At 38.0% G+C, this 72089-nt stretch overlaps 1 protein-coding gene across 1 annotated transcript; it reads left to right on the top strand.

Annotated features, from left to right (window-relative positions):
* The first annotated feature begins 31579 nt into the window (after positions 1-31579).
* Positions 31580-64573, top strand: LOC149793113 (uncharacterized). Its single transcript, XM_089968951.1, has 6 exons — positions 31580-31738; positions 35279-35494; positions 36047-36172; positions 36669-37046; positions 41248-41379; positions 64291-64573. Exons 1-6 carry the CDS (start codon positions 31612-31614, stop codon positions 64446-64448), a joined length of 1137 nt encoding a protein of 378 aa, XP_089825077.1. The 5' UTR covers positions 31580-31611; the 3' UTR covers positions 64449-64573.
* The last annotated feature ends 7516 nt before the right edge of the window (positions 64574-72089 follow it).

Below are 72089 nucleotides of genomic sequence, written 5' to 3'. Positions count from 1 at the left end.
TATTTTTCTTACGTTTGTTTTTTAAAAAAATTTTGTCAATGAAATTTCTTCACAGCAGTGACTTGGTTGTAGATCATGACTTCTGAGTCTTCTTTCTCTGACTTTGCATAGTTTTTCAGAGAGTCGTTCTATATCCTTATTTAATTTAGAGCAAAACGTTTGCAATTGTTCCTCTGTGGAAACTGAATTCAGCTGCTGTTTTAATGTTTCGATGGTTGCTGATTTGACTAGATATTGATAATTTATGCTTTCCCCAAGTATGGCTGTGAGTTTCTTATTGCTTATTGCTATTGCTCACAACGCCAAACATAACCGTTTTTCTGTTTTATTTGTTGTCTTGTCTTGTCCATATTTTGTATTTGCCTTTGAAAACGACTCTTTAAAGGGTCGAAAGCCCTTAGGCAGGCTAGATACTAGTTTCGTACTGTTCGTTGTCAGTCTATTGCATATATATATATATATATATATATATATATATATATATATATATATATATATATATATATATATATATATAACCGATTTTAATACGAAAATAATCAAAGAAATGCACAAACTTAGTCATGTCGTTCTTTGATTTATAATTTCTAACTGATTGTATGCAAGGAGTACCAAACACTGCCAAATTATTGGCGTAAATAAGCAGTCATACTGCTCACTGTCTATGTTTGGGTTTCTAGAATAGTCTATTTCAGTAAACATTGTGTCGTCTGCATCCAAAATTTTCAATGTCTAGCTATTACATTTGTAAAACAAATTGAACAAATAAAAATGGAGGAACTCTTGTATATATTATTCAAAGAGATATAAATCCAAAATTTACTGAATTTTTGAGAATCAAATACGGTGAAGTACATCACAAATGTTGCTTGAAACATAGACCATCCCAATAAAATTTGTCGTCCGTGTTGCTAAAGAAACTCCTGTTTGATTCGGAACGCCAACGTACTGCCAGTGTTTGGGACCTTCTGGCATCAGTCAGGTTAGAAATTATAAATTAGTGAATGAAATGACTAAAAATGTTGCATTTTTCATATCCCTGATGCCTTCTATTTTTTAAATCGGCGGGGGTACTTACAAATGGGGTGGTTTGAGAATACTTTAGTATATCCTTGTAGCCTATATGGTGTTCATATGAAAGACTGTCTCATGAGAGACTGTCACATTGTACCATCTCGACGGATCTTAAAATTTACTACAAATGCATATCAGATATGAAATTACTTATTTGTTCAAAGAGATGATTGTTTGTGTAGTCGCTATAGCATTGTATAATCATGTCACATTTGTCTGGATCGCGATTGTTGTTGCATCCGTAACATACTGGTCCACTGTCTTGTGGCAAACTTATCAACAACAAGACTACTAACTCATTGTGTGCACTGTATTTTGACAAAGTTATAATAGTAAATAAAGTCATTCTAGTCTGCAATCAATGCTTGGAATGAGCGAAATAATTTTTTTTTCTTATTTTTATCACTGGTTAATTTATAGTAGTATATACATAAAGCTAGATACATGTTTTATTCCTATTAGGTGGAAAGAATGCGTATTCATATGGCCTAGTGATGCGTTGAGACTGTCAAGCCGATATGTATTTATAAGCTATTTCAAATGAGTTATTTTCACCGACTAGAAATAAAATATGTGCCAGACCCTTTAAAAGTTCTGAATATTTTACGTTTCATAGTATACAGTTTCGATTGTGCGGACATAAAAGAAAATATCTATATTGGTCCAATCCAGGTGTGTGATAAGGAAACTCATATTGTATTATTGTAAGGAGAGATTCGAAATTTAACTTCTGAATGTACTTTGACAACATCAAACGAGGCAATCCTTACCTTGTTTGCCACATCCCCTGATATTACACAGTTCTGTATCACAGCACTCGGCACACAGAAGCATGTCCCCTAAATTCTGGTCACATTGCTCCTCAGGAACTGAGACAAAATTATCTTTCTGCTGAATCTCCTCGAGGACCGGGGCGTTGAGAAAAATTATTTTTCTTCGAACAGCAGCACATTTCAGGAACAATATCAAATATTACCGCCAGCAGAGCCGAACTGAGGGCCAGTATTATTTTCGGAGACATAAGGTATTAAACGTTTCTCAACATTTGCAACTAATATGTATCTGTTAATAATTTATTTATGTAAGGTAACTGGATGTTAGCTTACTTTTACATTGTGATATAATCATCTATAGAGTTATTTAACAGTTGACAGCGACCCTGAAACATTCTTTTTGGTACAATTATTCTCAAAGTTCGTTCATTTATTAGTTTTAATATTTATTCATTTAGTTTTGTTTAGTCTGTTGGTTCCTTCAAAATCAATTTTTTTGAAATTGCTATTATGCTTTCGCTTACAGTTGTAAGGACGCATGGGAAGGAGGAAGAGCTAAGGACTGATGCGCCTTCCTCCATAATGTACTAACAGTTCATTTCTTTCTTGCTCTTGCAGAAGTGAAAGTTTCTGGTTCAGTTCTTTCACAATTTCTGAATTCCGAAGATTTGTCACTCCATTATCAGCATAATCCGATGATATTCCTTCACTTAAATCTTCACTGAGGTGGAGAGGTCAAACTAAATTAATAGCCTGTTTAACCTGGCTATCTCTTTCAATATACTGCTACTCCTATAATTTATTTATATCTCAGGAGCACTAATATTATTTAACCCATTTATTTTCTTCTTAACGTTGTAGAGGCCGTAATATCTAAACTGAAGAAAAATTTGAAGAATGAGCAAGAGAGACAGAACTCCATTATTACCAAACTCAAAAGTTATCTCCGCTATAGTTCTGTCAAACCATAATTTCACTTTTGACTTGAACTGCTGAATGCCTAATTCATACATAACTTGCTGGAAAATTCCAGACATGACATTTGAGCCTTGATCAGACTGGGCAGACTTGGGAAGGCCAAAGTGAGCAAAAAACTTTATCAAAGTTTTAATATTCCTCAAAGAAATTGCCTTTGAAAACCTTGTTGACGCACACATAATGGTCAACAGGTATTGATTACCTGACTTGATCTTAGGTAAGGGACCAACACAATCTACCATAATTCTACTAAATCGTTCGTCAAAGGCAGGAATAGGTTGTAGATGAGCCTTAGGTATTTTCTGATTTGGTTTTCCTACCATTTGACAGGTATGATAAAATCTACTCTATTTACTAACATCACATTTGATTTTTGGCCAATAGAAGTGAGTCAAAATCTTGTGATAAGTTTTATTGATCCCTAAATGACCAGCCAAAGGAGTTTCATGGGCCAGACTAAGTATTTCCTGTCTGTAAGGTTTTGGAACTACAATCATTAGCAGGTACTTCAGGAGGTCTATATTTTCTCATAAGAATTCCATTTTTAATGAAATAACAGACAGGTACTTCAGTAGCTTAGGTTTCACTAATAGCCTTTTGAAACAAACAGGAGATCTCATGATCTTTTTCCTGTTCAACGACAAGTGATTTTCATTTATCACCCTGATTAAAATAAAGAGAATGAGTCGTTAAAAGAGGATCACTTGATCAATACCTTCTGATTGATCCAAACAAGCAGTGAAAGTGACCTCATCAAAGCCTGATCAATACATGTGTCAGCTAAAGGAATACTTTCCTTATCTACATCATTCTCAAGAGCTTTCTTTGCCATAGCTCTGGTAACCGCACAAGCTGGAAATAAATCAGGAAATACTTTTTCAATTGGATCGACTTTCTGATCCTAGCAAGGCTTGTCAGTTACAAGTGGATTAACCACAACCTTGTCTCCAGCTAGGTCAATGCCTAGTAATAAATTAATGCCCTCAACGAGTAAAACAGACACTGTGCCGACTGTCACTGGTCCTGAGACTAAGTCTGATGACAAATTTACAGAATGGAGAGGAATCTTAACAAAGCAACACTCTACTCCCTGAATAAGAACTCTCTTTAGAAGAAGACTTCTCAGAAAAAGGCAAAATACCTGACAATAAAAGACTATTTAGAAGGTACTGTGTCCCTTAAAATTTTAATAGGGATAGGATTGGCCGAATCACCCAAGAGTGATATAGAACCCTTCAATATGAATGATTCATAATTCTCCATAATAAAATCAGACTAGGGTTTAGTAGACCCAACTAATGTATTGCTTTCAATACATAATCATGACCTTGACCTCTTAGAAATAAGAGCATTGGTAATAGGTCTGTCTTGATTCTGATGCCTATTTTTCCATTTGTAGCAATCAGAAATAACGTATCCATTTTTCTTGCAATAGGTACACGCAGGAAGAGACAAGGATCTTGAATCAAACTTCTCTGAAATTTAATTTTTGAAAGTTGTGCCAGTTTGGGTTTTAGAAGGGCATGTATTAGGCTGAAATACTTTTCTGCCAGAAGACTGTTGAGTAGAAGTCTTATTTACAAAAGGAACTTTAAGAGTTAAAGAATACTCATCAGCAGCTCGACCAGTATTTTCCAAGGTTTCAATTTGATGCTCGTCAAGATAAGACTTATGGTCACTATGGACACAGTTTTTGAACTCTTCAAGTAATATAAGATGGTTGAGACTTTTATAATCTTGTTCAACATCCTTGGCTAAGAACCATCTGTCAAATAACTGCTCTTTCTCTCTAGTAAATTCGACATGAGTTTGTCCAGCTTCTTTTCTTTAGTTTCTGAATTTTTGCCGATAAGCTTCAGGGACTAACTCATAACACCTTAAGATGCATTCTTTGACCGTATCATAGTCACCACTTTGTTGAACTGACAGTGAACGGTAAATATCACTAGTTTTACCAGTGAGTACACATTGTAATAACTGGGTCAAATGCTCCCTTGGCCATTTCAAATTTTCAGCAACTTTTTCAAAATAAGGAAAATATTTTTCTACTTCTTTTTCTCTGAGAGAAGGCACTAATCTAATATTCTTTGCGAGATCGAAACTTAAATTTGGATTTTAAGTATGAATGTGCTTTCCACTTGCCACTTCCATTTCGTTATTCTAAATTGAAAATCCCTCTCTTTCTCTCGTTCTTCCTTGTCTAATTGCATTTGCCTTTGATCTTTTTGTAATTGCATTTGTTTATCTTTTTCTCTTTATTCCACTTGTAAATGCATTTGTTCTTTTTGTAACTGCATTTGTCTTTCTTTCTCTTTTTCTTCTGATTGTAAATGCATCATTTTTCTTGCTCTCTTTCCTGTCACTCTCTCTCTCTCTCCTCTTTCTCATATTGTGACTTCATTTGCTTTTCTTCTAACTGCGTTTGCATATGTTTTTCTCTTTCTTCTTTCTGAAGCTCTAGCTTCCTCAACTCCCATTCCATCTTGTATTTTAATTCTAATTCCTTCACTTTGATGTCAGAGACTGATACAGTTTTTCTGATCGAAACCGAAGCGCTTTTATCCAAAACATTCTTTTCTACCAAGTGCTGAACCAAAACATTTCTTATTTCCTGTTTTGTTAAGGAAGCCTTTACCTCAGAAAGATCGTATTTTCTGGTAGGATGAAACAATTTATCTTTTTTGAAAAGATCTAATTGTTTCTGGGTAGGATTTGAAAGATAGATTTCCACTTTTGATGACATTTTAGAAAAAGCTTGCCGATTTCACTAAAAATTTCAAAACCATGGGGAATTCAAATTTCAAAAAACAAAGTTTTCCGAAATATTCTATCCAAAATTCAAAATAATCACGGAGGAGCCCCCAGTTCTTATGTTACGTGATCAGGCTCGAATAATCAGTAACACAAGAAAGAGTGAAAACAACAAGCTTTAAAAAAATATAACATTTTATTTCCCTGGAAAAAATCCTGTAAAAATGAAAAACTATGAAATTACGGTTTTAAAATTCAAATCTAAAAATAATCCAAGAATAATCCACGAATAAAATTTTAGAAGTCCTAATAATAAAATGGTCTAATGATTTCAAGTTCGAGTCCCGACGAAGAATCCCAAGATTGAAGACGATGACGTACGCTGTAACCTGTAGTGTGTTGAAGTCTACAGTTTCTTGTAGAAACAAGAAATATCAATCCGGTTTTGGAAATCCGAATACATTTTTACAAGAGATATTGTTTTTTTAAGAATTTTGTATGAGCACACGTATATCTCCAGGGAAAAAATAATTAATCCTTTTGAACCCAAGTAATTTGAAATAACTCCAAATGACACACCACTTTCCAGTGTGAAAGCCCAGCTCAGAATATTTCTCCAAAACAAAGGTTATAGACCATTCTCATAATGTATTCATGTATTCATTTGACACTGGGTCAACGAATCCAAAACGAGGCTAAGATAGGCACCAGCTTCATTTTACCTCTCAACCATGGCTGCTACAGTTGATACCAGCAACGGAAAAAATCTTGACAATTATTATTGTGTTCCGTTGTGCAATGGGAATGCTAGAATTCACATAAATTTAAGCTTCCACCATATTCCATCAGTGAAGAAGATGGAGCTTCGTAGAAAATGGATTCTTGCAATACGTCCTGATGAGGGGCCGAATTTTAAGGTAAGAAACTGGACGATTGTTGATGTGTTTATATTTTCTTGCAACTGAATGATGTAAGAACGAGAAATCCAAACGCAAAATAGATTATGTATGTGTGTTTTATAATGACAGGTTTCTAAAAATGTTACCCCTAGTCCCATTCCACATAACGGGGTCATCGTAAACTGGGCGTACCTCCACGCAGCACATTTATATAAGAAATTATGAATTTACGTAGGAGTAGTAAGTACAGAAAAAAGTGAACTTTATTACCTCGTTAAAAAAAATAGAAAGTAGAATGTAAATGACCACGATAGAAAAGAGAGATAGCACCAGTACAATGAAAATGATGAGAGTACAAGTTGAATGAAATTACGAGAGAGAGAGACAGAGAGTGGATAAGAAACAATGAAACTGTTGATAAAACATACTGATGTGTGTAAACGTAAGGGAAAACGCACACTTAAATCACAGGCCGTTGAAATTCTATCACTGTAGTAAGTTAATGTCAGAGAATCCCCCTCCAAGGGAAGCATATATATATATATATATATATATATATATATATATATATATATATATATATATATATATATATATGTGTGTGTGTGTGTGTGTGTGTGTGATTTTTTCCCTCCCTTTTGTCTTCATATTCTGGCATTTTTATTTACTAGTGAAATAATTTCAACGGTCTATGCTGAAATAACTGGATTTTTTTTAAACTACTTATTGCAGTTAACTCATGGTTTATTTTTTCTTTTGTTAGATTATCACAAATACAGTTGTCTGTTCTAGACACTTTAAGCAACAGGACTATAGATGGACACCCAACAGCCGTTGCTTATAACGAGATGCTATTCCATCAATTTTTACTTGGACAACTGAAGGGAAAGCAAGAAAACCACCTGCAGTGAGACAACCAATTGCAGAGAAGGTGGACAATAACATTTTGGAAGAATTTGAGATTCCATGTGTTGACATTTACAATGAGTCTCATAATAAATAAAGAAATATCTGGCAAACAGCTCAGATCGTTACTCGATGTACAGTAGGACGCCATATTTTTTTCTCAATCTGCCTATCTTAGCCTCGTTTTCGCGATACATTAATATTCATGAGGATCTCATTAAGAATGGTCTACATCGTATTCTAAAACGGAGTTTCGCAAATCCCCGGGTTGCGAAATCGAAAAAAAGGGGTCACGTGAAAGTGTTTATATTACGTAAGCCAAGCATGACCCTGACAAAAACCAATCCTTTTACTCTAACAAATGCAAAAAAAATTGTTTACATCTTAAACCACGCCGTCCCATCATGACCTCGACAACAACCAATCATTATTTTTAAAAAATAGAACTTATTTACGTGGCTGCTACTAATTTTGAATCAAGGTCAGGATCTTGGTCAACATTTGGTGTTTATTAAAATGAACAGTCAAGGTCAAACTATTTTCTGGAAAAAGTACTAGTTCCGAGCAAACATTATTTTGACATATAATGCAATTTAAAAAAAAAAAAAAGATTTTAAAACTTGCTAAAAATTAAATCAGATATAATTAAATTAAATATACACAACAAACGGAACTATTTGACCGTCCGCCAGGCGACGGGTAGACGACTGAGCAAGACACTCAATAGATGTTGCGCCACTTACATTAGGGGGAAACTGTTCTGTGAATGTCTTTTTATAACAATTAATTGGTTTATATCCAATCCCCGATTAAGGCTTTCCGGGGCCCGAAGCACTGAAAATAGTATGGTGCCCCCCACCCACCCACCATGTGAAATTTAAAAACAAATAAATAATAAAAGCTAAAACAGTTGGGAAAATACCAGTTTTGCCATCATTCCAAATGAAAATACTCGTACATGCAGATATAAATGATTATATATAATTCATTTAATTTTATTATCAACAATTAATTTGAATTTTTTCTGGAGCCCCTGTTGGGCTGGTGCCCTATGCACTTTCTTAGTGTGCTTAATGGGAAATCCGGCCCTAGATATAACCGATGAAAGGGCGGAAGGACATACTGCCATGATCATGTGTTACCTAACGATTTAAGAGAAATAAAGTTGTTAAATTTCATATGACTGTGGTATATAATTGTAATTTCATTATCGAATAAAAGTGATATTCACGAGACAACTAATTCTATCAGAAATACGCGAAACGTTGTATTTCCTTCTTACAGCATACCAGTTTAATTCAATCTTTTTTCCTGGTATCGTTGTTGTCACAATGTCATGTCTCAAAAGAATATCAAATTTTCGTTTTGAGTAAAAGAGTCGAAATGTGTTTTTTTCGCCAAGCCTGTATGTGCCAAAAAATGTTTTTTCTTTATTTATTTTGTTCTTGAAGGGAATAGGGGCTAGTGACTATTTTGATAGTATGCACTATGAAGGTTTTTCTTTTCAGAATTCTCAAAACTACAAGTTATTTTCTGCTAGCAGGTTTTGCGACTAAATTTACAATAGAAGCAGTTTAGAACTTTTTGTGAATGCCTCACGAATGCCACATTCCTGGATGTATTCACAATCACGTGTTCTAGCAGTCTCTCTGCAGCTGAGACATGTTATGGCAGCTACAATTTTCAAACAGAAAAGAAAACAAAATAAACTGGTAATTTTTTTAACAAGTCTTTTTAAATAGTTTTTAGACATAATATATACCTCTAGCTACGGACTTATTTGGGATGAATTATCCTAAATCCAGTGGTATGTTGCGAACTTTTCCCATTATTTGCAGATATTCTGTGTCATTTTCTATGCAAAGGACAGTGTGTCAGATCGTGATCTCCCTCCCTCAAGTCTAGTCACGTTTATGAATATAAGCAGTGCAGTAAACATTCTGCAAGTAAATTATTCATGTCATACTATTGGTCTGCTCACCTCATATGCATCGAAGAACATTCTAGTGTTACCCTAGATCATCAGGGCAGGATCAGGTCGAGTAATGGGTGTAGGGGACAGGCGTTTCCAAAATTTCAAAAGGTCCTTGACTTTCCTCGAAAGGACACCAAGCAACAGTGTGTATGTCTATTTACTCAAGGTGTGTATAATACCCAACAAATATGCCCAAGAATAAAACGATAGTCACATTTCCAGTGAAACGTGACTGCACGTTTATGTGCGTGTACTTCTGGTAACCCCGAAAAAACATTCTCCCTGATCAGGCCCCGATCATCACGTCCCTTCCTGTTTAAAAGGAGTTACACAATAATTTTTCAAGATAAATGTGAGATGAGTATTATCAACAAGTAGATCTCAAAGTCAAATGTGAGATGAGTATTATCAACAAGTAGATCTCAAAGTCAAATGTGAGATGAGTATTATCAACAAGTAGATCTCAAAGTCAAATGTGAGATGAGTATTATCAGCAAGTAGATCTCAAAGTCAAATGTGCATTTTTCTGGGGATAACTCTTTTATTTGTAATATAATATAAATACACCAGTAAATATTTGTTAAGGAAGGCCAACGCGATCTTTTCAGAAGGTTCCATCTTGGTAAAATATAAACTTACTTCACTCATCAGTTACCACGTTTGCACATTTTGACATTTTCACAGACCAACTACGCCCAACATTGCATCACGTGAACTATATTGATATAAATTATCCTTTCATATTACATTGCATTATTTTGCAACAGGATTTCAAGTGAGTTGTTGTTGTTGTTGTTGTAGGATTTAACGCCATTTTTCAGCACCCGAGAGGCTATACATGGCGGCCAGTATTAATGGTGAAGGAAGAACCCGGGAAAACCCCAGAAAGAACCACCGACCCACGAGAAGCTACTGACAAGCTTTCTCACATACCCACATTGGCTGAATCCGAGACTCGAACCCACGCAGACAGAGGTGAGATGACAGTGATCCGTAACGGAGAGCGCGTTAGACCACTCTGCCACTCGTGGCCCCTTGGTTTCTAATGAGAACAGTATCATAAAAAGTAAGAAACGAAGCGAAGTTTGCTCACTTGAATATCACATGCTCTTTTGTTTTCGTTGACGATTTCTAGCTGAAAGGACCCCATTCGGGTATATATATTTATGGAGAATAAACCGTTTTTTAAATGCTTTTAACTCGACAAATGGTTTATGTCTTGGGTTGTTGGTTATATTATCTCCGTAAAAGACAAAAGAGTTGACGATAAGAAAAGTGCAACATGCATTTATTTCTTGTTATTTTATGCATTCAAAAGGCCGTTGGCTAAAGCATGGAATTGCAGGGTAATAACTGATGAGAGAGAGAGAGGGAGATGTCACTTAAATTTCAACTTGCCGTATGAAAAAGAGACATGCCACAGTTTAATACTTATGAGCACACTTACACGGTCAAATTTGTTATTGTCCAGGCTATTGAATCTTAGTCTTCCTAATGTGTCTAATAACAAAGTCAGTTAAAGTGTACGAGTTCTCTAGACTGAGCTTTTGATTCAATATTTTAGCCAACTATAAAACCATGCGGTTGGATGTGAAATCTAGTTATGGATAAGTTATGTTAAAATATTTCAATTTATATAGATATTGGCGTGGTTATGGACTTCGGTTTTAGGAAAAAAGAATGAACACCACTGCTATATAATTACAACGTAATCTTACGCTTACGCTCTATCAAGATGGCACCGTCTCGAGCAATCAGCATTAGTCTTTCTAAACATTTTCTTCTTTCTTTTTTATTGGCAATTGCCAAGCAGATAACGAATTAAACAAGAAAAAAATGTGAGCCAAAGAAATACGTAAATATACCACACATACAACCATCTCTAGCATCCCATCCCAAGCAAATGATGAAGATGAGTCTAGAGTCTAAAGAACGGTGTTAAGATATGTTATCCATTGTAATTCGCCAAAGAACAAAATCGTGTACAATGATCACAGGAGCACCATTATTTTTCAGTAAGGACATTTTTTGATAATTTCAAAGCAATGCACAATAAATGCATGACACAATATCACGTCATACACTGCATTCAGTTGCAGCTGTAATAGACATGTGATCTGTAGATATATGACAAATGATGATCATAACGTGAATAACGTTTCATGGCGATTCAAAGAAAACTAGCTGCGCTCAGAACATTGCGTCAGACACTGCATCAGTCTCCAAGTCGAAGAGGACACGTCAGCAAAAATATAACGTCAGCAAAAATCACTGGCGAACACTCGATATGTACATTTTCAGATGATGACCATAACATTTTCCGAACTTTTCTTGCGATCGATTCAGATAGTTCAGGCTAGATGATTTCACGTGATGATTTATACCATTGCTTTTGGTTGCATTACAAAAGGGCGGTAACTCTTTCAAAAATGTCGGGAACACAGTGAATAGTTAGTAGATACAGCATCAGGTCATAACCATAATATCTACTGGGTGTCAATGCAATCCATAAAACAAACTGCTGGACTAGTTGCACTAACCAGATTGTACATTGGAGGGCAAGACTGCTGACAGCATGTGTGGGCATCAGCGAAAATTCTCCAGTTCGTCCTTATGAAATACAGAAAACTATTCCTCGCCGTTGTGGGCCCCCGAAATTTCGTCCTAGTTGTCATATCCTATATGAGGCCCTGCTGGAAGGACTAACAGACTCGAAGATTCCTATATATTCACGTCTGTAGTGAAGAATATTTTTGTCAATAGAGTTCTAAGTCAAGTTCGATTTGCACCGTCTTCAAACAACATGTTTTGGAGTTTGGGCCTCTCTTTTATATGTTCTTCAAAGACATACCGTTGGAAGGATCCCATTAGAATTGTTTTATTAAAAATGCAGGGGGTTTTACCAATAAAGTATCATTTTTATTTATGTTCAGGTCTTTCATTAGCCCTTGGAAATTTTCTGACAGATATGAACTTGAAATTTTCATAGACAATAAAAATAAAACAAGGACGGTGGTGGAGTTAATAATCGTGGACGTGCAGTGACATGATACCCTCTGGGCTCGAGCCTATGGATTGTATTTCATTAAACCATACCGTTTACTAGATGTTAGGCCAAAAATGCGACGAAAGGAGGCGAGCCTGAATTTTGATAAGAAAATCAAAGAAATAGAGACATTCATGAGAGCATTATAACATAGTTATTATCAATAAAATACGGATTGCTCAGTACAGGAAAGCTGAACAAGTTCATCATTTCAAGTGGCATTATTTACCAATTAAATAATAACTAACATTAAATGAAATCGTTTAAAATATTAACATCTTTAAGTATCAACTGAAATTTTAACTATACTATGACAAACAATTTGCAAGCAAATTGTTATTTGAAAGTATTTTATTTCGGACACTTACCAACTTTTGAATCTAGTACGCAAATTAAAACTGCCAAAATGGCTGTTGTACCTATAAATAGAACATTCAAAATCTGTGTAATTTAGGTCTGCGTTTGTTACGTTCGGATAAACAAGAAGATCAGTAGAAAATGTCGCTGTATGACTACATTTATTTCATGTCAATTAAGCAAATTCTGTCAACTTAAATTAAGTTGTTTTGACGAATAAACTTATGTTGTTGAGAAATGGAGCGTGGTCGTTACATAGTTAACTAGATAGATCGATGGGCTGAACGTGTTATGTACAGACCGAAAGGAATAAATCAACTGTGAGCTTCTGTTCAGCTTAATATGTTGGTATATTGGGCTGTGAAATACAGTCACTGACCTCCGCTTCATGTTGAACTTGTCATATTTTAAAGATTAATAAAAATAAAGGTATTTTGAACTCGACAAAGACTAGTTGTAAAATATACGTGATCGTCAAGCGTTATACGTTGTCGATAAACATCACTGCTGCTTGAGTGCTTAGATCCAGTATTGCCTTCACTAACTGATGTTATTAATACCTCTCTCTCATCCGGGGAATTCCCATCATTTTTCAAAACTGACATTGTAAAGCCTCTGCTGAAGAAACCAACACTAGACCATAACGATTTAAAGAACTACCGCCCAGTTTCTAATCTCCCATTCATATCAAAAATCTTAGTAAAGGTTATTCTATCCCAGCTTGTATCTCATCTAAATTCAAACAGTCTTTTTAGCAATGTACAATCTGCATATCGCCCTTACCACAGTACTGAAACTACTCTTCTAAAAGTAGTTAATGACATTCTCTCTGCTTTGCATAGCGGAAAGATTACAGTCCTCACCCTCCTTGATTTGTCTGCAGCATTCGACACAATAGACCATGATATATTACTTCACCGTCTCCAGCATGTATTTGGCATTAAAGATAAAGACGTCGTCAAGCGTTATACGTTGTCGATAAAGACGTCAAGAGCTATACGTTGTCGATAAAGACGTCGTCAAGCGTTATTCGTTGTTGATAAAGACGTCGTCAAGCGTTACACGTTGTCGATAAAGACGTCGTAATGACATTATATGGTCATAAAACTTTATACGTTATTACGTAATTTAACTGACCCAACATGTTCAACCGTATGGTGAACATAAGCATGAAGGAAAAATAACATATAAATTAAGGTAAGTAAAGAACGACATATAGTATATTTTTATATATATTTATAACCTTTTTCCCTAACAGTAATGTAAAGAGGTTTTGTAATTGATGATAGTTATGAATTAAAGTGTATAATAAATAGACTATTGTATTTTCAATGATGAACACCTCGGGTTGTACTGGCCTAGCCCAAGAGCTAGCATGTCAACCACGTGTCAAAAACAACATGACCAGTTCAGATAAAAGACCGTTTTGCAGCTAATAACACACACACACGTACACACACACACACACACACACACACACACACACACACACACACACAAACACACACACACACACACATGAATGCAAATTACATATTTTAAGTAGCGTTGATTCTGGTCTTACTAGTGTATGAAATGCAAAGGACAGAGTAGTTTCGTATCAGTACGTACTACCTATATATGCATATGTTTTCCAATGCTTGCAATCACAAGATAGTGACCTTAATTGATAGCGTATTGTTCTTGAAGTGACCCAAACTTTATAGCCGCTCCAAAAACTGAAGATAAAGACAATCTCATATTCGTTTTAGAGATTGCAAAATCTCATAATTATCATTTTAAAAAGGACAATTATGATTAAAACTGCTTTTGACCACAGCAAACTTCGCTTGGCGGCGTAAGGTTACCAAAAGCTAATCCTTGCGTAAGTCAAATTCCTAATAGTTCATGCTATACAAGATGCTTGCTTAAGATAAGACACAACATAACCATTTGTTAAATGTTCTTATCATTTGAACCATGAAAGTAATTATGCCATTTGGCAGATATACACACGTATGTATTGATGTATTAGCAAATAGATAATGTATTCACGTGCTTTTTAAGTTGAAATTAAATGAGATGTATTTAGGTACAAACTTACCTATTACGGTTCGGTAAATATAGCCATCATACTTCTACATATGTTACTGAGAAACGGTCTATAACCATCAGTAGACTGCATAGATACATACATACATACATATCTATCTGACTACGTACGTACGTACGTACGTACCTACCTACCTACCTACATACATACATACATACATACATACACACATACATACATTAAGTACATACATTAAGTACATACATCAGGTACATATATACCTACATACCTACAAAATTCAAAACAATATTGCAGACAAGGTAGACGTCATGTGTACAAGCTCTGGTGAATTGTGGTGACCTGTAAGAGTAAAGAAAAGTGTTTTTCATTTCAGTGTTGAAGTTCTGCTGTGTGAATAGTTTGAGAGCAGAATAGTTTGTGTACTATAGTTTTATATAGTTTACTGTTCAAGGAAATTCAGCTTTCCTTCCATGCTTTTATTCGCGGCGTTTTGTTGTATCAAGCTATTAAGGGGTGTGTGGTAATCGTGCATTTTAGAAGTTCCTGTTGGATCTAATGTACTGCTGAAGGGATGTTGAGAGGTTACATAAATTACGTTTGGTGCAACTGTGTTTGTGGATGTTGATACTTGATAGGTTTTTGTTTTTCAGTTTGTATATCTAATACATTGAATAAACAATATGCTACATAAATACATGAGTATATATTTTTCATCTGTCATCAGTTGAGCTGAGTTCACTCTTTATTCAGTGGATTAGTAACCTGTTCTATGGATAGTATGCGCTCGAGCAGTTCATTAACCTAGTCATTCACTGTGTTAAGTGCGTCAGCATGTGCCAATGCTATAGGCCTGTTCGATAACGGTTGTTACGTCCCTTGGCTTATTAATTCCCCTAATTTACCCATTATGCAACACTCTTCCGGCGAGCAACTCTATATGCTGTGATAGAGGCCAAAAAAGCTTCGAATTAAAGCTATCCAACAGTATATAATGTGTGTATGTATCTTATTAATCACGTCTTCATTTGATATCAATATATAAGGTTTTCATCAGTCTAAATCGATCTATGCCAATAAAAATGTGTTAAAATGCAAAATATTTTTTTAAATATTTTTAATCAGTATCGCCAGCGAATTTGCCGATTTTCATATCCAGGCTACGTGCATTAACCCATACCGTTTTGTGATGGTACCACATATTTCGATGCTAATACTATAGATGTGAAGCATATAAATCAAGCTATGCAGCAGTATATAATATGTGTTGGTATCTTATTAAGTACATCTTCATTTGTCTGTCCGTGTGCCTAACGCCTTTCCATATGAACGATACCGATCTTCATATCATTGATACATGTGTCAACCCATGCCGTCTTTATTTGCCTGTCTGTACGCCTAATGCCTACCTGCTCAGACGTTTTCCATATAGGCTATTAAATCATTCTAATCGTATAAACCACCGATTTTGACAATTTTGATATCAATTAATATTTTTCTCGTCACTCTAAATCGATCTATGCCGATAGAAATGTGTAAAAATGCAACCAAAAAAAGTTGGTATTTTTTACTCGGTATCGCTTAGGATTAGCGACTTTACCGGTCTACATATCCATGGTATGTGCCTCTACTTGTGCTTGTTGCCATGGTGCCTCATATTTCGATGCTAATACTATAGATTTCAAGCCTAGAATGCAAGCTATCCAACAGTACATGTGTATGTATCTTATTAAATACGTCATCATATGTCTGTCCGTGCGCCTAATGCCTTCCTATGCAATTTTTTTCCATATAGGCAAATAGGTCATACCGATCATAAACAGTCACCGACTTTGACAAATTTGATATCAGGAAATGAAAATGACCAAGTGGAGCTGGCACTTGTTTTGAAAGGTGCACATCTGGAGTAAGGCCAAGCTGTATACTCTATAACCCATATTACACCCATCAAGCATACACCAAAATAAAAGGAATTAAAGGTTATTTGAATTATACCTAAGATATGCAAGGTCTTTTTAAAAAAAAAAAAAAACAGTATAACCAGGGAGGAAAGCCGGGGGAATTCTTTATCTTTAAAATTCTAACCATATGCAAAATGTGAAACTGTAGAGCGCCAACAATAGGCCTATAATGAACACATAACACTTTATGTAATCATTACTTAGCATGGTCAGTATTGTATATATTTACTCTGATTAATTTCCAACAAATTAGGGGCCAATGATTGCTATATGATTGTAGTGACAATAATGGATACCCAGGATACTCAGAATACCCAGGATTCAGATAGTGAGATACCGTGCGCTTTTCAATTAGAGCGCTGTATTCATGCATAAATAAGAGAAAAATATGGCAAATTAGACGAACAGTCGTTCAAGCGAGAGATGTCGAGTAGACTTGACGTAACGTCCCTTCGCCATGTTCGTAGTTCTTTGCATCATATTGGTAGGCTCAGCTATCCAAGTTATCCCTTTGGTCGACTGGTGGAGAGGACATCGCGTTCTGATAGTGCTCCAGTGAAAGAAAAAATAGCAGACGACATATGTGCAATATTTCATTTTCTAGAGGGTGATGGTAGCACTAGCGAAGTAAAGGCATGTATGTCTAGGTATGGAAAAAGCAAGCCGAGTAGAATAGACAGTGTGAGTTGCTTAAAGATTCTGCAAGAAATTGGTCAAGAAGCTGGTCAATCGAGTGACGTTGATCAATCAAGAGGTAATACATCAAAAGACGATTGTTGAATTAATGGTCAAGTTGAGAGAGCTGAAACCGCCATTTCCATATTGCAATGTGAAAAATGTATTGCTCTGAAACAATTTGTAAAGGATGAACTACACGTCAATTGTGCAATTATTATGGAAGAAATGAAGAGACAGAGAAAGGACATCGTTCGTTCGGATGAGATGATACAAAGCAAGGATGAGAAAATTATAAGATTCAAATCGAGCATTGGCAAGGCAAGGGAGTTGGAATTGCGTTTGGAATTTGACCTACATGCAATAGCAGATGTAATAAAGAGCCCGGCAATGATAATCGAAAAGCTACAAGCTGTAAACGGGAAGCATAGACAGTAAGTGCACAGATTCGTGGAATTCAGTTCCAACTTAAAATCTTTATACAGCTGTCTCGCTCATATGCACATATGACCAGATCTTGCCCATCTTCGAATATATCAAGTACATCAAATACAGTTCCGAATACAAGTGTAATTGATTGCCGTCGTCTAGACTCCCGTAACAGGACTTTGTCAGATCAACAAGAGTATAGAAATACCGGCCTAAGCGATTCCAGACTACCAACAGATGAGATTCGTACTGTAGATTTGATGCGATCTCTGGTAGCACAAACCCCAAGCACTACAGCACCAATTGTAATATGTGAAGCAGATAAATGAAGAACATGTGAAAAGAAAATTGTTGAGAATGAAAATCAAACGAATCAAAATCAATTATCGGATACTAGAAATTCCCCACTGAAAAAATGACATGAATGCTATGAATGATATTAATAATTCGAAACCAATCCAGGTACGAATCAGAATTATGACTTTCAGTGGAGTGAAGAGGATCACAAAAACAAAATCTTTGTTGTTATCTCGAATTAAAGCAGATTATGGCCCAGAAAAGCTAAATCATGTAATACACTGACATGCATACAATCGAGGAGTAAAAATCACAAATATTAGGATTCTTAAAAAGTGGTTAAATACCAGCATAAAAGCTTATAGCGGTAATATTACTGTTCCGGAAAATCTGCTTACCAAAACTTTACAGCAGGTGTTTTGGCCTGAATTTGTATTAGCCAGAGAATGGTATGATAGATAAATGATCCCGTGTCCCTAAATTGCATGTGGAGGAGCATTTGTTTACTTTTTGAATGACTAAACATACTGTATTGGAATGCTATCGGCATTATGATTGGAACACCCTATATTTGTTCTTTGCTTCATAAGTTAGATATTGTGTGCATACAAGAACATTGGCTACATCCAGAGCAACTGCAATTTTTTCAAAGCATTGACAGCGAATTTATTGCTTGTTCGAGACCAGATGAAAGAATTCATGCGTGTCCATGGGAAAGAAAGCGTCCATCCGGATTTGGACTAATTGTAATTCTCTATCGGAAGTCACTACAGGTTCTTCCTATAAATAATATTGGAAACAACAAAATTATTGTAGTTGAAATTAGCCTGCGCGATATCAATTTGTTTATGTTTTGTGTTCCTTCCACAAATGCCTCCTTAGATAATTATAAAGAAATAATGGAAACTGTGGAATGCCTTTATGATGAGTATAGTCGAAAAGGTTTTGTGATTATTTGTGTTGACCAATGCGGAGCCACCAAAAATTTGACTCCGAAAAGTAAAAATGATAAAAGTTATATACTTCATTCTTTTCTAAAAAAATCGGCATCTAATGTAAATATGTGATATTTTTCCGTTCTGGAATACCAGGAGATATATAATGCTCATCTGACGACAAATACTCTTCCTTGATTGACTACATTTTGATATCCTCCTCAAAAATATATTTAGTCCGTAGTGCCAACAATGAAGATGATCATGATCTAAATCTATCTGCAAGAGTAGAGTTCTTAGTTCCAGACGAACTCCTGGAAGCAACATTTTCCAGATATCCAGTTACAATCAACTGGCAAAAAGCTTCTTTAGAACAGAAGGAGCGGTACATAAGCGACACCAACCAGCACTTAAATTCAATGGAGCTGCTTTTATACAACATTGCAGATGTACAAAACGCCCCTTGTTACTGTTGCGCCTGTTTTGCGCAATACAGCTGACAAAAATCTCCCAAAGGAAACCTTGCTGCCTCACCTAGAACCTTACTGGAAAATCACTCATGTGGCTGAACTATATAAATTGATGAGAAGTAAACGAGCGTTATGGATAAACAACGAATGATTTCGAAGCAAATGCAGTGGCGTCACTGCAGCCTTTCTTATAAAAATCGAGAATAGCCCATTATTTAGAAGGTCACTCAAAAGTTTAGGCTGCCTTCCTGGACAATGCAAAGACCTTTAATACGGTATGGCATGATGGCCTCTTTATTAAGCTATTCTATCTCGGAGTTAAAGGACAACTTTGGAGATTGATTCGAAATTCTTTTCGAGAACTTTGGGCCCTTGTTCTGATTAACGGCTATCATTCGAAACCATACTCAGTCAATCAAGGGGTAGGACAAGGAAGAACGCTATCAGCATGGCTGTTCTTAGTCATGATAAATGACCTAATGTCCTTGCTAGAGTCAACAAAATCTGGAATACAAGTTGGTACCTTAAGTATCACTTACTAGCATATGACGCGACCATGTTATCTTCATCAATTATTGGTATGTGTGTTTTACTTCGCAACCTCCATGAACATGCATCGAAGTGTAGACTCCGGTACAATGCTGATAAAATCAATATCCTCATATTTTCGAAGAAACAAATCATGCAAAAATCTATGTTCATGCTTGGAGATAAAAGGCTTCCTATAGTTTCCTCTAGAATATATGCTGGGGTTACTCTCTCCACAGATCTTTCTAATACTGCTGCAGTGAAAAATGCTTGTGATAAAGTAAGACCAGTATTGTATTCCCTTGTTGGAACTGGCATTGGAAAGGATGGTATGAATCAAATTAATAGTGCTAGGATACGGTCAAAAATAGTACTACCTGCTATCACATATGGATGCGAATTACGGTCCAACTTGAGCTAGTCACAGGTGTATGATCTAGAAGTATGTCCAAGAAAAGCTGCAAGAAGAATTAAAGGTCTTGGTCAGCGCTTGTCTACAAAGATAACAATTAGCAGTCTTGGACTGTGGTCAGTTGAGGGATGTGTCTATAAAATCAAATTAGGTTTCTTCAATAAAATCTGCAGCGCTAATGGTTCACTAGCATGGAAAATTATATTCAACAGAAAAATTCTTGACTTCCTGATACACGAGAGCGAGAGCGTTGGCTTTGTTAAAGATATACATCGTGTTCTTTTGAAATACCAGCTTGGCGGTTTCTTCCACCATACGTGAACACCCTATATTCTGTCACGAAACCAGTCTGGAGGAGGAATATTGAAACGGCAGTTCACTGCTGCGAAGAATCATTGTAGAGATCTAACCTTGAGATGAGACCTGAAGTTTTATATTATGCAAGTGTCCATACTTATCTTCAACCACTTGCTGTCTGTAAGCTTGGAAAATGTTTTCCTCATAAAACTTGAACTTTCGCTAACATTGTATTTAACAATGTGTTCAGTTTCAACCGAGAATTAATATAACTGTAAACTCTGCAAAAGATTGACTGAGACAAGCATATGTTGCTATACTGCCAAGCCCTAAACGATGAACGTAATACTATGTTTGAAAAAATAATAGATGCAATAGACATCCTAGACTCGCACTGGTTTTTATGTCAGGACAATGACTCATTACTTCATATCCTTTTGGGCAAGAGAGTGGACATCTTTGATTATATGGATGATCAGTCATGGCAGGCATTCATGTATGTGGTGGCTGTAGGAATAGACACAATGTACAGAGAACAAATGAACTTGAAAACGATATCTGATATTATGCTTGTTCAGTAAATTAGGGAATTGACAAATTTCATTTCTATCATATAAATTATTCACAAGTGTTCCAAGTGAGAGTCAATGTGATAATCTATTTAAATCGTTCCAGTCGAATGTAAATAATTCCAAATCGTTTTCATCCCTCTCTTAATCTATATTGCTTATATATTTCGTTTTCAACGAGTTTTCTCGCTAACGTGTTTAGATATTGTGTTTTCTTTACTTGTATATATATTACATCTTTAGTGTGATGTAATTCCATTAACGTCAAGCTATATTCCTACCTCTGTTGTGTAATAATGAAAAATAACTTAATGAAATCTCTTTTGAAGAGGAAATAAAGTCAGTCGTCATCCATCCATCCATCCGTCCGTCCGTCCGTCCACACACACACACACACACACACACACACACACACACACATACAGTGCTGTCGGGCATTTCTGCGCACCTAAGGTTTCCGTCTCCAATATTGAAGCAAAACACATACCGAATTCGACCGATTGACGAAAATAAAATACTGCAATGCTTACCATTTGAAACGAGGCAACTGTCATTAGAATATTCTATTCAAAATAATTTTAATTTTTGACACAGGGCATACCACTCTCGTGTTTTCCTGACTCGCTGTATGTATTCCTAGTCTGCGCACAGCTTTGAAAGATGTAATGTTCATCCATCGGGCTATAGAAATTAAATATATTACTTTGGACTGTTACTGTCAGCAGTTGTCGAGTAATTATGTCAGGTTTATAGTTAGTTTTACAAAATTCAACGTAACTATGCCAATAAATGGCAAAAGATATTAAGCAAATTAAACCGATCTTGTACAATTTTTTAGTAAAGTTCAACATTTTATATATATAAATAAAACCTATTATGTAGAAGAGAAACAACAATGAATAGGATACAATGTGTTTACAACGTCTTTTTTATGGGGGAAATATTACTACAGAATTTAGAAACAGACTATACGCCGGGGAATTTCTTGAGAATTTATGTTCTAGCGGCAAGTTGACACGTTGGATAGCAGACGATTTTGTACGTGTGGGACAACTTCTTTCAAAACTGGAAACTTGGATTAAAATGCACTATTGTTTTAAGGTACACATTTTCATCTATTATATAATGTATTTATTTGTATGATTCTAAAAGATTCATATTAAATCGGATTTTCTGAGTTACAGGTTCAAGAAGGTCATGGAGTTGGTCTACATGTTGCCATTTAGAAATCACATTTCCATGTGCATTTCGAGTCTAAATGTGGAATATTTTTATACACTTTATGAATATCACTTTTCTTAATTAAAGTACGTTCGTTCTTTCTTGATACAAAATGGATTTTTGATCCGAAATAACACGTGATCCAATGTTTACAGAAATGACGTATCGTTGCACAGAATTAAGCGACGTGCAGAATTGGCCGATTTGGTGGTACATACATACATACGTACATGCATCCATCCATCCATCCTTCCATCCATCCATCCATCCATCCATACATACATACACACATACATGGGGCCCCGAGTGGCAGAGTGGTCTGAAGAGCTCTCCGTTACGGATCACTGCCATCTCACCTCACTCTGCGTTGGTTCGAGTCTCGGATTCGGCTAATGTGGGGATGTGAGAAAGCTTGCCAGTAGCTTCTCGTGGGTCGGTGGTTCTTTCCGGTGTTTTCCCGGGTTCTTCCTCCACCATTAACATTGGCCGACATGTATAGCCTATCGTGTGCTGAAAAATGGCGTTAAACCCTACAACAACAACATCCATATAGCCATACATACATATATACATACGTACATCCATCCATCCATACATACATACATACCAATTAATGAAATTCATACATACGTTTATCTATACAATGCCTCAATATAAGAAGTCTAAAGACGGACAGACAGTCAGGTACAAATAAGTCCATGTATACATAACAGCTACCATGACTTACTAGCTGCGATGAAACAAACATATTTTCCAAATTGACCTAAAGTTTTGTAAATAGCCACTTTTTAATTTCTGTATTAAGTTAAAGAAGAAAGAAAAATAGGAAGAAAATTAAAAAAAAACATTTGTACACTTTCAAAATTTACAAATGTGCAATTTCTTTTAGACTACATCATATCTCAAGATATTAATACAACTTGCAGATTTACATATAAATACTAATATGCATGCATATACAAATTTCGTACTTATATAGATTGACACATATAAACTACATCGTTTCCATGGACTACAGACCTTTCCAAATGACATTTTATCTGGTTGAACAATTGAATGTAATCAGCCTACACAGATAAGCTCACCGGCACATATACAGAGAAACATAATTTGTACGTTTTGAACGAAGAGTTGATTAATAAAAAAATAATAAATTTGCACTACACCGTAGAAGAAGAATTCCAGGTATTATCACCAACTCATGACTTAGTACCACGTACCAATGTCTTAAATATCACACATACAATATTCATTCAGACTTCGTTGACAAACAGGTGAAACCAAAGGACGTTCATGCGTTTGACAGTTTATTCATTCGTCAGTAACTTCTTTCACTCGCGTATATTAATGTATTCATTCACACACAATACGTAATTCTTTATTAGTGGTATAGTTTTTTTTTACTTCTTTGCTTCGTGTTTATTCACACACTTTACAGACAATGTTTGTGAAAACGTAAATTTTTCGATTAGACTAAAAGTAGTACTAAACTTCTGATACTATACCGTATTTTAGAGGAGGCTGAAAAAATGGCAGATTTTGAATTATTTTCTTAGACAAAACTAGAAGAAGAAAAAATCTAAGAACTTTACAGGACTTTAGAAAAGAATGAAAACTTTCCAGAAAGATGTACAAAAATTAGGCGTAGATTTTAAGAAAAAAAACTGTTTAAATTTTAAAAAACAAAAGACATGAAAACAGTCAGGAAAGACTTCCTGTACACCAACACCCATTTTCTTGACATTACTAACATGTATCTTTACTTTTGTAGCTCTTTAATCTTCTCTTAGAGGTTCGTTTTCTTTGCCTTCTTAAGTCCAAAGTCCTCACTATTGGCATATATAGTAGGTATTGTTGTATTTTATTTTGTCCAGCAGACTGGTTAAAAGCGTGTTTTGAAATGACTGTAAATCTCTAACCAGAAATATAATCCGTTGGGCCTCTCCCATCTTCACAGATTGAAACTGAAGAGTGAATTCTATTAAGGTGAGTGTGTCTTTCAATATATAGAGAAAGAGATGAAACCTAGTAAAATTAAATTTGAATTATCTTATGTTCAAAGAGAAATCAGATACCAAGTGGCGACAGCGTTCTACATCTCTGAATACTATCCAAGAAGTTTTGACTGAAATTTATGATAGTTATTTTGAATAAGAAATCGGTGATCCTGATCCAACATCATTTGCTTCTACTACAAGACCGAGACAGTTAGGTTGATCTAACAAAGAAAGTTCATCGGTAACTCCTGAAAATTATTTCTACATTCGACCCACCCAAAATGCGACCTCTAGAAACATTAGAGCGACTGTTTGCACTTACACTGTTAAATTTAAACAGTTCAAGTTCAAATGGTTGTCATATCTTTGCATGTATTATTCATAAATTTGCCACACAAAAAAGTCTGTAAAAGGAAAGCTCAAAGACACACAAAATCAAAGGAATTTTCTCATCTTGTGGAATTATTTCTTTTAACAATACTTAATAACCAACTTCATTCCACGGAATTTGGTGTAGCCTGATCTCAAAAGCCAATTTTACCATGTCTTTGCAGTTGGTCAATGTCAATGGCTGACCGTTTGGACATTTCACAATAATCAGTCTTCTTATAGGATTCCGATACCACATACAAAATGTGCATGTTGCCTCGAATGCAATTTATATTTGCGATTCACTGTAATGTGTACAAATTAGTGGTAAATGCATTATCTCAGATCAGGAGGTAGAGTCTGGAATGTACTCATTTAAAATGTCATTTGTAGTAATGTTTTCTTACTGTTTGAACATTTTCAAAGTAATAAGCATTTATTATAGCATAAAGATACAAATGGTTAAAAAAAAATCTATTTCACAAGGAATGCAGTTGTTCTTTTGTAGAAAGTTAATTTGTAAAATTCACAAACGTAAAACTTTTATTGGTACGAACATACTACCCACAGGCTCTAGTTAAGGCATATCCTACTATCAAATGGTCTTTTATTACTAAAAGCGATTTGTAAAAATAAGAATTTTCATATCACTTGTAATAAAATGTTTATTACTTGTAAAAAGATCTATTAATTCTAAACTATAAGCCACATTGGTAACTCTGCTGTTGGTCAAGCTTAGTGAGGTTGTAGGTCGAGAAAATGTGTACTAAAGAATGAATATGCGAAAGCCCGAGACTCGGACCCAAGCGGACAGATATGATATGTCAGTGATCTGTAAAACGAGTTCTTTAGACCATCCTGCCTCCCGCGGCCATGACCATTCAATTACCCAGAGCCCCTAGTACAAGATGAAAATTAACATTCGTCTTAGTAACATATAAAAAGAAGTGTAAGTAATTACGTGTAGCTATCATGTACATTTAAGTCCAAAGTGACACATTTCCATTTTTCATGAACGAGAAAGAATCAATCCGGGAAATAATTTAGAAACAATAGTCCCCAATAGGCAGAAGTTATATAATTTTATTTGAACTATGTGAATATTATGTGGGTATAAAGTATTCTTCTGCTTTTGGAGTTAATCCACCATTCGTCAACACTACTATGTGCCGATTTCGGACTAGGCTTGGGAGAAAGAGTTCAAAGGGTGTCGTCTGCTTCATACGCAGAATTATAGGACCCACAGCAGTATGATATTCCGTTGAGGCATACCGTAATTCTTTAAGAATGACGTTAGAATCATGTCAATTTCTGGACTGTATTTGTTTCTCTAACATTCCGCGAATTTTGTGTCTGAAACACTGATGCAGGATAGCTTGATCCAACCTGACACACGCCCTTTAAGACCAACACTACTAATTCACTTCCTATAGTAAACATATGCAAACAACATGATATTAAAAATTAAATAACTTTACATTTCTGAGTGTTCATGATCAAACCTACATTTTATCAGTATAGATGCATCCTGGACGGCAGCTTTTGTGCAGAGAAAACCATATGAGCCTTGGCATTTCCTGGATCTACGAGTGAAAGACTAATGGGCTTTCAGTTCCACACCAATAAGTCAGGTGCTAATTTCAGTAATGAGTGTTCCAAACTCAAGTCTGTTTAAGAATTGAAATTCCATTTTTTTTATAAAAAAAAGTCTCATTTTTTCTTTCACGACTATGATAAGCTCTCAGAAAATTCTTGTTACTAAAATCGAACTTTCATTATCATCCAAGCCTTGTTGTGATTCGTATTTATTGTTGTAATTGCTATTTTTTTTAAAATAAAAAGTTGCCATTTTATCAACTGTTCCTCAAAAATTGAAAATGCCCTTAAACGTTATTTAAAGTTGATTTTCTCAATGTAAACCTAATTTTTCCACTCGATCCTAAGTAAAGGAAATGTTTTCGATCGGTGTTCTGCTACATCACATCTGTATTCACAAGACGCCAGTTTGACTAGCTGCTTGAAAATTACATCACGTCTGTATTCACAAGACGCCAGTGTGACTAGCTGCTTGAAAATTACATCACGTCTGTATTCACAAGACGCCAGTTTGACAAGCTGCTTGAAAATTACATCACGTCTGTATTCACAAGACGCCAGTTTGACAAGCTGCTTGAAAATTACATCACATCTGTATTCACAAGACGCCAGTGTGACTAGCTGCTTGAAAATTACATCACGTCTGTATTCACAAGACGCCAGTTTGACAAGCTGCTTGAAAATTACATCACGTCTGTATTCACAAGACGCCAGTTTGACAAGCTGCTTGAAAATTACATCACGTCTGTATTCACAAGACGCCAGTTTGACTAGCTGCTTGAAAATTACATCACGTCTGTATTCACAAGACGCCAGTTTGACTAGCTGCTTGAAAATTACATCACGTCTGTATTCACAAGACGCCAGTTTGACAAGCTGCTTGAAAATTACATCACATCTGTATTCACAAGACGCCAATGTGACTAGCTGCTTGAAAATTACATCCCATATATATTCACAAGACGCCAGTTTGACTAGCTGCTTGAAAATTACATCCCATATATATTCACAAGACGCCAGTTTGACTAGCTGCTTGAAAATTACATCACGTCTGTATTCACAAGACGCCAGTTTAACAAGCTGCTTGAAAATTACATCACATCTGTATTCACAAGACGCCAGTTTGACTAGCTGCTTGAAAATTACATCACGTCTGTATTCACAAGACGCCAGTGTGACTAGCTGCTTGAAAATTACATCCCATATATATTCACAAGACGCCAGTTTGACTAGCTGCTTGAAAATTACATCACGTCTGTATTCACAAGACGCCAGTTTGACTAGCTGCTTGAAAATTACATCACATCTGCATTCACAAGACGCCAGTTTGACAAGCTGCTTGAAAATTACATCACATCTGTATTCACAAGACGCCAGTTTGACAAGCTGCTTGAAAATTACATCACATCTGTATTCACAAGACGCCAGTTTGACTAGCTGCTTGAAAATTACATCACGTCTGTATTCACAAGACGCCAGTTTGACTAGCTGCTTGAAAATTACATCCCATATATATGCACAAGACGCCAGTTTGACTAGCTGCTTGAAAATTACATCACGTCTGTATTCACAAGACCCCAGTTTGACTAGCTGCTTGAAAATTACATCACATCTGTATTCACAAGACGCCTGTTTGACAAGCTGCTTGAAAATTACATCCCATATATATTCACAAGACGCCAGTTTGACTAGCGGCTTGAAAATTATATCACATCTGTATTCACAAGACGCCAGTTTGACTAGCTGCTTGAAAATTACATCACGTCTGTATTCACAAGACGCCAGTTTGACTAGCTGCTTGAAAATTACATCACGTCTGTATTCACAAGACGCCAGTTTGACTAGCTGCTTGAAAATTACATCACATCTGTATTCACAAGACGCCAGTTTGACTAGCTGCTTGAAAATTACATCCCATCTGTATTCACAAGACGCCAGTGTAACTAGCTGCTTGAAAATTACATCACGTCTGTATTCACAAGACGCCAGTTTGACTAGCTGCTTGAAAATTACATCACATCTGCATTCACAAGACGCCAGTTTGACTAGCTGCTTGAAAATTACACCACATCTGTATTCACAAGACGCCAGTGTGGCTAGCTGCTTGAAAATTACATCCCATATGTATTCACAAGACGCCAGTGTGACAAGCTGCTTGAAAATTACATCCCATATATATTCACAAGACGCCAGTTTGACTAGCTGCTTGAAAATTACATCACATCTGTATTCACAAGACGCCAGTTTGACAAGCTGCTTGAAAATCACATCCCATCTATATTCACAAGATGCCAGTTTGACTAGCTGCTTGAAAATTACATCCCATCTGTATTCACAAGGCGCCAGTTTGACTAGCTGCTTGAAAATTACATCCCATCTGTATTCACAAGACGCCAGTTTGACTAGCTGCTTGAAAATTACATCACATCTGTATTCACAAGGCGCCAGTTTGACTAGCTGCTTGAAAATTACATCACATCTGTATTCACAAGACGCCAGTTTGACTACAACCTTCATTTATCGTTTAGAAGTGTGGGAAAAAAGAATCTTTCATTATGCTACAGAGTTTTATTAAAAAAAGGTCCACCCACGGGATAAATATTTTGCGTCCGGAACGAGACTTTGCCAAAAGTCCGATTCAAAATTGAGACTCTTGGGTGAAATTGATACTTCCTATTTTTTCAACTTCCATTTATTTATTCCCAAAACAAGTCATCTTCTTTTTCGTCTTCGTCTTCGTCGTATTATTGTACAGAACGACCAACATCAAGAGTACGTTCTTGATATATTTTTATGTAGGCTTTCATATTCTGTATTATTATTTTTGCGAGATTATTATTGTAATGTACAGGTCTACGTGCTACATATTTCTTGGTGTGTGTGTGTATTTGTGTGTGTGTGTGTGTGTGTGTGTGTGTGTGTGTGTCTAGGGTTCGGTTAGTGCAAAAGAAAACATTATTGATTTAATGCAAAATAAGGTTCCAAACAATTTAATATTAATTTATATCAGCAAATCTTATCTACTTCATGTACTACATGAATTTGTTATCTTAAACTTATGAGATAGGTGTGTCAGCCATATATATTATAAAACAAGGACGGAACAGAAAATCTAGCTCTGTTCTATTCTTAACGTCAATTCATTTCTTTAGTGGGGGCGTTTGCGGCAAACCTTACAACAGGAAGGAATATATTTAAAATAAAAGTAAAATAATTATAAAAGAATACAATCAAACTATCAAACTCCATATGATGGAGTCTCTTTATCTTTCCTAACGTAAAAGAATAAGTCTGAAATGTTAAACTTTTCCTTCAAACTTAAACACTACCTGAGTGGTAATTTAAATGGTAAACATAGAAAAGTTCATTCATATCTATGAAGGAAAATCTAATTATTTTGACAATGTATAAAACCAATCGACAGTTTGAGTGGAGAACGATTTCTTAAACAGATTTATACATATACGTGCAAGAATAATTTTATTTCCCAAGGTTGCGGATGCTGAAACATAAAGAAGAACACAAATGACATGACCCCTCCTTTATATGGAAAAATACTTATTCTTTTATGAGTATATACGTACAATATTATCGCGTGAAAATCATGTCTAAAATAGGAAACGAATTATATATTCCGGCTCAAATTAAAATATCAAATTTGTACCCTACGAAAACCTGCGAATTATATATGACCATTTTGATCTGTACTTACGAGTATTTTCATTTAGAATGATAGCAACACTGGTATTTTCCCAACTTTTAGCTTTTAGTATTCTTTTTCTTTTTTTCTTTTTTTTTTTGTTTCACATTCTTTGAGAATTGTTGGGGCACAATAAACACATTTTCCGTGGTTAGGGCACTGGAAGGCCTTAATCCAGAACTGCAGGCAGGGAGTGACAATTATTCAAGTCTTTCAAAACAAAAAGATAGCGTGGCTCTTAAAACAACGTACACATCATCATTGTCGTCGTCATCATCAGCACCATCACCGTCATCATCAGGTACCTGAACTCAATCACTCTTTCATTACACTTTAAAATAGCACCTGAAATTAACAGTACACTTTTTTTATCTTGAAAAGTGTTTTGTTGGATGGCAACTTCGAGTTCGTGTTTTAATGAATGGCAAATTACATCAAATATATGTCTTGATGAATGTCCGGTTACATCGAGGACGTGTCGTGCTGAATGGCAATTACATGATTCCTACGATATGACCTTGAAATGACACATACCATGTCCAGAGCTCAATATTTATGCTGTATTCATGGTTATCTTGAATCCAAGAGTAATTGTGTTTCAATATGTTTAAATATATAAAATATCTGGCTTTCCTCTCCATTTACGAGGTTTATATTATTTATTCGCTAACAGAAATGAATATATTTTCTTTTACTTATTTAGCATGAAAGATGCATTACAATACGGTTAGCGACAGATCAAACTGGAAATTTTTTGTTCTATCCGACTGATTTCCTTTCTTTTTATTCTTACCATTTGATCTTAGCCTACTTTCTTCACAATCTCATCCTTGACTGTTGTGACATGATACCTATGCTTGTAGTGACATGATACCTATGACTCTTGTGACATGATACCTATGCCTGTAGTGACATGATACCTATGACTGTAGTGACATGATACCAATACCTGTTGTAGTGACATGATACCTATGCCTGTTGTAGTGACATGATCCCTATGCCTGTTGTAGTGACATGATACATATGCCTGTTGTAGTGACATGATACCTACAACTGTAGTGACATGATACCTATTCGCGTTTAAGTTACTTCAATACTGAGTGATTTAATTCAGCACAATCTACGAAACCTATAAAACACGAGTAGAAAAAAATTCGATTGTCATGTTGAGTTTTAACATATATTTTCGTGCTCCAGCATTTAGCTGAAAAGGACGGCTCTATTTTGGAAGTATCACTGTTAATTTTTGTCAGCATTATTTTTGTTTAAAAAGCTAATTTCTTAGGGTTTCACATGAGCGTGTATTCGACGGATCATTAACTGAGTCTAGCAGGTGTTCAAAGCGCATGACCCAGATAAGAAGGTATACCTCCTTTGGTCAAATTTCTGTTAACCAGTGTGACAAAGGTGACGTGTTGAACAAAATGAGGGCATTGATTTTGGTACTGATTCTGGCTGCGTCAAAAGCAATAGGTAAGGTAGCGTTTGTCATTACCACTGGATATATTGCGACTTTACTAATGCAATAATTTGAATTTTTATAAATCAACACAAATTTAATTATCTATTTTTTCAGTTATGCAATCAGTAATAATCTAATACCTAACGCCATTAATATGGCCTATTAAAATCTATTTTGTACTATCTATATTACACATTTGTAATATCACGATATAACGTCCAAGACATGCGCATGCGCTCTAGAGCATCCGTAACAAGAGTTTATTGAACCCAACATTATACAATTTATCATGACAGAAGAGAATGGTATTTTACTTTTCATGTAGTTATGTACGCCCTAAGAGTGACCTTTACCCTACGAACTAAAGAAATGGATGGTAACGAAACGAAACTGAAATTCACCTATACGAATGCTGTGTGGTGCGCACGAATCTCTGTTAATCAGACGTCAGACAAGTCATGTTTCCATTAACAGTATCATCAGTTAAAAAAGAACTTGATTTGCATGACAGAGAGACAGCAAATATTAAAGAGATATAATTAGAGAAAATGACATAACTGAAGAAGCTAAATTACATGGCGGAGAAACAAAAAATATAAAGAGATATAAATAAAGAACATGATACAACTAAAAAAGCTAAACTTATGCCAAAAGCTGAAATTAAAAGAACCAAAATTATTTCGAAATTTTACAGATGTACAATATAACGATAGAGAAAAGATCAGTAAATAACTCTTAAAGTTAAAATATTTTCATTAAGTGAGAGGAATAAACTGCCTTTCAAATTATATGGTGTAACAAGCCATTCAAATGAAAAGGTGTAACAAACCTTTCAAATGACAATGTGTAAAAAGCCTTTCTAATAACAAGGTGTAACAAGCCTTTCAAATGAAAAGGTGTAACAAGCTTTTCAAATCACAAGTTGTAACAAGCCATTCAAATGACATGGTGTAACAAGCCTTTCAAATGACAATGTGTAACAAGCCTTTCTAATGACAAGGTGTAACAAGCCTAGGTGTAACAAGCTTTTCAAATGACAAGGTGTAACAAGCCTTCCAAATGACAAGGTGTAAAAAGCATTTATAATGACAAGGTGTAACAAGTCTTCCAAATGACAAGGTGTATCAATTGCTACTAGTTTTTTGTGCCATCGGCATGATAGCAGTAACTCCAGGTAGGATCATTGTTAAAACGATAGGAAGAAGCGATGTTTCCCCAGATCTGATCACTGTTAAATTTAAGAAAGGTATGAAAAATGTTGCGGACATTTTGTTAAAGTTAGATAAAAAAATAAACAGTAACAGTATTACCCGGCATGATAGCCAGAATAACACACTGGCTTTTTAAAACTGGTTAGAAACGTTATTTATTTAATAGCTGGTTATGCCATTTTTTAATTCTTTCATTGCATTACTTGTTTTGTATAATTGTGCTAAAAGGTTTATTTTTAGTAACAAAACAATTTTTAAAAAATCAAATCTATTACTAGCTAGCTCATTCAAAACGTAAATCATACCAGCTTTGGTAGGAATAGACAGAATTGTAAACGATTGTGCATTTGTCTCATGATCTATATCTTTACTATCGTGAGGTATAGAAGATTTAGTTATAGTGTTATGCACGTATGTACGGTTGTCTGTGTTGTAGGTACTGTTGCTAGTATTGTAGGTCTGGTCATTGTGATTGCAAGATAATCTTAATAATTTGCATTAAAGTTATTCTCTTCCTTCTCTGCATTTTGATGATTTTTTAAGACTTTTTTTTAAAATCAGGTCCTCTGGTTAGATATTTTGTCGCATCAGTATTTATTTAAGTATTTATTCCATTTATGAATCTAATGACTTTAGTGATGTTATTGTAACTTAGTATACTTCCAATTTTCATCTCCGTATCACTAGGATAAGAAAGAATATATAGCTTAGTCCGACATTTCAATCATTGTTGTGTTGCTTTAATCTAATTATGCTTGGGATGAATATCAAAGTTATTAAAATTATTAAAGGTATTAAAAATTATGTTCGATTGCTTTGAGCTATGTTGTTATACGTAGCTTTTATTAACCCCGTTATATCTTTATCTGATAAATTAAAGCAAGTTATCACACATCCGTATTCCACATCCCGATGTTGCCATCATAGTTGCCTAATTTAATTGATTTTGCCTCAGTTTCATATCACACTGCTTTCCTCATATATTAATTGAATTCTCGTGATCAAATTTTACAGTGAAGCTATATAAAATATTTAATATCTTGTATATAAAAAATCATTGTTATATCAAAATTATTTTCTATGAAAACTTGTATGGCCTGAGTTACCGAATTTAATGTTTTTAACTGAAAGGCAAAGAAATTTTTTTAAGATCTGAAATTCTCACTACCACAATATTTAGACGACTTGAAAAGTGTAATATAGAGATTATAACGCTTAATCCTCAATGGGTTTTGTGTGATGACATCCGTTTCAATTGATCAAGGGTAACAACTTGTTATGTGACTGTTTCCAAGATGGAAAAGAGTTATTTAACTTGGACTATATTCGATATACGCATACAGCTTGTTGATAGAGTTTGTATGATCGGTGTTTCTGTCTACGCCAGATTTATGGGTATGTTGCTTGCATTTAATGCATAGGCAACTTTTTGAAAACTAAATATGGATATAAGGTACCTTTTTCGTTAGTCTCGCTCAAAGGGGATTTCGCCTCGCTTTGGGAGGCGTTGTCTTTTTATCCGAGGATGTTTATTTGAGTAATTTAATAAATCAGAATCAGGTAAGATTAGTTTTGAAATTAGAAACCATGGAGATTGGAACACTCAGTTTGTGAAGTTTTCTATAATCATTGGCTAGTGAAAGATTTTTAGGTATGGTCTCTAGTTTTCAATGGCAATCTTTTGACGAATGACCAAGATTATACTGTAATATTTTTTCTAAAAATGTGCAAAATAGTTATGGTCTAAACAGGCAACTGAGATTTTTCTGGAGAAAATACTTTAAAATTTGGCTTTAGTCCAATTAAAGAATTAGCAGATTATTTTTAGGGAAATTATGGTAAACATAAGATTTTCGGATAAAACTTAGAATGTTTGTCGAAAACTGTTTTAAAACTGCGTTTTGAGTCATTTATTATCAAATAAGAAGAAAAGAACAAAAAATGAAGACACTTGCCCAGAACGTAGGTTTTCCATGCTTCTAACTATTAGCCATCCGATACACAAGTAAGACATGATAATACGTTTAACGACCTTAAATGGCCTGGCTTTTTAGACCGCGTGACAGGTTAGAGAGTCATAATTCATTTCAAGTTTCATTCGATCCCGTTCTGCGATTTGTGATACCTATCGCCTAGCTCTCAAGTACCAGCGACCTAATCCAAACGGTTCTTGAAATCGATTTTAAAATATTTTCGCATACGCTTCAGTTAACTGTTCAGTTTAATCTTATGCACAAAATAAGTTATTCCTTCAATAAATTTGGCTCATCATTTATATCATGTAAGCAAATACAAACAGCAATAAAAATTCAAGACTCCACGTTTTGTAATATGTCATAGATGCATTTCCACGTGACCTGAAAGCACCACGCTTCCTCGAAAATCCCGGAGATGCGGCCACGTACCTGGGCTACGTTCAGCATAAGGTACCGGACATGACGTCACTTGTCGACGAGGTGGCTCACCAAAACCCGAATGCCTTTAGCCACCCTGAAAAGCCAGCCTCGTTCTCGGGGGGAAACACAGCGAATGGGCATCTGCCGTATAATTTGCCTAGTAAGCAAAATTAAATAGGATTAGCGAATCTCTTATGTAGAAACTATTTTTATCAAATGATGAGACGTATTTGTGCTCTCATAATTTTACCTATACAATTATCACGGAAAGACGCCGTAATTATAATTAAATTGATAGTGTTATTTTGATATATGACTTCCAAACATTTCACTCGATATGACATAAAACAGTAAGCCATGCCACATAAATATCTAACGGGTAATGAAAGAGCTGTTCAAGCTAAAAATGACTGTCGCTGCAGGCATAATTGATCCAATATATCAGCATGAAGTATATTATTTGAACTGTACACTAACCTCAATACTTTATTATGCCTAAATTTGTAAACATAACTTAATATGCAATTCAGTGCTTAATATAATGTTATAAAGCTAACTAATAAATAATTATCTTCTTTTTTATAGTAATGAAAAGTCTTCCTATATTTGAAAATAAATTTAATTCTTCATATTCTCAAAATTATGTGTGATATATAGATATACTTATATTGCACATATACTGAAATTAATGAAAAGATGGATTTTAAACTAGATTTTCCAGCTATGTTAAACTCACAAGGATCATCACAACCCTTAGGACCAAGTGGTGCAGTGTCCGCGGGATCTGGAGGCGGTTCTACATCCGGTTCAAGTGGTGGGGGTGCAGTGGGGACTTCTGGTATTACAAATATTCTTCTTTTCTCACATACTGTTCACGTTTTCTGATGCACTTAAGAGAGAGAGAGAGAGAGAGGTCAAATTCAAAAGTGATATCACCATCGTGTTCTTGTTTTATTTGAAGAGCAAAACAAATAATGTGAAAGACTTTGTGGTTTCCTAAATTAACTGCATGTAAATTAAACAGTAATAATTTTTGGTCAACGTTAGCTATTGAAATTGGATAAAATAACGTACTTATCCACATGGTTATTCCATGCAAAATAGCTCAGTGATTTAACTTAATAGACTTAATGGTGTAATTCTTGATGTTGTTTTATATTTAAAAAAAAACAAAGCAACGGACTCAAAGAGAAAGAAAAGTATGATACCATCACACAATCAAAAGCGACAGGATTGTACGATTTACAGGCTTAATATGAGCGAGAAATATAACTTTGAAAATAGAATCTACTACAAATGCCAGGTGTTTATATGCGATTCGCCGTTATTTGCAGGAACGGGCACAAATACACCAGGAGGGGGAGGAGGAGGGGGAAATATTCCTTTTGGAATTTTACCTGGTTCCGGTGCTACTTCTGGAGGAGGGACAGCTAGTGGTACTGGATCGGTTGACCATGCAGGGGCAGCAATTAATCCTCTTGGAATACCCTCAGGACCAGGTTTTAATATCGGCAGCAACACGGGCAGCGGCAGCGGACCAGGGATGACAGCAGGTGGCTCAGGTAGTGGCAGCAGCGGATTAATAGGGACATCGAATGGAGGGGTTTTCCAATCATTTGTGTGTAGCTCTACATCCGTTTTGAATTCTTGTCCGACGGAGTGTGTTGAGGTAGATGCGCAGAATGGTTGCCCCTCCTGCAGGAGCTCCTGTTGTAAGTATTCACAATCAATTATACAGTAGGAACATGTTTTAGAACGCACAACTTGCTACATGGATCAAAGCCTTTACAGGTATGTAGTCATGATGGAATACACCACTAAATTGAATAAAGAACTGGCGTCCTAATAATTAGCATCAATTCTTACCAAATGTTTTCAATATCCTTTGAACAGTTGCAAATTTCCAATGGACTGGTATTTTCAAAAATAACGATAAGGACGTTCAATAATATATTTGTGTAATGTACTTGAAAAAGTCTTTTGGCGTTATTGCTCTAGAGTAAATTATTTCATTACGGAATCCCAGGCATAAAACTGCGCTGAATATACCATCTCTCCTTTCGTGAAAAGAATGTGAGGTGGTAAATGGTTGCAAATCTGGACGGTGTAAGATCACTTGCCCATTAATCCAGGACTCGGTGCTTGGGCCAGTGTCCACTAATGACATGGTACTTGGAAATGATTCACAAATACAGTCTCGCATTTTGCATAGGGTTTGATTTTAAAGGAAAACAATTTTCCAGGTTTTCCTCATTGGAAATTTTCACGTTTGCTCAGCCCCAGTTAGAAAGTCGTGTATGAACTAAGGTATTATTATAAGCCATGTCTGATGTCTAAAAATTGACGCAGGCTAGAGTTAATCTCTTATGCGAGGTTACCGTGACCAGAGAGAAGACCTGACATTTTGAATCAGCACAGGCGTTAGATCGAGCGAATTCCCACCTATGTGTTACACCTTAGTCCTAAGATCAGAGGAACCCGCGAGGGAACGGGGCATGTTCTAAATCCGTTCCCACGTGGACAAACAGCGAGAAGGACATTGTCCCCTAAGTTTGATCGGATTTTGACAAACGACACCCAATTGGAATTGAGACAGAGGGTGTGATAACAATTTCGATCCGAGTTATAACTTCTAACCAGCTAGCAAAAATTTAGTCTCGCCTAGGAAGATTGCTGAAAAATATATGGTTACACCGAGGAAGCCACTCGTAATTTGGCGTTAAAACTTGGAGAGGAGATTCTAAGGTAGGACAAAGCTTCGTAAAGAAGCTTTTTAGGGGACAGAACTTCCAGTTCAGTTAAGTCCCGACTCTCTTAGAGGGAAGACGGAAGTGATACTAGCAGAGCAGTCGGAGTCGACAAGAGTAGGCGGTGGAGAGGGTCGAAGAGGAAGAGGAAAAGGAGTCGAGGAGGGGGAAGTGAAGAAGGAAGAGGAGTGTAGACAAGACGAGGAGGAGAAAGAATTTGGAGAAAGTCGGGAGGAAGAGAAGATATTGGAGGAATAAGAGAGAAGAATACACAGATGATGAGAATACAAGGACAGATGGAAATCTATCTCACACTACTAATCAAATGATGCAATAAACTATCAAGAGGGTCGAGCGGAAGGCGAGTACTTAATAAATTTTAATCATTTGACTATTGATTTGTCATTAAATTGCTACTTGTCGAATTTCACTTTTTTGTTTATTCAATCATTTAACCGTCAGCATTGCTGACTGGGGGCTCGGAGCTTTACATCTATTTTTCACTAATTTAACTTCCAACCAAAGTCGAGCCAGGGTGTGATTTCTATAATAATCTAAATAAAATATTGGGAGCACCCCACCCCAACCATACCACACCTACCACAGTGGCGGAATAACAACCCATCACGTCACAATTTTCCTGGTTATTTAAAACAGATCTTAAATATCTTAGATATTGTTCAAATAACTTTTAATTCCCTTTATTTAGGTGTATGAATGATGGGTGAAAAATTGGGTTATAAAGAATATAGCTTGACCTTACTTCAAATGGGCGCCTCTCAAAATTAAGTGCTAACTTCTCGTGGTCATTTTCACTTCATTGACTTCAAAAGTGAAGTGGAACAAAAGGAGCCTATAATTGTTTTTCCTTTTTGTATATTGTATGATTCATTCATTGCACTTGCGGAAGCGGGATTTGTCTAATCTGGCAAAATTCGTATACCATATTTTCATAACTGCTATTATAGTGTACTTTGGACTAGTATAAACTCATTTTGTGAGCACATGGGATAGGCCATTTTATCAAAAGTCTGCTTTAAATTTGCATTGTTTCCATACCGACCACATATACAGAAATTTTAGTCACAGTACACGAAGATAACACAGAGGTATGTCAGCATTCATAACATTGTGCATCTTGCACATGGAAACATCTTCAACTTATATTAGTCGCTCTTTATTGTTTGTTTGTACATTACCTTGTTTTAAATTACGTTCACTGTGTACCTGACCAGGGACGTTTATTTTGTAAACAATATAATACATAGCTAGATCATTATTAATGTAAACATTTTTACCTGAATTTGAGGTAAAAGATATAGCGTTATTTAGACCTAAAGAAAATGGTAATTGCAACTTAGGTCAAGGTGAAGGTTATATAATCTTGTTTATTTAAAAATTACTCATTCTTACCTTACCATCTTGAAAAAGAATCTATTATATTGTGTTCATTAATTTCATTTAGGGAGAATAATTTATTCAAATTATTATCCACTAGAAATACAAAGTGCTCATCAATAATATTCGTGGACATAAACATTAATTTGGAATTACAGTGAATTCAGACAAGGATATTTATGGACTATATTACTGAGATAAATCAAAATCAAAAGACATGTAGTCCATCGTTATACCCCAGACCATTGGCACATTACCACGTTTAATAATACAGGCACATGAACACATTCAAAACAGGAATTTGTTTGAAATACCACTGGAATCCAGTTGTAACTTTAAACATTTGGACATGTGATAACATTTTTAAGACTATTTTGATTTAATTCACAACACTTTTGGTTCTTTTTAAATTTTCACTTTGTATTGTAGGGAAATAAATGAATTGTTGAAGTTTACAAAATTCGTTGGTTTTCACTCTTTCTGTTACTTAGCTTAAGACTATAGAGTCGTAACACATGTAATTCTGATGGATGAGTACAAAAGACGTAACAAATTGCACACGACAAGCTCTCTTGAATTGTCCTAACTGGGCAAGGATTTCCATAGCATTCTGGGCTGTTATTCCGAAAATCGTTATCTTGACTGCAACTTATTAAGTCGAAGTCAGTTTCTCTTGATAACATTATTTTTGATAATATCCATGGAAATAACTCTCTATGTTGAACAACATCAACCTGATAAATTAATGGTGTTTTCACATCACCTGTTTCATAATTACTTTTCTTTAATTATCAAATAGCAAATACTGCGTTTGAGCGTAGGCTCAAGTGGAGGATTGTTCAAGGTTCGATGTATCTAGCAAATAATGTTTTGTTTTTTATTATATTTGGACAACTTGTTTGCATTTCATAAAGGCTAGGTACAAACATATTTTAGGTACACCAGTGTAGCCGTTTGTAGAATGAAATGGGTCAATATTGGTGTTCTACATTATTCGTTTCGCCCAGCTATAGTTCTATCAACGACGAAGAGATGAAATAATGAAAAATGGGAATAACGTGTCTTCCTTAGTCAGACACAGCGGCAGACATCGCCTCTTGCTCTGGGCAGGACTCTAACTAATATCCTTCTGGCATAGAGTTCTGCACACTAACCACTGAGCCGCCGAGGCTGCATAGAACATTGTCTGGTGCTTGACTGAATCGCACTTAGATTAACAGATCCAAATGTAACTGTTTGAATGAAGTAAATAGAACCAATTGAAACTTGTATACATTTTTTTAAATTGATCTAATCTTGAATTAAATCTACATTAACATGTGATATTTCATATAAATACATTCAAAATATATTTTCACAAATGCTCAAAACCTTTCAAAGACTATTTAGAGATCATACATAATTTCCGGATTCTTTTGAGGGATTTTGTCTGTTCTTAAATTCAAACCTTTCTTTGCATTATGAAACTCTAAAGAAAGCTCCATGGACAAGTTTATGTCAAAACAATTGGCGTTCATCTCTACGTCACTAAAAAAATGTCACATCAATACCCTTTTCCTACAATCAAATTTCCCTTCATAAACAAAAGATGAAGGATCATATACAATGAAAAAATGTATATTAAATTTAAGTTCTATATCTTTGATAAATGTGTTAACTTGTTTTGCTTTTTTATTTTTCTTTATCTTTTTTTTAATTATTTTTTTATTTTTATTTGTATCTGTGCATTTCTTAGCCGCATGATAACTAGTCTCATTTTGCTTTATAGCTTCGGCAACAGGCGGATCCATCCATCTGGGATCAGCGACCATCAGCACCGCTCCAACCTCGTGTCCACCTTATCCGTCCAACTGTCCCCAGATATATAGCACGATGCAAAACGGCTGTCACGTCTGCACAAGTAAGTATGAAGCAATGTCAACTGTTGTAAATCCCACGCAAGACAAAAGATGACTGTCTCATATGCACACTTTTACGTCTGCAACATACGTTCAAAAGTCTCAAAGTTTACATCAAGATGGAAACGGTCTTTCCGTCACTGATATTTGTCTTTCTGTCAAATTATCCACAAAAGATTGAAAATGGCCGTTTCATCTGTACGTGTAAGTATGGGACAGTCACATGTCAACAAAAGTCAATCAATTGTTCTAATCTATACACAAGTTAGAAAATTATTGGACAGATACCCATCACATCCGTCCAGTAGTCTAACCATTTTATCTAGGTGGAAAGAGTCATTCCGTCTGTAGAAGCATTTATGCAGCGTTACACATATATTATCGGTGTAAAACTGTCCCCAAGGATTAACAAAAGTCTTATCACATCTGCACAACTTAGGCGGCAGACAGGGCCGACAAGGGTGGGTGGGTAGTGGGTGGTGCAACCGGTGATATAACAACACTTTTTCATTTTATAAAAGACAAATTTTGTTTGAACAAGAACTAGGAGAGACCCGGGTGTCTTTTACCGCAAGGCCCGTGATAGCTCTCTATGGCCCTGGCGGCAACAACAATAATTTGTTCCATTTCCCCGAAAAAACTACTCCTGGATATAAAATAACTGTGACATCTGGAGAACTGTTCTTGCACAAGGTACATCTCCACAAAGATCGTTCAGGCATTCAAAATTATACACAAAAACAGAAGAGACTGTCCCATATGAAACAAACAACCATCACGAGTAATAAATAACAGCTAACTGTAAACAGTAATAATTGGACAGAAAACGACAGTCCTATCTTCAAAAATAATCCTGCAGCTACTGCCTGTAGACCGCATTAGTCCAACGGTGCCACAGTCTATATCAGGATTTAAACTTACTGTCCCACCTGCACGTGGAAGGAACCTGAAACCTTACATTTACCACATCGGCCCAAGTGGCCCAAGTGACCATAGATATAGACATGTGGTAGTAAGCTGTAACTATACATTTACCACATCGGCCCAAGTGGCCATAAATACAGACACGTGGCAATAAGCTGTAACTATACATTTACCACATCGGCCCAAGTGGCCATAAATACAGACACGTGGCAATAAGCTGTAACTATACATTTACCACATCGGCCCAAGTGGCCATAAATACAGACACGTGGCAATAAGCTGTAACTATACATTTACCACATCGGCCCAAGTGGCATTAAATATAGACAATGGCAGTACTATTGCACGAGATAAATATCCAGACGTATATCCATTACATACTATGCCAGGCTAACAATGGTTGCCCAGTCTGAATAAACAAATATGCAGACATGTCTGAAAGTTTAAATCGACATACAAACTCGCTGTCCCGTCTCTACAAAAATATACGCTAACGTGTCTTTCGTATCCGTCCAAGTGTTTCAGAATGTAAATCATCATTGAACATGGATGTCCCTTCTGAATGATTAAGTTTGCGAACCATACGTACAAAGCATTAAACATGTCGTAACATGTGACGTATATTAATTTTGAAAAATCCCAACGATTCAACGGTGGAAGATATTGTGATACGTCCGTCCATCCGTCTATCCATAATTTTATCTCCTCCTTAACCGTTGTTGGCATTCATGAAACTTTGTACATTACCCATGTTATCAACATCTACAAGAGAATATGTTTTAGGGTAACCTCCCCTAATAATGGGTCATAGTTGACCTATATTGGACATATACCAAAACTGTAAAATACCATATCACCTTGAGGTATATTTTTACCAAACTTAAAGACCGCTCCGGTGGCCTAGTGGTTAGAGAGTCCGTTTCGGATGCGGGAGGTCGCGGGTTCGAACCCCGGCCGAGTCATACCAAAGACTCATAAAATGGTACTAACAGGTGCCTCGTTAGGCACTCAGCATGACGAGGTTAGTGTTAGGACAGGTCGGCCTGGTGTCAGAATAATGTAACTGGGTGAGAGATATGATGCTCGTTTATGATGTTAATTAAACAGTAAATTACAACTTGAAAGGCATCAGCCTGAGTATTGTCTACATATATTCACGTCTTTAAGAACAAAAGAAAACAACATATTCATGTTTTGGACTGAGCACCGCAGCAGCTGCTTCTTTCGTTAAACATGAACCTTGTACCTCAATGAACCTCAGGCGAACCTTTTCGAGTACTTTTAGGAATGCAATGCATTTCAAAAAGAGAACGATTCTTACTGCAAACGACTTACAAGAGACAAAACTAAATTACGTTTTGGCATGTAATTTATATTTACCATTGCCACAATTGCATGGAAAATACCATTGTATGGAAACGGAACGAATGCTTTATGGAAAGATTTTTGACTGCAATCAGCGGAAATAGTGCACAACATTTTTCATCATTGGAAGTGAAATCTTACAAATTTGCATTTATTACAGGGGTTAGCATAATACGGCGCGGGCCGGGTCCGTAACGTGGCCTGGTTTATCAACTATTTTGCATCCTTATTTTGTCTTCAAAAATCACTTATTCAGCCCGCACCCTGGATGACGTTGCCCATTCCTCATTTATAAGCGAGTTTAGGAAACACAGAAAGGTGATTTGTTTTGGCGCAGTAGAGACAAGCGCTTTGGTAAATCAAATGGACAGTAACATACCTATTTAGTGCATTTATTTAAATAGGTACTAAAAGAGATGCATAAGAATTTTCTCGTCTAAATTCAAAATTTATGTAACCATGGCTCTTACACACACACACACACACACACACACACAGGTGTGTGTATGTGTTTCCATACGACATGCTTCTTTGAATTCATAATATTTCCAAACAATACATTTTTTAATGTTTTCTTCTCTTTTTTTGGTAGTGTTTTGTGTAAATCTGATTCGATTTACAGTCCCGTGTTACCCTGGCTGTTCTATCATTTCATCAGTCGAATAGATAACTTTATGTTGACATTTAATTGTTCACGACAATTTTGCGTGAGTAGTGAAAGGGGTCACCCTAGCGACAATGGGAATTAGCATTACAGAGACCCCTGGGTCACTCTAGCGACAATGGAAATTTAACATGGAGAAAAATCGTGGGTCACTCTAGCGACAAGGGGAATTAACATGGGAAAAAACCTTGGGTCACTCTAGCGACAAGGGGAATTAACATGGGAAAAAAACCCTGGGTCACTCTAGCGACAAGGGAAATTGAACATGGGATTTTTTTTTTTTTAAAATTTTTTTTAAAAAAATTTTTTAAAAAAGGGGTAGGCAATTCAAAGACTATCTCTTTTCGAGAAATATGGCTGGCCCTGAAAAGGGCCTTTGGGTTTTATGTTAATGTATTCATTAACATAAATGGCACCGCATTGGTCTTCTTCTTGTTCTTAGGCTACGTCTCACTGTTGGTCCGTACATCAGCACTCTTTTTAGGCATCCTTGTCTTTCAACGTAGATCCTACGTATCCACAGGCTGGTGTTTGTCCTGTGGACAACGGTCCACTTCGATCGGACATACATGAGCAAGTCTGTCCGAAACATCATGGAAGACACAAGGGTGGATGACTCAACTGTAGTCCACATCTTGAAGCGACGAGAACAGGTGAATCAATGCAGTCAACGGCGCTTATTTATAGGTACAGGTAGGATTGAAACGGATTGAGTTCATTCACCAATCCAAACACGCGTTACAAAATTCAGCCAGCCGCATCCAATCCGAAGAGAGCAGTCTGTGACGTCACGTAGTCAATATAGATCTGCTAGCGCTTGTGTGCAGTCAATCTATGCGACAGTCATTCAACATGACGGAAACTCAGAAAACGATCCATTGGGGTGCACCAGCAGGGGAGACTGCCCAAGGGAACTCGGACTTACTTTCAGAAGAGGTGAATTGGGATTTTGTGGATTTTCTCTCTTCGCAAGAATTTGTTCCGGAACCTGCGTTACCTTCTTCATTACCGCAAGTGGAAAATTTTAGACAGAGACAGAAAGAAGAATTGGAGAAATTTATACAACGACAAAAGGAAGCGGAACAAGCTTTTCTCCTACAGCAACAGCAACAAGAAGAAGAGGTAAGAAAAAAACAACAGCAGCAACAGCAAGAAGAAGTAGCAGCAAAGAAACAAGAGGGTGAAAATCAAACGGTCACGGTACTGTTGGACATTTTAGCGGAGTTAAGAAGTCTGAAACAAATGTATCAGACTTCTTTATCACGACCGAAGAGAATACGACCTTCCCGAGCCAAACATGTCAACCCTGTGACTAAGCCTACCGTACCACCCTTAGTGATTTCAACTCAATCATTATCATCATCAACATTACGCAGTCCAGAAGTAGGCCTTGGCCGTGGCAAAGGCTTAAGGCAGTTAAAATTGATTGCTTAAACTCACCCCTACACCATGAAGAAAAAAGGCCCTTTTCAGGGCCACCCACATTTCTCGAAAAGAAATACAATTTCAATTTGCCAATAACTCAAAAAAACTCACCCATGTTACCCTTTTAGTACGTGTCTGTGTATGAGTGCGTGAGTGTAGCTTCTTATTTTAAAATCACAACTCAAAGACACTTACCTTATATCATTCATTTATTCTTTTCTCCATTTTTTACAATCCAATTCACAATTTATAACACAACACTTTAATAAAGAAAAGTTCATTAATTTCTTCTTTCTCCTTGTTTAGTCTCTCGGTTTTTTGAATTTCTTCACCGTTACACTCTTTTCCTCTTCTTCCTCCTCGCTTTCTTCCCTTCTTCTTTTTTTCTCCTGTTTCTTTTTCTTCACCTGTCTTCTTTCTTCCTCAGAAGAATCCCTCTCTTCCTCTGAAGAATCCCTCTCTTCTTCTGAAGAATTCCTCTTTTCTTCTGACTCCTCTTGTTTCTTTTTGGGGCAATCTGGAGACCAATGTCCTTTATCTTTACAATAATAACAGGTATCTTGACTTTTATCCCCTGTTTTTTTTCTTTTTTGACGGTCTGGACACTCTGAAGACCAATGCCCTTTCTTCTGACAGATATAGCAAGTATCTTGACTTTTATCTCTAAAGGAAGGAGAGTAGTCCGTAGGCTGGTCTGAAGAGAATTTTCTAATGACCCCTCGCAAAGCTCTGACGAAACGTTCCATCTGGTTAGTCTCTTCCATCGTTGTGCTCGGCTTGAGAGTGAAATGAATAGTGAAAGGACAAGACACACACCCTTTTTATATACGCTGGTCTGCCATGACTATAAAGTAGTTTATGGTGTTTGAACTTGAGTCATTTGACTTTTTGCTTTCAAGATGAAACGATCCCATTCATTCGAGAAGAAAGAAGAAGAAGAAGAAAGTAAGAGGCAGAAACGTGATCTATCGCCTCGTACCAGGGCTGAAATCTTGGCACAAATTCATGCCAGTGATTTTGAAGAGGACATGAGTGAACCAGAATCCGAACCCTCTAAACCATGTTCATCACCCTTAGTTAACCCTGAAAATTACTATTCCATTCGAGAGACGGAAAAGCGCTCCTCTAGAAAATTTAGAACTACGGCTTACAAATACACGGTGAAGTTTAAAGATTTCAAGGCTGAAGTGCCGTTAGAGAAAGCAGAAGTGTTCATCACTGAGGTGTGGGATTCTTTGCTCACTGCACTCAAGCGACAATGTCAACCCAAAGAAGACGATCGCTTGAGACTTTCCATACAACACGACGGTTTGAAATCCCCTGTTTGGATCGAGTTTAGCACCCCTGCAGAATTGACTGCTTCCAAAGTTATGGACAAGGTTCAACACGTACAACAATCTAATGATCAGTTTGACATCACCGATGGTAAAGCCACACTGGACATGACCCACGTCTCTCCTCCTCAAGGGACAGGACGCAAAAAGATGTTATTGGTGGACGACCTTCGCAACACCAAAACAAGTCTCGTCCGAATTCACAACCCTCATGACCAGATGTGTTTAGCCCGTGCCATCGTGGTGGGACGAACCTATGCCAACAAGAACGACACGGTAGAATGGAAAAGAACCTGGAAAACTATTCAACGTTCCGACCGAGCCAAACAACGAAATGAAGCAGAACTCCTGTTACAACAAGTCGGACTGTCCAAAGACACACCCTGCGGCATTCCCGAGATGCAAAAATTGCAAGATGCCCTAGCTCCACGCTACACCTTGAAAGTGCACCCTCAAGAAGTGCGCGGACCTCTGTTGTTTCGAGGCCAAGACTTTAAGGACGGAAAATACATTCATGTCTATTATCACGATGAACATTTCGATACCATTACCAGTATCACTGGATTCCTGCGATATGTTTATTATTGTGAGAAATGTGACTATGGTTATAATAATCGAGAGCAACACAAACATTGTGGATGGAAATGCTCAGGATGTTTGGCCTCTCCACCCTGTCTGAGCGAAGAACCAGTGCCTTGTTCCACTTGTCTGCGCACGTTTGTCAGCCCTACCTGTTACCAACAACATTTGAAGACGCAAGGTTCACAGAAGAAATGCGCTTGTCAACTGCTGAGATTGTGCCCTACGTGTGGACAAGGCATACGTACCAATAATACCAAGGCACACGTATGTTCAGGAAAGAAAAAATGTCACATTTGTCACCATATCGTGGACTTGGAACACGAATGTTACGTGCAGAAATACCAACCCCCACCAGAGAAAGAGGACGGTCACAAGAAGAAAGGCAATTTCATCTTTTTCGATTTCGAATGCATGCAAGAGACCGGCATTCACATTCCTAATTTCTGCGTGGCTCATCGAGCGTGCGAGAAGTGCATTCAAGAACCTATCTTCAGTCATTGCCCTCACTGCAGCAAGATTCCCGGAGGGCGTGAAAAAATCTTTCGGGGACCAAACACGTTAGCCGATTTTGCCCAATGGGTCTTAGACCCCGTCGACAAGACGTGGAGCCAAGAGGACATCGAACGTTACGGAGATTGTCATCGTCATGCCACGGTGATGGCTCACAATTTCTCCGGATACGATGGACAGTTTCTTTTGAGGTACTATACGGAACAAGGCACCGAGCGTCCTAAAGTGACTTTGAACGGAGCCAAAATCATTTTCATGCAAGTGGGACAAGTGCAGTTTAAAGATTCGATGAGCTATTTGGCCATGCCTTTGAGTCGAATGCCTAAAACGTTTGGAATGACAGAAATGGCTAAAGGGTACTTTCCACACTTTTTCAATACGGAAGCCAATCAACACGCCGTTCTACCCCATTTGCCCGAGGCTCACTATTACGACCCCGACAACATGCGTACCGAACAACGAGAAGCTTTCTACGCTTGGTACCAGATTCACGCCTCGGACCCTTTCGACTTTCAGGAAGAAATGCTGAAGTATTGTCGTTCCGACGTGGACATTTTACGGCGTTGCTGTGGAAAATTTCGAGAACTGTTCATGGAACACGGAGGGGTCGATCCTTTGAAAGAAGCTTGCACCATTGCCAAAGCGTGTTCCTTAGTGTACCGCCAACGATTCATGCCTGAAAAGACCGTGGCTGTCATCAGTCCTCAAACGACCCACTTTGTCAAACGTCAATACTCGGTCAAAGCCCTACGTTGGTTACATTACTTGTGCGACAAGGAAGACAAGTGGATTCAGCATGCCCGCAACGGAGGAGGCGAAAAGACCATCGGAACGTATTCGGTCGATGGCTGGGACTTAGAAAACCCCAAGATCGTGTACGAGTTTAACGGTTGCTTATTTCACGGATGTCCCGTCTGTTACCCTGATCGTAGCACTAAAAATCAGTTTTTACAACGAACCATGGAAGACTTGTACCAGGACACTTGTCAGCGACGCCTAAAGTTGGAACAGGAAGGATACCAAGTGGTGGAAATGTGGGAACACGAGTACGATCACCGTATGAAAACCGATCCCGAGTTTAAACGCCTCGTGGAAAGTTACCAGTTCATGGACCCGCTGAACCCGAGGGATAGTTTGTACGGAGGAAGGACCAATGCCACCTGTTTGCTGTACCAAGCCGACGAAGAGAAAGGAGAAGAAATCAAATACTTGGACGTGTGTTCACTGTATCCCTACGTGTGCAAATATTGTCGCTTTCCTGTAGGGCACCCGCAATTGTTAACGGAACACATCGACCTGAAAAACATTCGACAATACGAAGGCTTGATCAAGTGTAAAGTTTTGCCTCCCACGAACCTATACCATCCCGTCTTACCTCACCATTGTCAAGGCAAACTGATGTTTCCCTTGTGCCGTACTTGTGCCGAAACGTGCAACCAAGACCAACCTTGTCAGCACACCCAGGAAGAACGTGCCTTGACGGGAACCTGGGTCAGCGTAGAATTGTTCAAAGCTCTGGACATGGGATACCAACTGTTAGAAGTGTACGAAATTTGCCACTTTCCCAAGACACAACAATACCACAAGGGTGACCCTACTCAGAAAGGCATTTTCGCCGACTACGTGGATGCCTTTTTGAAACTGAAGCAAGAAGCCAGCGGCTATCCTTCCTGGTGTCACACTCCCGAAGACCAAATACAATTCAAAGAGAAATACCGGGAACAAGAAGGCATCACTTTAGACCACATCGAGAAAAACGAAGGCAGGCGATCGTTTGCCAAAGTGATGTTAAATTGCTTGTGGGGTAAAATGGCACAACGACCGTGTTTACCCAAGACGGAATATTTGACAGAACCTTCCCGCTACTTCCAGATGATTCACGACAAAACCAAATACATGAAACACGTGGACGTCGTTCGAGAGAATTTAATCTTGGTCAATTACGAAGAAGATCTGGACTTTGTACAAGACGACCCTTTTGGAAATGTCATCATTGCGGCTTACGTGACAGCCCATGCTCGCTTAAAATTGTACGAAGCTTTAGAACTGTTAGGGGAACGCGTCCTGTACTTTGACACGGACAGTTGCATTTACATCCATCACCCTATTCAACATCACCCTAACATCGAAGGAGACCGTTTAGGAGCCTGGACAGACGAACATCCCGACGACAAGATTCTAAGTTTCGTCAGTGGCGGTCCCAAAAATTACGGCTACGAATACCGTGACAAACAAGGAGAAGTGCACACGACGTGCAAAGTGAAAGGACTGACTCTGAATTATCGTACCAGTCGAGTGGTCAACTTTGGGGTATTGAAAGAAGCCTTGCAATCGGGAGAGGATGGAAACTTTAAAGTGACCACCTACCAACCGAACAAAATTGTACGTTTACCCACTCACCACATCGTCAGTCGGCCCTTGGAAAAAGTCTATCAAATTGTATACCAGAAGCGAGTTCGACTTCCCAATCATTTCACCTTACCGTACGGTCACGTCGGTATTGGTCTGTATATAAAAAAGGAACCCTAGGCAAGATCGATAGTTCATTGTGACTACCAAGACCGAGCGAACAAGATGAATACTTTGAAAAAGATTGGATGGATAAGACCCATGCATTGCGACGGAAAATGTCCGGAAGGAAACTGCGATTGTCCATGTGGTTACCATTGTAATTGCGTCACGGAGTTTGCAGACGAGTGCGATTGTGAGCCTTGCGATGGGACCGATGCTGTACCTTGTGACCTGAGCGATGCCGTAAAGCATCATGGGAACTTTAGTGCCCCTACCCCTGTCATGGAAAGTGATGCTGTGCGTGTCAAACCTGTGGGATGCGAAAGCGATGCTGCTCGTCCTCTTGGACATTTTACTGGGTTTCGTTTTAAAGGGGAATGTCGACCTTCACGTTTACCTCCCTACGGATGTCATCCAGCCCTGAGCAAACTCCTACCCATTTCACTCAACCCTCATCGAAACGAACCTGTGAAAAACGAATATTCGTTTCCTGTGCGTTTGTCGGAATACTGCGACTTTGAAAATCGTCTTCAATCGTTCAAAGGAAAATGGCCAAAGTATCTGGGAGGACCGACCCCCGAAGAATTAGCCAGAGCCGGATTTTTCTACTTGGGCGAAGGAGATAAAGTCAAGTGCTTCAGTTGCGGTGTGTCACTTCACCACTGGGAACCGCAAGATTCGGCCTACGTAGAACATGCTCGATGGTCACCGAATTGTCATTACTTACCTTTAGTGGGACCGAGACATTGAAGTAACTTCTTACCATAATCATCTGTTCATGGATACTTTACAAGAGAACATTTGTGCTTTGCCTGTGGAGTTGAGAGAACGCATTTACCGAGAGCTGGTCAAAATACAAGTGAAACGTAAAGAACAATTGCATCCGATACGTCACCGGTGTTTGAACCACTGGTACCTGAAGGCTATACAAGGACTGATTCAATTGAAAGTGTTCCATTGGACAGACATTGATCAACGACCTCCTGGTTATAAAAAGGAATGGTTTGGTATTGACGATTCTATCTACTACATTGTAAACGTATTGCATCGAATTCCAGAGGAAGAGTTAACGAATTACCAACATCTTTCACACAATGTCAACTTGGTGAAAGAGGAAACTTCTGAACGAATTGTAATGTGTAGATTAGTGACTCAACGATTTAAATTCGACACTGAAGTGAAACCATGTTTGTGCAAAGAGTACATTTCTTGTGTCAGACCAAAGAGGATTTAGTATGACCTATTCATGGATACTTTACAAGAGAACATTCGTGCTTTGCCTGTGGAGTTGAGAGAACGCATTTACCGAGAGCTGGTGAAAATACAAGTGAAACGTAAAGAACAATTGCATCCGATACGTCACCAGATCTTTAACCACTGGTACTTGAATGGTATAAAAGAACTGATTCGTCAGAAATTCTTTCAATGGTCAGACATTGTTCAAAACTTTGAGGTCGCTAATGATCGACATGTTCATGATTATGGTTACTTCGAGATTCACCTAGTGCAATGCATTGAGGAAGACAAGTTAAAGGATTACCAACATATTTTACGTGGAATCTACTTAGAGGAAGAGGAAACACCTAAACGAACTCTGACGTTTCGGTTACAGTATGCAAGATTTAGATTCCCTACTGGAGAACGAAGATCTCTGGCTAGAAAGTACGTCTATTGCATCCGAAAAAAAGAGAATATAAAAAGAGGCTGCCATGCCACGGTTTATGTCACATGTCATCCAACAGATTCCGTGGAAGGAACTCAATGACCATATTCAAACCGTGGATCATTACCATCAATTATTACAAGAACTGTATCCATTCAATTTTGGACGACAAGTGGTGTGTGTCTTAGTGACTTGTTTTCTGGGATTTCGTTTACCAGCCGATTCTTTGTGGACTCTTTACGATCAGTACTTACCACCTCCATGGCTTTAAATGGTCACGAAAAACTCCTTTTGCTCAAAGCCTTGCGTTTTCATCTGGATACTTCTCGACCTCAACAGGAAAAAAAGATTCGTCAACTTTTAGCGACCCAAGACGTGTATGACGATGTGTGTGTAGCTTGTGACTTACACCCTCATTGGACAGATGTTCGTGATTGGAAAAAGGGGGGTTTTGAGGCTTGGACCCAAGAAGTGGCCCAGTATGCACAAGAGTTGTTCAAGGAAAAAAGTTACTTTTCAACCTGTGTTAGTGACGGTGCCAGAAGAACCCGTCACCGAGAACAACCACTCGCTTCAGGACAGGACTGTCATGGACATGCCTGAAAGGTCATTCCGGGAGGACACTTGTGTGACAATACCTCATGTAGAGACTGTAAGAACATTACACACTGTCCCTAGGACATCTTGGTTAACCAAAACATGTTGTACAGACACTTGTTTATATTCCACTTTGATCGCTTTGCTGTGTTTTATATTCCTGTACATCACTATTTGGGTTGTATGTATTTTTGTCTTTCGTGTTCATATTTGAAACATTCAATAAACGTGTTCTGAAAAAGTATATAAACTCTTGTCTTGTTTGTTTTTTCGTGTCACAAGTGACATTTCTCATACCATGGCTACCTCTGCTGTCTCTGCTCCCTCTTCCTCTACTGTCAAAGTCATCGACGAACACTTAGATCGTGCCAGTTGGGAGGCTTTGTATCTTCGCCATCCCTTTAACATGCTCATTGCTGGACCTAGCGGTTCAGGCAAAACCGAATTCGTCAAACGTTTGATCGAACATAAACATCATTTGATCGATCGGCCCCCTCAACGGATCGTGTGGTGTTACAAAGAGTGGCAATCGGCGTACAGCCTCTTGCGAGAAAGTCAAGGCGATTCCATCGTGTTTGTGGAAGGCATTCCTAAAGAAGACGACGGCATCGTCTCTGACTCCCGTCTAACCCATTTGGTCATTTTCGACGACATGTTAGGAGAAGACGAAGAAGAAATTAAATTGTGGTTTACGCGCAAAGGGCATCACCGTAATGCCAGTGTCGTTTACATCACCCAAAATTTGTTTCAACAAAGTAAAGCCCATCGCACCATCAGTCTCAATGCGCATTACGTGGTCTTGTTTAAAAGCCCTCGAGATAAATCGCAAGTGCAAGTCTTAGCCAAACAGTTAGGAACGCCTTGGCTGACTCAGGCGTACGACGATGCCACTCAAACGCCACACGCCTATTTACTCGTCGATTTGAAACCTACGACCCCCGAGGATTTGCGATTTCGTACCCACTTGTTTCACCACTGGTGCCAAGACGGAGGACCTGTCCTGTACACGTCTCCGTCCTCGACTTCATTTCACTCCTCCCATGAAAAAAAAAATCTATAAAAACCTCAGACCCTTTTTCGTCTGTCTCACACAGTGTGAACATGACGTCCCTTCAGTCACATCTTCCCGTCAAATTGATTCGTGCCTTGTATGGCATCAGCCGAGAAAAAGATCCACAAACACGAGCCCGTGTCTTAGAAGCCAGTCTCAAAGAAGTCTTACGATGGTTCACGGTGACGGCACGTCAATTACTCCAAGGAATCATTCAGATTCCTCATCAAACCCAACGCTTTTTCGATCGAAACAAAGTCGCTTTGGTCCAACTGGCCGATCCCCGCATCGACACTCAAACCAAAAAACAAATCATTTTGAAACCTGGAGGGAGCGGTACTCTAGGAGGGGTCATCATTCGCTCACTCTTAAGATGGGATCCTAATGCCCCCAAAGTTATCCCCAAGACAAAAGTTCAACGAAGCCCCAAGAAGAAAAAGAAAAAGACCAAGTCCCCAAGAAGAATAACTTCTCCAGTGGCAGGACCCTCCTCTTACCAAACACCACCACCACCATCACCCCGGAAAAAGAAAAGAAGCCCCCAGAAAAAGAAACAGAGAAAAAGTCCTCAGAAAAAGAAAAGTCCACAGAAGAAGAAAACTAGTCGCAAGAGAGGCACTTCGGCCAGGACGCAACCTTACACTCGCAAGCCACGACCTGCCACAGCGGTGACTGCGTCTCCGGCAGCCTCACGTTTGTCCACTTCTCCGTTGATGTCACCAGGAACTGAAGAGTACTTGGAGACGTTGATCACACCAAGAACTTCTCCGTTGATGACCCCCAAAAGAACTTCCCCAGTGGCAGGACCTTCCCATTTAGCGGCAGTGGCTGCTGCTCACAAAGTACCTTCTCCCAAAATCAAAGTCCAAGAAAGATCGGGCATGTTACAAAGTTTACTGGATTTGTCCAAACAAGAACTGGCTCGATTTAGTCCGTTACGTACCCCTGCACGACGTGTCATGCCTGTCCTCAAACTGATAAAACGTAAAGACAATCAGTGGCGACGCGTTCCAGTATAAAAAAGGCCTGTGACCGAGTAGGGTATCAGTGTTTTTAGGTGCTCCTAAAGACTCAAAGATGTCACCCTCCAGAAAACCCCAAGGAAAGAAAAGGAAAGGACTACCACCACGTTTAGCCAAACATGGGGACCTGTTATCTGTCCTGTCCAAAGCTTCTCCACCCCTACGAAAAAAACTCATTCAAACGGCCTCCAAAGAGGTCATCGATACTGTGTGCGAATGTTGTTTGAACGTTTTGAAAGGCACGATCCCTTTGTCCAAACACCAGAAACAATGCTTAGGCAAACATCGTCACGTTCTTCGGAAAATGGTTCAAAAGAAAATTCCCATTCGGCAAAAAAAGAAGATGTTGGTCCAACGTGGAGGCATTTTACCTCTCTTGTTAGGCCCCATACTGAAAGGAGTCTTGGGAACCATGTTGGGAGGACTGGTGGGAGCAAGATAAAAAGGCCTCGGAAGTTCCAAGATCTCAGAATCGACCCCTGACAACCCCATGGAAGGACGAAAACTAGCTTTAGTGCCTTACAAACGATGGATGGAATACCATCGGTGGCAAGAACAACGCACCCCGCATTTACCTCCCAATCCCAATTTGAGCGAGATGTCCCAGTTACAACACGAATTGCAATCCTTGATGGATCGCCAAGATTTGTCCGAAACAGAAAAATCGCAAAAGTACGGTCAACTCTTGCAACGACTGCAACTCTTTCACCAGAAAGCTTTAGACGAAACAGCTCTACCCACTTTGAAAGATTTTAAGACCTTGATGAAAAGTCCAGCACCATCACCAGTACCAGTACCAGTACCGGTACCAGTGGTCAAGACAGAAAAAGGAAAAGAAGAAGAAGAAGAAGGGTTTCAAACTCCACCAGAAAAAGTACGCAAGTTAACAACACCACCTACCTCCAGAATTGGATGGATTAAAAAGATGATGGCCACCCCTTCTTCCTCACAAGAGAAAAAGAAAGTGAAGACAGAAGTGAAGACAGAAGTGAAACAAGAACCGATATCCCCTGCTCAGACATCCTTCTCCTCTTCGACACCTATTGCTGGCCGCACACGCAAAGCCTTGCAATCCAAGAAAATACCCCAAGAGAAAAAGAGTAGCCTCTTCCAAGAGTGGGTGCCTTATTAAGACACCAATCAACACAAAAAAATGGAAAAAGTCTTAGCTAGCATTTACTACGATCCCTCGCATCCTGCAGGTTACGCAGGAGTTCAAAAATTGTATCGTGCTGCCAAAACGCGACTGAAAAGTCTCCGTTTACCTCAAGTGCAACGATGGTTACAAGAACAAGCTACCTACACTTTACACAAACCCATTCGACGCAAGTTTGCCAGAAGTCGCACCCGAGTGGAAGGCATCGATCATCAATGGCAAGCCGATTTAGCCGATGTCTCTCATTTGGCCAGCTACAATCGTGGTTACAAATATTTGTTTTGTGTCATCGACGTCTTTTCCAAATTTGCCTGGGTCGTGCCTTTGACTTCCAAATCGAGCAGCGAGTTAGTGCGAGCCCTGCAACGGGTGTTGAAACAAAGCGGTCGTCGCCCTCTTCGATGGCAAACGGACAAAGGCACCGAATTTCTGAACCAAGCTTTCCAAAAAGAATTAAAGAAACGTGACATTCATTTTTTTACCACCGAGAATCCCGAAACCAAAGCCAGCATCGTGGAACGTTTTCAACGCACTTTGAAAGAACGCATGTGGAAATATTTTACGCATCACCACACTCTGAAGTACATCGACATCTTACCGCACCTGGTGCAAGCGTACAACCAATCTTACCATCGAAGCATCGGACGTGCCCCGCAAGACGTGACTCCCGACAACGAAGTGTTGGTGTTCGAGCGCCTGTTTGGTACGTCCCCGACGAGGGCTGTCCCCAAGAAAAGTGGAGAGTTGGCCGTAGGAGATTGGGTGCGCATTGGCAAAACCAAACGCACTTTCGACAAAGGTTACTTACCTAACTGGACGACCGAACTGTTTCGCGTCACTGGACGAGTGCATGGTCGTCATCCTGCCGTCTATAAATTGGAAGACATGAACGGAGAAGTACTCAAAGGAACGTTTTATTTGCCCGAGTTACAACGTGTCACCAAAAAAGAAGACGACGTGTACGACATCGAAAGCATTCTCGAACGCAGAACCCGTAAAGTGGGCAAACGACGTGTCAAAGAAGTCAAAGTACGTTGGAAAGGATATCCACCCAGTTTCGATTCTTGGATCGACGCTTCGCAAGTCATCGACTATAAAAAGAAGAAGTGACCATCATGCCCTTTCACACATCAGACGCAGCTACGTCGACCAGTCCTTCTTCCCCTAGTTCTTCTGTGCAAGATTTACAAAAACAACCCTTGTGGGTGTGGTGTGGAGAACGTGTGCCTAAAACGCAAATCGTCTTTTTCTGCCAAATCTTCGTGGTGTATTGTGTCATCGGGGCAGCCATCGCCAATTTGAGTTTGCAACAAGGAGACAAACAATTGTGGACCATTTTATTGAGCAGTTGCATCGGTTACCTACTTCCCAATCCCTCCCTGAAATTCTCCTCGAACGGGAACGTTGTGTCCAGTGCCAGTGCCAGTCACCACTCCAACAACCACCACAACCAGAACCCCATTTTGGGCGGAGACACGCCTCTGACGTCCAGTAATATCCCCTCGGACAGCCACAGAACTCTAGAATTATGAGTCACCAAAACCAATTTTACTTAACCTTACCCAGTGACAGTTCCATGGAGGTGTTTCCCAACAACACGTTGTGCTGTTACACGGCCAAATTACCTCAAGCCATCCCCTTAGATCACGAAGCCCATTGGGAAGTGGCTTTAGTAGAAATGATTCACCCGACCCAAGTCCTCAATGTCCTTAACAATCAAAATACTTTTAAGGTGGAAGTTCATGACAAACCATTGCAAGATGAGTTGGATAAGACTAGTAGCACATATACCAATAAAACCTATGATGAGAAAACTAAAACGTGGACCTACAACTTTGTGATTCCCCCAGGCTATTATTTCAGTGGTCATCATTTGGTCAGCGCCATAGCCTCCAAGTTTAATGGTGTGTTTGGGGAAGCTTTTAAGAGTACCAATGTCAATGTCAAGAACAAAAGTGTCACCCTGGAGTACCACAAAGTAGCTCGTCGCTTCTTGATGAAATTTGAGCGAAGTAAAATCGTCTCCATTATATTTTGTCCCGAATTGTTTGACATGTTGGGCGGTGACATGGAGCTGAGGAAGATAGGAGAACAAAAAACATCACCCGAATTACCAGTCATTTACGACAACGTGACTTTTGGCCAGTATTTTCGTTTCCCGGTAGAACTGAACCAAGGACTGAATTTGATCTTTGTGTACTCCGATGTGGTGGAATACAACGTGGTGGGACACACCTCCGTACCGTTACTGCGTGTCATTCCTTTCAAAGTGGATTCTGCCACGAACGCTGACGAGGAAGGTGGAAACACTTATCACGTCCACCGCGAATTTGTACATCCTCACTATTTGCCTGTCAGCAAGTCGTATTTGGACACGGTCAACATTACTATAAAAGGAGATTTGGGACAAGATATTCCATTCACCAAAGGAAAAGTCACGGTGAAACTCCATTTTCGAAAACGGTTCTCTCACAACTCGTAAGTAAGTAAGTCATGTATCCAGTGTACCGAGGGGTGGCTCGACAGCGAGGACACGGTTTAGGAGACATGTTAAAATCGGCCTTTCGTTCGGTGGCTCCAGTCTTGAAACCGATGGTGACACGCGGATTGCACGCCTTGAAAGATGCGGCACTGACGCAAGGCAAAGAATTTCTCCAAAATGTCATCATCGACAAACAGAACCCTAAAGAAGCCTTCATGAGGGCTGGCAAAAATGTCTTGCTGCAAACGGGTAAAGACATTTTAGGCCAACGAGACACACCTATAAATGCCCTGCACGCTACCGAGTCAGGCATTCAGCAAGGACAAGGCAGAAAGAGACGACGAAGAAGAAAACACCCTTTCACCAGACTTCAAGCGAGAAAGGCCAAGAAAAGAAGAACCGTTCGAGACTTAGACGTTTTCGATTATTGAAACACAGCAACAACAAAAAATGATGCACCGAGAGTCTTGCGCTTGTTCCAAGACGGAACTGGATCTGTTTGCCATGCCCCCCACCATGATGACCATGCAAGAATCTCAGTGGGTGGAATTTAATCCCGTCTCCTCACTAATCGATTCCGCTCCCATCGAGTTTGAAATCAAAGGACAGCCCGAAGATTACATCGATTTGAATAGCAGTTACTTGTACTTGAAAGTCCAAGTTCTAGATAAGAATGGTGATGGAGTAGAAGACACTGAGAATATAGCTCCCGTCAACAATTTCATACATTCCTTGTTCAGCTCAGTGGACTTGTACTTGAATAACAAACTAGTCAGCAGCAGCATGGATACATACCCTTACCGCGCCTACCTGGAAAATCTCTTGACGTACGGAATAGATGCCAAGGATACTCATCTCAATGCCTGTGTGCTGTGGGAACCTGACGAAGCGGGCAAGTTAGACGCATTAGATGGAAGCAATTCCGGCTTTCAGTCAAGAGAAGAGAAAATCTTAGACAAGAGGAGTTTAGAACTGATGGATCGTTTGCATTTGGACATGTGGTTGCAAGAGAAATATTTGCTGAACGGGGTGAATGTTCGCTTGAGACTGAATCGCAACAGTACCGCTTTCCATTTGTTGACTGATCCTGATAAGAGTGGCATTCCTAAAAGCAAAATTTTAGAGGCCAAACTCTACGTACGACGCGTAGAAGTGTTACCCAAAGTGGGTAACGACATCAGTCAAACGTTGAGCAGAACGAATGCCAAGTATCCCATCCGACGTGTGGAAGTGAAAACGTTCACCATTTCTGCTGGACTACAATCCATAACCGAAGATCATCTGTTCCAAGGACAGTTACCCAAACGTTTGATCCTTGGTATGGTCACGAATTCAGCCTTCAACGGAGCCTTCAATCAAAATCCTTTCAACTTTCAACACTTCAACGTGAAGAAAGTCGAAGTCAGTCGTGATGGCAAGACCTTGTGTACCCGACCTTTCGAACCTGACTTTAGTGACAAGAACAAAAATTACTTGAGATCGTACTTGTTCCTGTACGAAGCCACCGGTCAGTTAGGAACCAACACCAGTCACGGCATTGAGTATGACGATTATGCAGGAGGCTATGCTTTGTGGGCTTTCGATTTCACTCCAGACCAAGGCAGCGACGAGGGACATTTCCACCCTATAAAATCAGGCCAGATTCGTGTGGAACTTCAGTTTGCAAAGCCACTGGACAAGACAGTGAACGTCATCCTGTATGCAGAATTCGATAATACCATAGAAATCAACAGTTTGAGAGAAGTCATTCTAGATTATTAGAAAGTCATGGAAGACTGTTATCCCTCTTTACCTAGTGAAGAAACTTTGGACATGAAATGTGAGGAGACTGTGGAAGGAGAATCCCAAGACAAAGACGAAGAAATTGTCATGATGAAATCGAGATGGCCAGAACAAGAAGCCCATTTAGTCTCCTGTTTTGCCAAACACTTGGTGGACAAAATGACGGAATTGATCAAGAAAAATTGCTATGGATGTCAAAACGATCATCCCAGTCAAATTCAACACGATAAATGCCTGATGTTGAGTCAAGAAGAAAAATTGGACGAGTATCTGGACGAAGCTTGGAGTCTCATCTCGAACGAAGACGTGTTGCACCAGTGGTATAAAGACTTGCGTGAACATTCTTGTCCACCATTAACCACTCAAGAGATCCATCGTATCGAAACTCTCCTGAATCAGAGTGAGGAAACAGAACGAATAACCGTTTATTCGTCAGACATTTTCAAGCAAAAAGTCAGGATCGAATTGACGACTTATTATTACCTGTGAAGAAGAAAAAAAACACAAATCAATGGATACCTGGGAACTTTACTACCTTTTGAACCACAGTTCGTATACGTCTTCTTGTAATCCCGTCGTCTGTGCTAAAGATGAACTCCCTCATCGCAAACCTAAAGACCATCAAGCTTACGTGATCAACACGGACGACAGTCATCTCCCAGGAACCCACTGGGTAGCCGTCTACTTTCCTCAAGAAGGCTGTGTGGAATATTTCGATTCGTACGGATTGCCCCCTTTGGAAGACGATATCATAGACTTTATGAGAAGAAATGCTCAAACCACCCGATTCAATAACGTGAAATTACAAGGCACAGATTCCTTGGTGTGTGGACAATATTGTGTGTATTTTCTGCATCATCGCAGCCTGGGCTATTCCTTAGAACATTTAGTGACTCATTTCGATCCTCGTTCTTCTGCTAGAAACGATGTGAAAGTAGATCGATGGTTTTGTGACCATTATGCTTATCTTTTGTCTCAAGCTAGGAAACGTAGTGTCCATCAATGGCCTAATGATTTCCAACAGTGGAAATCACGATTTAATTCACAACGTTGTCAGCCTTGTTTAATTTAGATTGTATTTGAAGAAAAAAATGTTAGTGATTAGAAAAAAATTGTTTAATGTTATAATGTTGGATTATTGTTAAAAATGTTGTTGTTTAGTGTTAAGTGATTTTTGAATAAAAAATGTTGTGTTTAGAAAAAAATGCCTTTGTCTTTTGTTTAGCTATAAGAATGTTGGATTGATGCTCTTTCATTTCTTACTATCCCTCTCATGAACGTTGCGGCTCGAAAACCGTGTGGGGGATGTTTTCCTTCACGTCCGCGCTTTCACTTTAAGAACCGGGTTGTTCCCAGTCTAGCCATCCATTGTCAACTCATCCTCCTAAGAAGATGTGCTCCAAACTAGCTAAGCTCAACGAAGCCTACGTGAATTTGCATAGGGTCAGACACAGTCTGATACCGAAACCAGAAGAAATAGAGAATGTGAGAATGTTAAAAATCACTGAAGACCTGATAGAAGAGCTCTTCAGAGAAGAAATGAACAGGGAGAAAGAAGAATGGACAGAGAAGTACAGACTTCAGAGACAGCAGCAACAGCAGCAACAACAGCAACAGCAGCAGCAGCAGCAACAACCTGAAGCTGACAGAGGCTTTGTCGATTGTCGTATCGACACCAAAGAATTCTTCTTCTCTTTCCGAAGAAGCAGACCTATTGCCAGAAAGTCTATCCTCAGAGGACATCGCATTCTTAGAAACTGAAAAAAGAATGCCATAGCAAAACAAAAAACAGCCCTTTTCAGGGCTACCCAATACTCTAGAAAAGAAATAACTATTAATTTGCCAATGTGTAGGTAGAGTAGTGTGAAAATAAACACTAACTCTTTATTTAAAATATGAGGGTATGAGTTTGTGTGATTGTGTTTGTAAGTGATAAAGTAGGTTGGTGTGAATAGTAGATTAAAATGATGTTTGTTTTTGGGGCTGTTTGAGGTGTATATTTGGGGTTAGATTGGATTGCTTTGCGTATGTGGATAGTCTATTGAAGTGATGGGTAGCATAAAAAAGTGAGTGAGTGTTTCTTTTAGGTCCGCGCATTGTTGTTGTTTTTTTTGGCCATGATCAAGGTAAGATGAATTTTATGTTTTTAGGGGGATGTTTTCCTTCACGTCCGCGCTTTCAGTATAAATTGAAACTCGTTCGGCAGTCGAGCTACCCTTGTTGATTGATCAACACCAAAAATGAACACGAGACTCGAGAAACTGTTGGAGCTTCATGTGCATCTGGAATATGCCAGGCGCATATTAAATGAACTGGCCGCTGAAGCCATTGTCGAGGAGGGAAGGATAAGAGAGGAAGAAAGAAGAAAAAAAGAAGAGGAGGAGAGAAGATATAAAGAAGAAGAGGAGGAAAAGGAGAGAAGAAAAAATTTCAGAATCCCAGAGAGTGAAAATTGGGATTCTGAAGCGACATATCCTGCCTCTGCTCTCTCCCCCCAAAAGGTAAAAAGTAACTGGGGGATAAGATGTGTATGTGGCGCCAGGCCTGGAAGGTGCCACCATTAACCAGGTGTCCATGAAGTTCCAAACAAAACAGCCCTTTTCAGGGCTACCCAATACTCTAGAAAAGAAATAACTATTAATTTGCCAATGTGTGTAGGTAGAGTAGTGTGAATATAAACACTAACTCTTTATTAATAGTGGAAGTGTGTGTTTGTGTGTTAGTGATTGTAAATGGTGAAGTAAGTTTGTGTGAATAGTAAATTATGGGTTTCTTAGCGTATGTGAAGAGTATAGTTAGGGTTTTATTATATGAAATGAGAAAGTAGGGGGATGTTTTCCTTCACGTCCGCGCGATGTTGGGTCATGATCTAGGTAAGATCCATTTTATGTTTTAGGGGGATGTTTTCCTTCACGTTCGCGCTTTTCGTATAAGAACCCACAGTATTCGTCGTTCAAACCATTCTGCAAAGAATACAAAGAAGATGGCGTCAAACCAAATGGACAAATTACAAACCTTGCAAGACGTTTTAGACAACTTAGGAATAATGGAACAGATGCTAATAAGACTCGTTGAAGACCATTATTCCTATAGTCCCCATCGTGTAAAGATGGAAATTAACAATTTAAGGAAAGCAAAGGACAAGATTAGTGGTGTCATGAAAGAGATCAAGGAGGAGAAGGAGGATGAAGAGGAAAAGATAAGAATAAGAACATGGAACGAAAAAATTGAAAAAGAAGAGGAAAATGAGAAGAGGAAGAAAGAAGAGGAGGAAGAGAAGAAAGAAGAGAAGGAGAAAAAAAAGAAGAGAAAGAGTGTTGGAGATAAAATAAGAAGTTGGTGGAGGAAAAGAAGAAATTAGAAGAAAACCCAAAGGCCCTTTTCAGGGCCAGCCATATTTCTCGAAAAGAGATAGTCTTTGAATTGCCTACCCCTTTTTTAAAAAATTTTTTTAAAAAAAATTTTAAAAAAAAAAAAATCCCATGTTCAATTTCCCTTGTCGCTAGAGTGACCCAGGGTTTTTTTCCCATGTTAATTCCCCTTGTCGCTAGAGTGACCCAAGGTTTTTTCCCATGTTAATTCCCCTTGTCGCTAGAGTGACCCACGATTTTTCTCCATGTTAAATTTCCATTGTCGCTAGAGTGACCCAGGGGTCTCTGTAATGCTAATTCCCATTGTCGCTAGGGTGACCCCTTTCACTACTTGCGTGCTTTTATCAATTCAATTTATAGTACCCTGTCGCCCTGACTGTTCTATCATTTAATCAGGCTAACAGTTAGAATTATGTTGACATTATTTGCTCACTATAATTTTGTATGTAATTATCGATTTTTGTGTCTTTACAGTTTTGCAGCAGTTACATACTGTCCCACACACGACTACAACCGTGCCGATAACACATGCCACGTGTCCACCAGTTAAATGTCTGGCTCCGTGCAACGTGGGCATCATCATCAAGGCGGACGGTTGCCCGGCATGCAAATGTCCTGATCATGTGTTCTGAACCCGGCAATGCAACATTTGTCTACTGGGAAGAATTTCATATAATTACATGAATATCAGAAACCTTTATTGTAATTTGCAATATATTTCAATATATTATTAGATAATAAATTGTTTGAAAGATCACCTTTTGTTTTAGAAACCTATTGGGTGGGGAAGAAACGCGTTAATTGAACTTTCAAATTAAAAATGTTTATACTGAATTAAATGCAGATATAGATTAAATATTCAATAGTGATTTTCTTCATGCGTTTTGTAGAACAATGAACAATATGTGGCAAGGAAATATCCGTTGCTACGGTACAAATTTATTCCCACCAAATCTTGCAATCACCACTGTCCGACAGCATTACCTCCCTTGAGTTAGGCTTTGGGAGGGGGTTGCAAGGTCTGATTCTAAATATAACATCTGATTTACAGCAGTTTGCAGTCATATATTGCGATTAAAACTAGAAAGAAGAAAAAAATAAACTAGTGTTTAGCAATTTTTTAGTGCAGGAGGAAGAAATCTGTCCGAGATACTGGTATCAGTAAGAGTTTTATGAGTACTGCTGGTGTTAAATATTCTTCCAAGCATATTACATTGCAAACAGCGAAATTGACTCTACGCGAAATGATAGATCACTCCGCCTACCACATAACGTGACATGACCTGGTAACCTCCGACAAACATGCATTATTTGGCAATGTTTCGGGAAAAGAATAAATATAATTCTTCCATTTAAACGATCTGGATATCGACGGTCAGAATCACACGGCTCCCAATGACTTCTTGTCACCGTTATCGATCTTGAAATTAACAAATCATTGCAAAATTTGCAAATGCTTATCATAATCAATTCATTATTGCCACAAGCAACTTGTCGGAGGAAAATGACGGATGTAAGCAATGCCTGGATATATGTCTAATTCACACTCGCTGATTGGTTGATTGATCAGCATGATTGACAATCAGCAAAAGGTCATGTACACTGAGATGATAATGGGGAACTGAGAGAGAGAGAGAGAGAGAGAGAGAGAGAGAGAGAGAATTTGCAAACAAGTATTCGTTCCTGTTTCATATCAATCTTTGGAAATGTATGATCAGAGTCTGTAAATGTGTTCAGATATATTTATATATAAAAATTAATTATTTAAATTACCGAGTACCCATTTACTTTTTAACTGAAATCACTACTTTCGGGTTTTTGATGACTAAGTTAAAGAGATTCTGGATTATATCATTATGGTAGATCAAGACTTTCAACATTTTTGGAACTTAAATATGCACTTTATAACTTAGAGAAATAAATTGTTTGTTCAATTTTACTTAAATTTATTTTCAGAACTTATCGTGAATTCCTTTCACGATAATCGCTACTATAGTGTATAATTTGTTCCCTGATGTGTTACGTTTGGACACGTATCAATATTAGGTAATTCCTACTTGAAGTTTAAAACACAACTTTACGCTAGGTATGCAGACAATTTTATGCGAACAACAATCAATCACTTTGCAGATATGAGAAATTAAAAGTAGCCACAAATAGAAACCCACCTTTGACCTTTGACCCTTAAATGGAAATATGCTTATGCGCTTTCATTTCCGTATTCATTGTCTCTGAAATGCAGTTGTCATTTCTTTTGCACATGGCACTGAAAGCAATTAATTCAGGTAATAAAAACTAGAGTGAGTTTATCGTATTGTGCATTCTTAGGACCCAGGCTGTCCATTCTATGTCCGTCAGTCTCAGAGCCATAGTCGCTTTCTTCCCCTTTAGTTGGACATTTTACCCAACAAATTATGACTGAATTTTGTTTCACTTGGACTCAGATTTTCATCTGCACAGGCCCTGCATTCTCGAATCGCAGGCTGTAAACTCGAAGACAAGATTCAGTGCTGGCTGTAAGACTGGGTCATTGAAATTTAACAAAATGGGAATTTATTTTTTAAAATCTCTTATGGTACTTTCTGCAAGCTTGATTACTATCACTCTTTTCTAAGTAAGTTTTTGTCATTCTTTGTATTTTAAAGTCACATTATCAGTTATATCACGCTGATGAAACTAGAGTTATGTTCCTTTCCAAAGGAAAGGATGAGGTAGCCAACACTGGGTGGCGTGCACGGGTGCCTTTATGTACGAGCCCGAGGCTCAGCCAGCTGAGCTACCATGACTTGTGAAATAACAAACTATTGCAAGTTTAGATTTAAATTAGAGTTTCCTTCTAAAAATGTAGTATTTAGGGAGCACGCTCTGTATTCACAACAGGTTACAAGGTTACAAGACATTTTATTAGTTCAGTTAGATAAATCTGCTCAAAAAACGAGTTGCTTTATGTTGTTTTTTTATTTAAAAAATATGATAAAATCCAGAGGAAAAAATATACATTTTTACTTAAGTGGAGAAGTTTCATAAACACGTGAATTGATCTATCAAAGATATTTTGTAATTGTTTTTAAAAATAAGAACTATCAGAATATGGATGCGTTTTGTTATACCTTCCTTAAGGTTTGTGTGCCATTCTTGGTCATCACAACGTGTATTTTGTCCATATTGCTTCACATGAGCACAGCATAAACTATACATTATAATTAGACACACACACACACACACACACACACACACACACACACATATATATATATATACATATATATATATATATATATATATATATATATATATATATATATATATATATATATATATATATATATATATATATATCCTTTAAAAAGATACCGCTAGTGATGAAAAGAATGTATGTCTTTTCCTTTTTTCCCTTTAGAAAGCATCAATCACAAGCTTGTTTTTGACTATCTAAAGATTCTTCTCGACGTAAAATAATTTAGATGTATAGAAACTTCCGTTTTATTGAATGTAATGTAGTGAAATTGCATCTCTAAATTGAAGTTTAAGTAATGTAACTTATTTTTTAAAAGGATCGTAATAAAACAATTTTGACATGAATATCGAAAGTCGAGTTCAAGTGCGGAGCAGTTGCAACACTCTGAAAAAGGTGTTTTCGTCAAGTGGATATCATTACATATTCCACAGCTGGATGTAACTGAATTGCCTTGTTCTATGAGTAAACTTTAATTATTATTACTCTCTCGCGCGCATTTACTGTGTGTCACTCGATCGTACCAGGATATACTGATTATCTTTAGAGATCCCGAATGAAAAAGAAAAAGATCAAAGTCATCAGTTCCATGTATAGCCAGTCATCATCATTTTGGACAAAAGTTAATCCAGGGATATGCACTATACTTTGAAATGTGACGACCATGAGATCAAAGGTTAAGTTTGTTGGTTTTAACAGTACTTTTAATATATCCTTCGTTATTTCTTGCCAAGGTAATGGAGCTTAATGCCTCCCCAAGAACACACAAAAGTAGCCAACGAGGGCAAGCCTGGGCGGTTATCGAATCTGCGAACCTTGGATTACGAGTTCAACGATCTACCAACTGAACAACCGCGACTCCGTAGTCAAAGAATATGATCGTGCATTTTGATTAAACTTTGGTGAATGATTGTTTCAAAGGAAACAGTACTGGATCAAGGCTACAACAATAATGGAAGCAGGCGAGACAATTAATTTAAAGATTTTAATATTCGTAGCAAGCGAAAAAATAAATTTAAAGATTTTTCTATAGTAATTTTCTTCAAAGTACTTTGTACACGTGACCTATCATTAGAGCAGAGACAACAACTCCGCGCTCACTTAGAGTAAATCACGTGATGCTCACTTTGTCAGCGATAGTATTGGTCGACAGTCCTTATGTATCACCACGTGTTAAAGTCTGGTTCCCTACTTGGTATGCTCCCTGCATTGTACTCAGCCAAACGAATAGCGCAGTGTAACGCAGGGAGCACACGAAGCAGTGAACCAGACTAGCCGTGTTAGGGTTTGAGTGACATAAGACATAATTATGCAGCAGGAGTTTGATCCAAAGGAGTAACTAGTGAAACCAGTTAAAACAGAGATTATTATGCAAATGGTAATCCTTTGTCTTTATGTAGAACTTTGATGGTGTCAGAGTCAAGGTAGATATAAGTCCCGAACTACACTAAGTCTTTACCAGTAAGACAGACTATTCTTGACTAGGCGCACCTGCTACAAAAAAGGAGATGGTTGAGTGTGACAATAACATCAGTATCTGGTTGCATTTAGGTGTTTCAAAATAATTTGGCAAAAGGTATGAATGAAATCAACGTCATCTGAGTTAGCATAACTTTGTGTCGTTCTGCGCTGTGGATTTTGTTGATCCAGTCTTGCACTATTATAGCTCTCTTTTTGTTATTGTATGCAACAATACATTTTTGTCGTCAAATTCAACAGTGATAAAATATCACATGCATTTCCTGAAGAACAAAAATTCAAATAAATCTATTGTATAAGTATTTGTAAAGCCAATTGTCAATTCTAATGCCTGCAGTTTATAAACAGCAGGACCATACTACGTTATAATGATTAGAGACTGACACACGATCGTGCACAATAAAATGATGCCTTCCCTGGTTAACTACGTCTGTCAACTTGACTAAAATATATACGTACATATACATATATGCAAGTTTCATGGATATAACTTTACTGAGACGCTCGTGTCATAGTTTTATCAACAGCTTGATAATTATATTGCAAAGTGTTCTGTGCCAAACATCAGTAGAAGATCTACATTTACAAATGTAAGGCTGAAATAGCACACAAATTATTATATTTTTAGGCGATGTGCATGGTGGATTTCCACAGTTTCGGTAAAATTATGAGAACTGGCTCATGTCTGAAAAAATCACAAGTCTGCAATATGACGACTCAAGGTCCGAAAAATGCTATACACTGTATGTATGTATGTATGTGTGTGTGTGTGTGTGTGTGTGTGTGTGTGTGTGTGTGTGTGTGTGTGTGTGTGCGTGCGTGCGTGTGTGTGTGCGTGCGTAACGTCGCCCTCTTAGTAAGAGGGGTGGTTAATTGGGTTTGGCTGGCGTTATCTAGGGAATGACATCCCTCGATTTTATAGACCGGTGGGAGTGGAAATATAGAATATCAACAGAGAACTGAGCAAGACTATTGGGAAGAAATAATGCAATATGAGCACCCTTTGACATAAAAAAATACAAAATTTAATCAATAACAATTAATAGCGGCAACTCCAATTCAATATAAGTTATGTCAACAGAATTTAATAGTAGCGGTGAAAAGAGTGGTGAAAAGAGCGCCATGTCCATGATTGATTACATCACCTTCTTCCATTGACTATTTATCAACGTCTTCCTATGTCCTCGAGCCTTCCTATTTTTACTCTTCACCCCTTCCTGGACTTCTTAGTCCTTTATTCTGAATTCGTAACTTCTTTTTTCGGACTTGCGTCTTTGGACTGTCCCGTCTCTCCCCAGAAAGCTGTTCCTTATAGGACAAAATTACCCCTAAATCTCTGTATGTACCACTTTCTACACGTGCATAAAATCCCTCACTTACCTTATTCAAAAGCATACTAGCTATCCACACTGCATAAATTCTGTACTAATCCGATAGATCACCCTCGCTTCATAGCGACAGGCCATAATTAACACATTAGTGATATATCTAACGTTACCGTATCTCTTTACCTACGCTACCACATGCTCGATTACTATTGTATAACGTTCATAAAACTCTAGCTCGCAGCAATCCCTAACTTATAAGATCATTTAAACATTACAAAATCAGATATAAATATGCGATTATCTTTAACTCACGATAATCAATATCGTCCTAACAGACCAAGAAAATTATTTCATATAACCCAATGAAATCCTACACATATGAAAAATTGGATAGCATGCTATCGTCAATTCTGTCAATAAACTAGTAACTGTAAAATTAAAGAGATAAATTGCATAACAACTCTAGCATCAACAGATTTCCATAAAATTGAATAAACGATATATAATATGAATCCTAGTCATATCAAACACATTTGCATAAAACAAACAATAAAAAATAGTAAAATACATGGACAATAAAAATTGCGTACCTTAATGCTGTTCTCTTTCAAAAATTCTTCCCAGGAGTCAGACTTCTCCTTTCTCATGATATTTAAGAGTAAAGAATTTCAACCAATGTCGACCCCTTTAAATTCAAATTACTTCTGAAGTGTACGCATTAATTTACTCTACCCAATCGTAAGCAGTGGTTCCTAATTTTTTCCCAAGATAATCATTTCTTTCATCATATTTTGACAGCTTAGAATCTCTGAACTACGGTTCATCTCAATTTCCTTCTGAAAATGACAAGTTGATATGGGTTCCTATCAAGCGATTATGGTTGGTAGCTCAAATGCGTACTTTCCCAGGACAGCGTTGTAATGCCCTGGTCAAATCTCACTGGGTCATAAATGATAGCCATTAAAAATTTAACAATGACATGGGGATAGAAAGAAAAAAAGGTCAAAGTGACACTTCACAAAGACCTTTCTGGCTTAAATGTGATAAAATTTTAATGCTCAATGGATTCAACTTTAAGGTTCAGTACAATTAACACTTCGACACTTTACAGTATGTATGTATGTATGTATGTATGTATGTATGTATGAATGTATGTATGTATTTGTGTGTATGTGTGTATGTATGTATTTGTGTGTGTGTGTGTGTGTGTGTGTATTTTCGATATTTAAAGAGTATATATTTGCCATTATTTCTGTCTTACATTCATTACTGAAAATATGCATTATATACAAAAGCGAGGAAACTTTACGAATAAACAAATAAATTATATAGATATTGATTATTAAACAGATTAAATACATTGACCATTTTACATCATGTTTCTTCCATTTCGCATGGGTATCATGTGTCCCAGTTCAACACGCACGCACAAAGACACACACACACACAAATAGTTAATTCATTGATATTTCTCCCAGGCCCGTACATGGATGTATCACATTTAAATCTGTTCCTTCATTACTGTCTCTTAATCATCTAAAGCTTTTTTTACAGCTCTTAGTATGTATACAATTATCAATATGTAAGATATTTCTTATTCCAGGCAACATGGAAGACCTGCTCGTCAGAGACTACTACTAACAGGTATCCGATCATTTGTACAACATTCAGAGTAATACAGGTCAGAGCGACAGAGATCGAAAGAGGAGGATAAAACATTGGATGTGTGCTGAACACATGGCCAATCTGAGCCATAAAATCCGTGGCTCCTACAGGCGCTTTCATAATGTAGGTAGCCAGACGGAAGGAAGTACAATCCGTGGGTTCAGATCCGATCTGGATATTGTAAGATACGACGAATACGTAAAGGTAATTGCTGAATTACATCACAGAACTCCCGGAGTAGTAACGTTTCTCTTAGTCGCAGACCAACACACGCCCCCAGGGTATTTCACGCTTCAGTCAGTGAATTCTTATCTTCCTTTGCCGAAATTCCATGAAACACTTTCGAAGAACGACAGGTACACCCGTGACAATATCTGTTGTGCTATGCAATGACTTAAATGTAGCCATGCGCAATTTGGATCGTACATTGTATCCGGCTGTGTACGACACGCATGGACCAGCAATTACATCTACACATGGAAAGTTAGACAATAATTTTGTTTATGCCTTTCGAGTTGGTCGCGGGGCTCACCAAAGCGAACTATTTAATAATATAAGGCCTATTG

This window comes from Sinohyriopsis cumingii, chromosome 8 (assembly GCF_028554795.1).
Source record: "Sinohyriopsis cumingii isolate HCF-2022 chromosome 8, ASM2855479v2, whole genome shotgun sequence".
NCBI classification, from domain to species: Eukaryota; Metazoa; Mollusca; class Bivalvia; order Unionida; family Unionidae; genus Sinohyriopsis; species Sinohyriopsis cumingii.
The sequence above is the reverse complement of the archived record's forward strand: the minus strand, read 5'-3'. Positions and strand labels throughout refer to the sequence as shown.

Excerpts from the sequence above, each read along its gene's own strand:
- LOC149793113 (XM_089968951.1), top strand. The coding sequence starts at position 31,612 with ATGACCCAGATAAGAAGGTATACCTCCTTTGGTCAAATTTCTGTTAAC. Across the intron at positions 31,739-35,278 it reads GGCTGCGTCAAAAGCAATAG|ATGCATTTCCACGTGACCTG; the intron begins GTAAGGTAGCGT and ends AATATGTCATAG. Across the intron at positions 37,047-41,247 it reads CTCCTGCAGGAGCTCCTGTT|CTTCGGCAACAGGCGGATCC; the intron begins GTAAGTATTCAC and ends TTTGCTTTATAG.